This window comes from Pongo abelii, chromosome 9 (genome assembly GCF_028885655.2).
Source record: "Pongo abelii isolate AG06213 chromosome 9, NHGRI_mPonAbe1-v2.0_pri, whole genome shotgun sequence".
NCBI classification, from domain to species: domain Eukaryota; kingdom Metazoa; phylum Chordata; class Mammalia; order Primates; family Hominidae; genus Pongo; species Pongo abelii.
In genome coordinates this window covers 97,274,382-97,335,329 of record NC_071994.2, presented here as the reverse complement: position 1 = coordinate 97,335,329, position 60,948 = coordinate 97,274,382, and the positions used below count along the sequence as shown (strand labels likewise).

Sequence of the window (60,948 nt, the reverse complement as noted above, 5' to 3'; positions counted from 1 at the left end):
AAATCATGGAACCAACCCAAATGCCCATCAATCAACAAGTGGATAAAGAAGCTGTGGTGTATATATATATATATATATACACACACACACACACACACACAATGGAATACCACTCAGACATAAAAAGGAATGAATTAACAGCATTTGCAGTGACCTGGATGAGATTGGAGAAATTATTCTAAGTGAAGTAACTCAGGAATGGAAAACCAAACATCGTATGTTCTCACTGATATGTGAGAGCTAAGCTATGAGGACGCAAAGGCATAAGAATGACACGATAGACTTTGGGAACTTGGGAAGAGTGGGAGGGGGTGAGGGATGAAAGACTACAAATATGGTGCAGTGTATACTGTTCGGGTGATGGGTGCACCAAAATCTCACATATCACCACTAAAGAACCTACTCATGTAACCAAACACCACCTGTACCCCAATAGCTTACGGAAAAATAAAATAAAATAAAATAAAATTAGATATGTCCCAGGAACTTATACTAGGCAGATAAAAGAGTATTTAGAGAGATAAAGACCTGCATCCTGGGTTGTCTGATTCCAGAGCCAGTATCTCAACCTCAGTACTGCCTGTTTTCCCTGTCTTAGTACTAGGCTGTAGGAGACAACATTAGGAAGACAGTAGTTCCTGGCCTGGTAATGCTGACAATTTCATAGGAAATACATGTGTAGCAAATCATGAGACCCCAACAAGGAAAGTATAGTATCAGAGAATAAATCATATGTTATGGGAGCACTTTTAAAAGAGCAGATTTGGGAACACTGACTTTGCTTGTTCTGGGGTTGTGGCAGTCAAGGGGGTCAGACAGTCTTCAGAGGGGAGATAACATTTGAGCTGGGTCTTGAAGAATAGTTTTTCTGGCTCTAAGGTGGTGGAGTGGATGACTGTAGGCAGAGAAGCAGCATCCTCAAATACACAGTGTCATGTAATTGGTGGTATGTGAGATGACCACAAGATTCTAACCATGGTGGACAAGTGAATAGGGAAAGGAGCAAGTACAAGAAAGTGAGGGAAGAGCAGGATATAATGAATTGAGTTTGGAGCTTGTTGAAGTGGATGGGTATTCCAGGTCATAATGTCCAATCAACAGTGAAATGTTACATAATACAGATTTGGAGCTTTTAACAGGTGGTAAGTGAGGTACAGATCTTAGAGTCATTGGTGAGTAATGGATCATTAAACCAGTGAAGGTGGCTGAGATCACCCAGGGGGACATTTAATTCAAGAGGAGCAGATAATGGAGCATAACATCTTGGAGCCCTGAACTTTAGCTAGCAATCTTACGATAAAGGCTACCATTTATCCGTATATGGGTTAAATGGGTTGTTGGAGTTGGCTTAAGACCCTAGCCACCATTTAGAAAAGTTTCTATGTAGAAGTGCAGAGTAAGTTCAAGCAACTTAGAATTTAATTTGGGGCCACAAACTGAAGTTGGAGCTTGGTTGTACTTTTTTTTACATATCCTAAATATACCTTTTTACTCTATGGCTCAGTGTGCTGGAACTTGGAAAGCAATTCCTAGCTTAGCCTGCCTACACACTTTGCATTTTTATTGCATTTGAGCATATCTTCAGCTGTACTTGGTATTTCAGGCTTACTTGGTTCATTTGTAATTCAAGTATGATGACATACAACTGGTACAATTAAACTAGGATTGACTGTCATGTGCCTGGCACTGTGTTGAACTGCTGTTTGTTCCCTTCTGCCACTGTGATTAGTACCATAAGGAACTGTGAGTGTGGTGAGTTTTTAACTCAAGTAGGGCCTTTTCAGAGAATAATATTGGTGTTAAAAAGGCATTGTTTGCAGTGTCAGGAATACTGATGTGGCGAGACTCTCAAAACCTCTTTCGTAGGTCTCTATATGATGTTACAGTAGTCTCACTTTATCCAAGGTTTCGTTTTCTGCAGTTTCTGATGAAATCTTGCACCACCCTACTCTGTCCACTCAGAATGTGAATCCTCCCTTTGTTCAGCATATCCATGCAGTACCTCCTTCTCAGTCCCTCAGTAGCCACCTCAGTTGTCAGAGCTCCCATCAAGGTATTGCAGTGCTTGTGTTCAACTAACCTTTATTTTACTTATAGTAGCCCCAAAGCTGCAAGAGTAGCAATGCTGGCAATTAGCATATGCCAGCTAGAAGCTATAAAATACTTCGTTTATGTGAAAAGGTGAAAGTTCTTGATTTAATAAGGAAGGAGGGAAAAATCGTAAGCTGAGGCTGCTAAGATCTGTAATAAGAACGAATCTTCTATCCATGAAATTGTGAAGAGGGAAAAAGAAATTCATGTATAGCCTGTATAGGGTTTGGTACTATCCACAGTTTTGGGCATCCACAGGGACTCTTGGAATGTTTACCCCATAAATAAGGGGGGACTACTGTATTCTATAATTCTTGGTCTCATTTTTATTAAAATAGTGTGAAGTGGTTTATTGTTTTTTTTTGTTTGTTTTAAGTACATTTGAGAGAGTGAAACCCTCTGCTGTTTTCTGTGTTTACTGTGTGTGACTATTACTAGAGATCTAGGAATATACTTACTATTTGGCACAAACTGACTATTCAGTGTCCTTGGTTTTATTTGTAATGTACAAAACAAGAGGCTGGTTCACTGTAAGAGCTGCTTGTATCCTCCCATAACCACTTAGTAAGAGCAACAGTGATTTACAGGACCCATAACGCCTCTGAGAAAAGAACTTCTTTTAATAACTCAGCCTTCCTGTGGGGTAAGGTGAGGGGATATTCTTGTTTCATTAAAGACTGTGACTTCGGCCGGGCACAGTGGCTCATGCCTGTAATCCCAGCACTTTGGGAGGCCGTGGCGGGTGGATCACAAGGTCAGGAGATCGAGACCATCCTGGCTAACACGGTGAAACCCCGTCTCTACGAAAACACAGAAAAAATTAGCTAGGTGTGGTGGCGGGCGCCTGTAGTCTCAGCTACTCGGGAGGATGAGGCAGGAGAATGGCGTGAACCCTGGAGGCGGAGCTTGCAGTGAGCCGACATCACGCCACTGCACTCCAAGCCTGGGTGACAGAGCGACTCCGTCTCAAAAAAAGACTGTGACTTCAGAAGTTCAGGATAAGTTTGGGGCAGTGGTGCTGGGCTAAGAGGAGGGCTTGGCAGGGCTTAGGAGGCCCAGGCCTGGCTGAGTGGAGAGCTGAATGCCTGGGGAAGAGAAGAGGAAGAGGAAGTGATTCCAGACCTCATGCCTACCCTTGGATTTTCTCAGGACCACCTCCCCCTTCAGAGCACACCAGTGCAACTTGCAACTGCCAGCAGTAGCATTTATTTGCCTGAGCCCTTCTTTTGCCTCTGGAGCCCATTTTGGCTATCCACATGGCAGGCCAGAAGTTCAGGAGCATCCTGGGAGAAGGAGCAGACCCCTGGGAGAAGCCTTGAACCAGTGACTAGCAGGAGGTGGAGTACAGATACCACAGCTCTGTCACCCCTTGGCTTGGACAGCTGATGTGTACACCTTACACTGGCTTCCCAGCAGGCTTCAGCTTGTCACCCACAGTGGTAGCTGGCTTGACAACACTCTTGGTTGCTTTCCCTTTCTTGTCACACTTCTCCACTTCCCTATTGGTGTTTGCCTTCATCTCCCAAATGAACCCTCTCACACTAGAGTATTTGTCACAGGAGATGCTTTGGGGGAAAGCTAAAAACTAAAACTCCTCACCTCTTTCAGAAAGAAGTTTCAGGCTTCTGGTGTAAATGCCCTCACACTTATAAGGTGGGCATGATGAGCAGGGAATCAAAGTGAAGACATTAGTTAGGTGGCCCAGATTACAAATATGCCTGCTAGCAAGTACCTTCTGTGGTACTTGGAAGAGAGTGCTTGGAAGGGCACTGGCTACCTTTGATTTCTTTCTCTGAGCTTGACGCTGACAATTCCTCTTCTATCCATACACTCTTTCTTGACACTGGGCACAGTCAATTGACTAGGATTCTGTTTTCTAAATGACCATCATATTCCAGCCTTGCCTCTCAAGATGATGCCAGGTCATCTTGATGGAGCAGCAAGTCTACCTAAGCTTTTTTTTTTTGAGACGGAGTCTTGCTCTGTCGCCCAGGCTGGAGTGCAGTGGCACGATCTCGGCTCACTGCAAGCTCCGCCTCCCAGGTTCACGCCATTCTCCTGCCTCAGCCTCCCGAGTAGCTGGGACTACAAGCGCCCGCCACCTCGCCCAGCTAATTTTTTGTATTTTTAGTAGAGATGGGGTTTCACTGTGTTAACCAAGATGGTCTCGGTCTCCTGACCTCGTGGATCTGCCCGCCTTGACCTCCCAAAGTGCTGGGATTGCAGGCGTGAGCCACCGCGCCCGGCCCCCAAGCTTTCAGTGTTTACGGGCAGTCTCTTGGTTTATTTCCTAGAGCTAAAGATGTATTATTTCATCGGCCTAGCACCTTGTCCCTTCTAGGATCTGTCACGTAATCCCCTATTTCAGCCATTTTAATCCTGTGAGACCTGCCAGGTCCTTCAGTATAATTGAGGGATATCTGCTAGCCATCCTTTCCTCCAGACACAGTTGCTTGAAGAGTACATGTGAAGTGGAAAACTGGAGACAAGAGTGATACCTAGGTTTGAGTCATTGTTTGGGTCCCAGCCCAAAGGACACTGCTCCCCAGGGCACGTTGACACAATGTAAAGAATCTACATGGTGTTTCCTGTTGGGGGTCAGGGGTGGTTACAAGTAGTCAACCAGATATTGCATCTCTTGCACCAGAGGGCAATGCAGTGAGAGGTGTATACAGGGGTCTCTGAAAACCTCACATTTAGGAAAAGAAAGCCTTTTAACCAAGGCCAAAAATGTTAAATGGCTTGCCCAAGATTTCACAGCTAGGAAGTGACAAAGCTGGGATTAAACCCTAATTACAGAGCCCATGGTCTTTACCACAGGCATGTGGGTGGCAGAGGACCCAGTGACTGGGAGAGTTTTCACAGTGGAAGTGAAAACGGGTGAGCAGGATAGCAAGGTTTCCTGGAGTAGTAGGTGGGGAATGAAAAACAGCATGGATCGTAATATCCCTTAAAGATACAGCTTCAAGGACTTCCATGGCAGAAAAACTCAGTTACCCAAGAGGTGAGCACACAGCTAAATTCCCCTTTTCCTTCGCTTCTTTGATGGTATCAGAACTGCTTTGAAGAGTTTCCTTGAAAAGCAAAGCTCCCCATATTGCATTCCTGGGGGCTGTCAAAGAAACTCTAAGCCTTTAATAAGCCCTCCAGCACTTCCGGTATCTGGATACTCCGTGGACTTGGAGAATCCTTAACATCTCTATTTTTTGGTTTGCCTTTTTCCTGGGACCGCCGGGACGCAGCGATCCACTTCGATATTGAAACTGTGCCAAGGCTAAGGCTTAGGTGGAAACAAATGGAATATATCCTTGTCACTGACCCGGCTTTGCCAGCATGCCCCCTCATCATCCCAAGTGCCCCTGTGGGCTTCCTCCCACCTGCCTACCTGCTTCCTTTTACAAGAGGCTAAGCCGACACCACGCGAGTATGTACGCGCTGGGGACGGAGCCCCGAAGCCAAGCCCTGTCGGAGGAGTTTCGGGCGGGAGTGGGAACGGCTGGGCGTGGGGTCAGCAACGGCGCCACCTGGCAGGGTGGGGGGAGCCAGGCTTGTCAGAGCCAGAGCGCGTCACCGTCGCCGCGAGAGACGCCGCGCTGCCCAATAGGCAGAGGCGCTCCCTAGCAGCCTGGTGGGAGCAGAGATATAAAAGTGCTCCAACAAACCCGGAGCTGGCGTGCCGACCGCAGGCTGGTGGCGGGCGGCGCGGTGCTCCGCGGGTCCGGGCTCCCTGGCTCCTCGGGACGGCCTTGCATGCTGTGCGCCCCGCACCCCGGCTGCGCGCTCCGAGCCCAGCGGGAGGGGACGCCCGGCCCGCAGGCTCCCAGGGGAGGGGTGGCTCCTGCAAAATGGTCCCTCACCTCTTGCTGCTTTGTCTCCTCCCCTTGGTGCGAGCCACCGAGCCCCACGAGGGCCGGGCCGACGAGCAGAGCCTGGAGGCGGCCCTGGCCATGCCCAATGCCTCGTACTTCTTCTCCTGGAACAACTACACCTTCTCCGACTGGCAGAACTTTGTGGGCAGGAGGCGCTACGGCGCTGAGTCCCAGAACCCCACGGTGAAAGCCCTGCTCATCGTGGCTTACTCCTTCATCATTGTCTTCTCACTCTTTGGCAACGTCCTGGTCTGTCATGTCATCTTCAAGAACCAGCGAATGCACTCGGCCACCAGCCTCTTCATCGTCAACCTGGCAGTTGCCGACATAATGATCACGCTGCTCAACACACCCTTCACTTTGGTAAGGGGCCCGCTGCCTGCCGCCTCACCTTCTGTCTTCGTCTCCCTTTCCTCTCTCAATTCTCTGGCCTCTCTCTGCCGTTCTGTGTCTCCCTGTGGGTCCCCACTTCTCTCTCCACGTCTCTCTTCCTCCTCATTTCTCCTCTCCTCTGCCTCTGTCTTCCTGTCCTAGTCTCTTTTCTCTCTCCTCTGTCATCTCGGTTCTTGTATCTCTCCTGTTTTTCTTAGTCTTTCTTTCAGTCTCTCTCTGTCTCTGAAGTCTTTCTGTTTGTCTTCTCTGTCTCTATCTGTCAGTGTCCTCATCTTTTTCTTTTTGTCTTTCGGCCTCCCTATTCGTCTGTCTCTGTCTCCTCACCTGTTATCTCTTTTTCTTCTTGTCAGTCTCTCTGTGATTTTATTTTTCTATTCTCTCTCCTCTCCTCTCCTCTCCCCACCTCTCCTCTCTTCCTCTCTCTCCCTTGCCTCACTCTCTGATTCCTTCCCACTTCTTTCTGTCTCATCACCTTATCAGCCAGAGCTTCTGCGGCGGTGGCATTGGGTCAATGGTTTGAGTGTCTGCAGCCAGCTGGAAATGAATGACCATTTCCTGTTTAATCTCACTGGGTCTGGGCTTGCTTGATAATTGAGCAGTAAATCAATGCCCCTGAAATGTCAGCAGAGATGATCAGGTCCCCCTCCCTCTGAATTGCAGCCTATTCAGTGCCCACCTGTACCCATGGGATGCTGCTTTGTGCTACAACTGAAATATCAAACAACTGCTAATTGTTAATGGAACATTAAGTGCGTTTTCCCAGACCACTTATTTAAAGTGCATTTCCCTTCTGTGGGTTGATAATGAGGCTGTGTTTGAGGTCTGCGTTGAGGAAGAAATGAGAGGAGGTGGGCTTGGGCCCCAGAGATCAGGCAGGCTGGGGGCATTTGCACATTGGCAGCTGATGGGATTCTTCCCCAAGCCCTGGCTACTTAGTGCTGGTGGTGTCCCACTGTGACCTGGGAGTGTGGCTCTCATGGATGATTTGGGACTGTAAGGGCGATGACTGAGCAACCATAGTGACAGTTATACTGCATGTTTCTCTAGTGTGTTATATTTTTTCATTTTATGGAATAACTTTGTTATTTGAGTGATTACTAAAGCAATATCTATTAATCCCTCTCTGTCTCTCTCCCTGCTATCTCTCATACACAACCAGATATAACAGACAAGCAAAAAAACACAGGATGAACCCCCACAAGTCCATCACCTGTGTGAACATCCTTCCAAATCTTATATTGAAAAAGTACCCTCACATTCTCTTTCTCGTCCTCACTTATTAGAATATTACTCACATTTTGCAGATGAGAAAACTAGGGCACAGAGAGGTTCAATCCCTTGTCCAAAGCCACCTGTAATTGGCAGAGCCAGGATGAGAATTCCATCCCCTAACTCAAATCCAGAGGTCGGTCCACTAACCAGCCAGCTGGGAGTGAAGGACACTCTTGGACCATGTTCAGCTTCTGCTACTCCAAACCCTGGACTTGTTCTGATCTCCTTTCAGCCTATGTCTAACGTATTGATGGCCGCTCAATATCCCCTTGGCATTACCCAAGGATGAGTGAGCTTTCAAATACTCCCCTCCTCCCTGGGTGTCTCAAAGCACAAGACAACAGCATCCCTGCCACCCGTTGGCACCTCTCTTGGTTTCTGACCTGAGAACCTACAGTGGTGCAGTTGGGCTGTGCTACCTAGGTTGGGAACTGGGAAGCCACAGAACATGGCCTTTTTTGCTGCTGCCCAGAGCCAGGATACAGGGCTGGATCTGCAGCAGACACAAGAAGGGGCAGGGAGGCCATGGATGCGAGGACAGGCTACCCCTGAGAGCTGGCAATACCTGCCCCAGAGGATCTCCTGCAAGAGACAGGATGTCAAGGTCCTCAGAACCCAGCACCCCCTCCAGTGTGAGCCAAAGCAGCTTAGCCTTGAACCTGACCCATCAAGCTGCCCCAATCCAAACTTGGATTACAGTTTATAAGGTTCTGGCAGGTAGGAAAGGGAGAAGGTTGTGGGGAGGGACTTCCAACCCCTTGGCCTACTCAGCACAGGCACCCCCATCGGGAAAGGCATCCCTGCCTTTGCCTGATTGGCAACAATATCCTTCTTCCCCGGTCTCCCTTCCTATCCACTTCATCTACTTCAGTCAGCGTGAAGCCTAGCTCTGATGATGGACAGAAAAGCAGACAATTACTTAACAGTTCCCATGGTAGATAGAGATAGATGCACAGAGAATGTAGTGGAGCCTAGAGAAGGGAGTCTTTCATTCTGACCCATCAGAGTCCCACGAGAGGGTCAAAGGAGACTGCAAAGAATGTGACATTTCAACGGGACCTGACTGAATAGGAATTTCCTGGGTTGAGATGAACACTTAGTGCAGACAGAGGGACCAGGGAGAACAAAGGCATCGAAGCATTAAAGTTCATTTTGTGTTGAGGGAACATTGAGTGACTCAATGAAGCTGGAGCATCAGGAAGCACAGTGGAGGAGTGAGCAGGGGAGGGAGAAGCGGAGGTGGCCAGAAAGAAAGGCGGGGCCAGGGTTTGAAGGGGCCTGGATACTCTGTCCTGAGAGCCAGGATGATTCCAAGCAGGAGGGTGACAACAATATGATTGTGGTTAGCAGAAATGCTGTCAGGAGTGTGAAGGCTGAATTCCAAGGTGACAAACCTGGAGAACTGGAAAAGCTGTTCAGAGGCTATAATAGTCCAAGGGAGAGATAATGGGGTACCCCACAAGGCCCATGGCCTTGGGACTGAAGAAGAGGGAACAGTTTTGAAAACCAGTGAGAGGCAGAACTGGTTGGATTTGGTAATCCCAATATGAAGGGTGAGAAGTTGGAATAGCTGAAGATTTCTAGCTCTATAATGTTACTGAACTGCTCAAAAGCCTCAATGGCTCCTCCCTGCCCTCCGCAAAGAAAGTAACATCCTTGGTCTGTTGTCCTAGTTTCAAGATCTGGCCAGACTTGTCATGACTCTTGTTCACACACTCCAGACAAACCAATCCACTCCTTATTCCCCAAACAAGTCCTGGGATTTCTGATCCAGTGTCAATGCCTTTTGTCCTCATCTCCGCATGTGCAAATCCCTCTTCAGTTCAAATGTCTCATATGTTGTAATAATGGCAGTTGATAGCGTTAAGTACTTGCTGTGTACTAGGCACTGTTGTACCTACTTTACATGTGTTATCAATCTTGATTGATGTAACAACCATGTGAAAAGGGTTAACCCATTTTAGATGAGTAAAGTGGGGCTCAGAGGGCCCAATGCCTTGCCCAAGGTCACAGTGATCAGTGGCAAACACTCTGCTGTAAGTCACTACATTATACTCCTTCTCTTGGGCCGACTTGCCCTATTTCTATGCCTCTGTGCCTCTGCCCACTCCCATCCCTATCTGGTGGCCCCATTGCCCTCTAATCAGTCTCTACAGAGCACTGATTACTTTCTGTCTTGCACTTGAGTTGAGCCCTCCTCTGCCCTGGCTGCAAACTCCTTAATCAGAATCAATGCTCAGTCTCTCTCAGGCGTGGGACGTTACTCACAGGAGCTGCTCAAGTACTAATTGAATGAGTAAATAGTGCTGGGTGATGTGGGATAAGGACCGGGCCTGCTTCTAGGGCCCTACACAGTTTTGGGAGCTTGTCTTCTCTCCCCACACCTGTCCACACCTCTCCAGGTCCCTGGGTGTCCTCCCCAGATGATGACTTGCAAGGCCAGTTTAGCCACGATTTGCCAGCACAGCCCACATGCTGAAAATGTTGTGACAATTCAGATGTGTGTCCCCTACTAGAGTGAACTTGTGTGCACCAAGAATGAATTTTGTTATTGCACAGAAAGATAGCTACTATTTACTTCTAATAATATCTGAACAATCTGCTAGACATTGTGTTTTGCCCTTTACAGACATTTAAAAAATTTAAACCTTATACTAAGCCTATAAGGAATAGATTTTTGAGGGTTTTTTTTTTTTTTTTTTTTGCAAATGAGGAAACAGATTCAGAGAGGTTACCTATCTTGCCCAAGCCCTCACAGTAAGAAACTATTAGAGGTGGGAAGTCCAACTCCAAAGCACGCATCCTTCCCAGGCTCTCCTGGCACCTAATGGAGCCTGGCCCAGAAGCATGATCAGGGTTTGTTGAATTGAATGAATGAAAATGAGTTGTGCTGGAGAAAATCATGTTTACTCCACAATTCAGTATCATAGACAGAAAGAAGGGAGGAGCTGGAGGAATCCTCCTGAGGGCATGCTCCTCGGAGACTTCTGGGGATGGGTGTCAAAGTCAAGGCCTGTCTGTCTCCTAACATCTTTGGGCTCATCTCCAGGTTCGCTTTGTGAACAGCACATGGATATTTGGGAAGGGCATGTGCCATGTCAGCCGCTTTGCCCAGTACTGCTCACTGCACGTCTCAGCACTGACACTGACAGCCATTGCGGTGGATCGCCACCAGGTGAGGGCACCTACCCCTAATGCTCTGCTCTTCCCTCTCTTGCTTCCCTTTCCTGGAAGTTGCAGGGGCTCTGAAGACAGTGTTTTAGCCCAGTTTTCAATGAGTGTGTTTCTCTTCTTATTGATCAACATGAACACATAGGTTAGGGATATTAAGCCCTTTGTCGTAATTTTTTTTTGAGACAGAGTCTCACTCTTGTCGCTCAGGCTGGAGTGCAGTGGCGCCATTTCAACTCATTGCAACCTCCGCCTCCTGGGTTCAAGCAAATCTCCTGCCTCAGCCTCCTGAGTAGCTGGGATTACAGGTGCCTGCCACCACGCTCGGCTAATTTTCGTACTTTTAGTAGAGATAGGGTTTCGCCATGTTGGCCAGGCTGGTCTCGAACTCCTGACCTCAGGTGATCCACCCGCCTCAGCCTCCCAAAGTGCTGGAATTACAGGCATGAGCCACCATGCCCGGCCATTGCTGGCATTTTCTGTCTCAGAAATTAGTGAGCTTGTTTTGAGGATAGGAAAAGCAAACCCGGAAAATCACAAATGAAAGGAGAGAGGAGTAATTGCAGGTCATAGACGAGTGAGAGATGAATATTCACCAATTCAGGCTGTTCAGGCAGAAAACAAGCCAGGATGTCCAGGTGGCAGGAGCAGGCATTGCAGTGGAGCATGGCGGCCTTGGGTCAGGAAGGTATTCTAACAGTTCTGCCCGCATGGGAAGCTCATGGTATATATGGTGAAAGGAACTGACCAGGACATCTAAGTAGGACAGCTTCATGCCAGGCGCCTTTTCCATGCTTACTCAGTGAACTCACGTTGTACGCTTAGATCTATGCTGAATTATAGAATGGAGGCTCAGGAAAGTGCATATGTAGCTTTTCCAAGATCATGTGCCTGTGAATGGTGAAGCTAGGATTAGGACTGAGGTCTGTCTGGCTCCGAGCCCATGTTCCAGTCACTAGACCATGCTGCTCTGAGAAGACTCAAAGGAATCTACAAGGCCAGTATTATGAGGGCCACCAGACACAGAAAGATGAGATTTATTCTGAGTAGCACCATGAGATGCAGCAAGGACCATGGGATAGGAGGCTTCAAAGATGCAGATTCAAAGATACAGTCCAATATGGGAAGAATTCTCTCATAGAAGTGTCTAAAGGTGGACAAACCTGCCTGGGACGTAATGAGTTTCATGTCACCGGCCATATTAGAGCAAAGTGAGGATGACAACTTGATGGAGAGGTATTTGAGGAGATTCCTGCATCTGATAAGGAATGGGACTAGTCAAAATTTGAGATCTCTTTATCTCTGAAATGCCATAATTTTGTAAGAATCAACTCTTAATTTATGTTGCAGATGCTTTAGTGTAAAGTGTGAAAAGTTTGCATATAAATATTTCCTGCCTTTTCTTAACCGTCTCCCTTAATTTAACTAGAAGGACTTCTGATTACTTTTACCTGGCCTGTGCTTACCCCAGATTAACGCAACCGAGCACTGACCATGGGCTAAGGGTGGGTCTGGGGAATGGGGGCAAAGCCTTGCTCGTGTTGACCATGTTACTGCAACATATACCCCAACAAGGGGCTCTGTCCCAAGGCCAACAGAGTCCTTGAGAAGTGCTTGGAGCCTCTGCCCCAGGCTGCCATTCTCTTCAGCAATCTGAACACACGAGTATGAGGGGCAGAGATGGCTGAATCCAGAACGGAGATGTGCTGTCAGCTTCTGAAGCCTCATTGCTTCCTCCCATAAAACCTTGAAAACATTGGGAGGAATAAAAAAAAAAGCTCGGGACACAGCCAGAATGTCCAGTGTGTTCTGGGATGGCATCTAGAGGTGGTGCCAGCTCTTCCTGACCTCTTCACCCAATCCTGGACTAACCTATCCCAAATGCCTTTTTCAAAAAATAATGTTTCTCATCTGAAAATGAGGATGGTTTTAAATCCCTAAGTCTTTACTTAAACCTTTTAGGATAATTGATTAATATACAGTAGCAACTGCAAGATGCATTTCAGCCTGAAGCCTGTAACACTGACTTTATTATAGGTGTGTGAGAGCTGGGCCCTGGTGCAATTTTAGTAATGGCTTTCATAAACATGTTGGGAGTTCCCACATAGGTGTCCGTGCAGCTTCCCAGGATGAGTGATGAGAATGGCCTCTTCCTGTCTGTCAGCCCAGACCCTCTCAGAGTCCATCATAACTTAAGGGGTCTAGAATCATGGGAAGATGAGCTCAGGTCCTGAGGAGGTGGGGGCTGACCATGGGCTTGCTCCTCTCCCAGCCTTGCTGTGGTGCCATGCAAGCAGCTTTCCTCCTGGACCCCTGCCCAGTCCTCTCACTGGACCCTGGTTCAGCCTGAGTATGACCAGCGGGGCAGATGACCTGCCCCGGGTCTCTGAATCCAGATGACCCTTTCTTTCCTCCTCTGGAGGTGGGCTGTTGGATGGGGCATGGCTGGACCTCCTCTCCCCCAGCAGCTACCTGGTGTAGCTCAGGGGCTCAATAATGAACATAAGGGGTGCTTGACTTTATCAATAGGGCCTGCCTTATGTGACAAGTGAGCTGTGCCATCCAGATTTCTTTTTATTTATTTATGTATTTTCGTTTTTTTTTAATATATAGAGACAGGGTCTCACTGTGTTGCCCAGTCTGGTCTAGAACTCCTGGGCTCAAGTGATCCTTCTGTCTCAGACTCCCAAAGTGCTGGGATTACAGGTGTGAGCACCTGCACCTGACCCAGATTTCTGATTTGCTCCAAAACGTCTTCAGTTAGTAATGTGGTTTGCTTGTTTTCCAGGTCATTATGCACCCCCTGAAACCCCGGATCTCAATCACAAAGGGTGTCATCTACATCGCTGTCATCTGGACCATGGCTACGTTCTTTTCACTCCCACATGCTATCTGCCAGAAATTATTTACCTTCAAATACAGGTGAGGTGAATTCATAGGGATCCACCTGGGGACTTGTGTCTTCTCCGAGTCAGTCTCCACCAAGGGATACCTGAGGCCCCGAGGAGCTCACAACTCTGAGTAACTAGTACCTGCCTTACTGAGTCTTTCTCTGGCTCGCTCCCATTCTGTTACCTCCTGGTCCATGCCTGTCCTCTACATTTTGTCTGCTTTCTCTCTTCTTTAGCTTCTCCCTTATTCTCTTTCCGGGTTCTCTGCAAGGACAAAGCAATAATTATCAACATCTGTCACCAGCGTGCCGTACTTACGCAGCCTGAAATCCCAGTCACCAAGGCCTTGTTGAAAAGGAGCAAGGTGTAAACCTCTCACACTATCTACAAAAAAAATCTGCATGCATGCCTGAGCCTGAGGCAGGCTTCTCTACCTCCCCCACCTACCGTGCATGTTGATCATGTGCTCTCACTGAATGAGAACGTCTTTCTTTCAACACTCAGTTTTTTAAAACTTCAACTGGTTCATTAGGTGATCTCCCTGCTGGACTGTCAGTTTGGGAAGAATTGGCCCTGTTTCTTTGTTATCTCAGTGATCTCAACACTTAGCTTACCATCTCCACATAACAAGCTCTTGGGTACATATTTACTGAATGAATGAATGATCTTAGAGTGATTTTTTTTTTTTTTTGAGACAGAGTCTCGTTCTATTGCCCAGACTGGAGTGCAATGGCAGGATCTCAGATCACTGTAACCTCCGCCACCTGGGTTCAAGCAATTCTCCTGCCTCAGCTTCCCAAGTAGCTGGGATTACAGGCACGCACCGTCATACCTAGCTAATTTTTTGTATTTTTAGTAGAGACGGGGTTTCACCATGTTGGCCAGGCTGGTCTCGAACTTCTGATCTCAGGTTATCTGCCCACCTTGGGCTCCCAAAGTGCTGAGATTCCAGGCATGAGCCACCGCACCCGGCCCCATAGAGTGAGTTTTGTCATTTATTGATGGTGGTGGTGGTGGTCACTGGTATGTCTTTTTTTAAAACATTTTTTTATTATACTTTAAATTCTGGGGTACATGTACACAATATGCAGTTTCTGGTATACATGTGCTGTGGTGGTTTGCTACACTCATCAAACCGTCACCTAAATTAGGTATTTCTCCTAATGTTGTCCCTCCGCTAGCCCCCCACCTCCTGAAAGGACCCAGTGTGTGATGTTCCCCTCCCTAGGTCCATGCGTTGTCATTGTTAAACTCTCACTTATGAGTGAGAATATGTGGTGTTTGGTTTTCTGTTCTTGTGATAGTTTGCTGAGAATGATGGTTTCCAGCTTCATCCATGTCCCTACAAAGGACATGAACTCATCCTTTTTTATGGCTGCATAGTATTCCATGGTGTATATGTGCCACATTTTCTTTATCCAGTCTATCATTGATGGACATTTGGGTTGGTTCCAAGTCTTTGCTATTGTAAATAGTGCTGCAGTAAACATATGTGTGCATGTGTCTTTATAGTAGAATGATTTATAATCCTTTCGGTATATACCCAATAATGAGATTGCTGGGTCAAATGGTATTTCTAGTTCTAGATCCTTGAGGAATCATCACACTGTCTTCCACAATGGTTGAACTAATTTACACTCCCACCAACAGTGTAAAAGCATTCCTATTTCTCCACATCCTCTCCAGCATCAATTGTTTCCTGACTTTTTAATGATTGCCATTCTAACTGGCGTGAGATGGTATCTCATTGTAATTTTGATTTGCATTTCTCTGATGACAAGTGATGACAAGCATTTTTTCAAATGTCTCTTGGCTGCATAAATGTCTTCTTTTGAGAAGTGTCTGTTCATATCCTTTGCCCACTTGTTGATGGGGTTGTTTCTTTTCTTGTAAATTTGTTTAAGTTCTTTGTAGATCCCAGATATCAGCCCTTTGTCAGATGGATAGATTGCAAAAATTTTGTCCCATTCTGTAGGTTGCCTGTTCACTCTGATTGCTAGTTTCTTTTGCTGTGTAGAAGCTCTTTAGTTTAATTAGATCCCATCTGTCTATTTAGGCTTTTGTTGCCATTGCTTTTGGTGTTTTAGATATGAAGTCTTTGCCCAAGCCTACGTCCTGAATGGTATCCAGGCTTTCTTCTAGGATTTTTATGATCCTAGGTCTTAGTTTAAGTCTTTGATCCATCTTGAGTTGATTTTTGTATAAGGTGTAAAGAAGGAGTCCAGCTTCAGTTTTCTACATATGGCTAGCCAATTTTTCCAACAACATTTATTAAATAGGGAATCTTTCCCCCATTGTGTGTTTGTGTCAGGTTTGTCAAAGATCAGATGGTTGTAGATGTGTGGTGTTATTTCTGAGGGCTCTGTTCCATTCCATTGGTCTATATCTCTGTTTTGGTACCAGCAACATGCTGTTTTGGTTTCTGTAGCCTTGTAGTATAGTTTGAAGTCAGGTAGCATGGTGCCTCCAGCTTTGCTCTTCTTGCCCAGGAATGTCTTGGCAATGCAGGCTCTTTTTTGGTTCCATATGAATTTCAAAGTAGTTTTTTCCAATTCTGTGAAGAAACTCAGTGGTAGCTTGATGGGGATAGCATTGAATCTATAAATTACTTTGAGCAGTATGGCCATTTTCATGATATTGATTCTTCCTATCCATGAGCATGGAATGTGTTTCCATTTGTTTGTCTCTTCTTTTATTTTGTTGAGCAGTGGTTTGTAGTTCTCCTTGAAGAGGTCTTTCAGATCTCTTGTAAGTTGTATTCTTAGGTGTTTTATTCTCTTAGTAGCAATTGTGAATGGGAGTTCACTCATGATTTGGCTCTCTGTCTGTTATTGGTGTATAGGAATGCTTGTGATTTTTGCACATTGATTTTGTATTCTGAGATTTTGCTGAAGTTGCTTAGCTTAAGGAGATTTTGGGCTGAGACGATGGGGTTTTCTAAATATACAATCATGTCATCTGCAAACAGAGACAATTTGACTTCCTCTCTTCCCATTTGAATATCCTTTCTTTCTTTGTGCTGCCTGATTGCCCTGGCCAGAACTTCCAATACTATGTTGAATAGGAGTGGTGAGAGACGGCATCCTTGTTTTATGCTGGTTTCGAAGGGAATGCTTCCAGTTTTTGTCCACTCAGTATGATATTCGCTATGGGTTTCTCATAAATCTTTCTTTTTTTTTTAAAATACTTTAAGTTTTAGGGTAGATGTGCACAACGTGCAGGTTTGTTACATATGTATACATGTGCCATGTTGGTGTGCTGCACCCATTAACTCATCATTTACATTAGGTATATCTCCTAATGCTATCCTTCCCCCTTCCCCCCACCCCACAACAGGCCCTGGTGTGTGATGTTCCCCTTTCTGTGTCCATGTGTTCTCATTGTTCAGTTCCCAACTATGAGTGAGAACATGCGGTGTTTGGTTTTTTGTCCTTGTGATAGTTTGCTGAGAATGATAGTTTCCAGCTTCATCCATGTCCCTGCAAAGGACATGAACTCATTACTTTTTATGGCTGCATAGTATTCCATGGTGTATATGTGCCACATTTTCTTAATCCAGTCTATCATTGTTGGACATTTGGCTTGGTTCCAAGTCTTTGCTATTGTGAATAGTGCCGCAATAATCATACGTCTGCATGTGTCTTTATAGCAGCAGGATTTATAATCCTTTGGGTATATACCCAGGAATAGGATGGCTGGGTCAAATGGTATTTCTAGTTTTAGATCCCTGAGGAATCGCCACACTGACTTCCACAATGGTTGAACTAGTTTACGGTCCCACCAACAGTGTAAAAGTGTTCCTGTTTCTCCACATCCTCTCCAGCACCTGTTGTTTGCTGACTTTTTACTGATCGCCATTCTAACTGGTGTGAGATGGTATCTCATTGTGGTTTTGATTTGCATTTCTCTGATGGCCAGTGATGATGAGCATTTTTTCATCTGTTGGCTGCATAAATGTGTTCTTTTAAGAAGTGTCTGTTCATATCCTTCGCCCACTTGTTGATGGGGTTGTTTTTTTCTTGTAAATTTGTTTGAGTTCTTTGTAGATTCTGGATGTTAGCCCTTTGTCAGATGAGTAGATTGCAAAAATTTTCTCCCATTCTGTAGGTTACCTCTTCACTCTGATGGTAGTTTCTTTTGCTGTGCAGAAGCTCTTTAGTTTAATGAGATCCCATTTGTCAATTTTGGCTTTTGTTGCCATTGCTTTTGGTGTTTTAGACATGAAGTCCTTGCCCATGCCTATGTCCTGAATGGTATTGCCTAAGTTTTCTTCTAGGGTTTTTATGGTTTTAGGTCTAACATTTAAGTCTTTAATCCATCTGGAATTAATTTTTGTATAAGGTGTAAGGAAGGGATCCAGTTTCAGCTTTCTACATATGGCTAGGCAATTTTCCCAGCACCATTTATTAAATAGGGAATCCTTTCCCCATTGCTTGTTTTTCTCAGGTTTATCAAGGTTCAGATAGTTGTAGATATGTGGCATTATTTCTGAGGGCTCTGTTCTGCTCCATTGATCTATATCTCTGTTTTGGTAGCAGTACCATGCTGTTTTGGTTACTGTAGCCTTGCAGTATAGTTTGAAGTCAGGTAGCGTGATGCCTCCAGCTTTGTTCTTTTGGCTTAGGATTGACTTGGCGATGTGGGCTCTTTTTTGGTTCCATATGAACTTTAAAGTAGTTTTTCCAGTTCTGTGAAGAAAGTCATTGGTAGCTTGATGGGGATGGCATTCAATGTATAAATTACCTTGGGCAGTATGGCCATTTTCACAATATTGATTCTTCCCACCCATGAGCATGGAATGTTCTTCCATTTGTTTGTATCCTCTTTTATTTCATTGAGCAGTGGTTTGTAGTTCTCCTTGAAGAGGTCCTTCACATCCCTGTAAGTTGGATTCTTAGGTATTTTATTCTCTTAGTAGCAATTGTGAATGGGAGTTCACTCATGATTTGGCTCTCTGTTTGTCTGTTATTGGTGTATAAGAATGCTTGTGATTTTTGCACATTGGTTTTGTATTCTGAGACTTTGCTGAATCAACTTAAGGAGATTTTGGGCTGAGACGATGGGGTTTTCTAGATACACAATCATGTCATCTGCAAACAGGGACAATTTGACTTCCTCTTTTCCTAATTGAATACCCTTGATTTCCTTCTCCTGCCTGATTGCCCTGGCCAGAACTTCCAACACTATGTTGAATAGGAGTGGTGAGAGAGGGCATCCCTGTCTTGTGGCAGTTTTTAAAGGGAATGCTTCCAGTTTTTGCCCGTTCAGTATGATATTGGCTGTGGGTTTGTCATAGATAGCTCTTATTATTTTGGTATACGTCCCATCAATACCTAATTTATTGGGTTTTTAGCATGAAGGGTTGTTGAATTTTGTCAAAGGCCTTTTCTGCATCTATTGAGATAATCATGTGGTTTTTGTCATTGGTTCTGTTTATGTGCTGGATTATGTTTATTGATTTGCATATGTTGAAGCAGCCTTGCATCCCAGGGATGAAGGCCACTTGATCATGGTGGATAAGCTTTTTGATGTGCTGCTGGATTCGGTTTGCCAGTATTTTATTGAGGATTTTTGCATTGATGTTCATCAGGGATATTGGTCTAAAATTCTCTTTTTTTGTTGTGTCTCTGCCAGTCTTTGGTATCAGGACGATGCTGACCTCATAAAATGAGTAAGGGAGGATACCGTCTTTTTCTATTGATTGGAATAGTTTCAGAAGGAATGGTCCCAGCTCCTCCTTGTACCTCTGGTAGAATTCGGCTGTGAATCCGTCTGGTCCTGGACTTTTTTTGGTTGGTAGGGTATTAATTATTGCCTGAATTTCAGAGCCTGTTATTGGTCTATTCAGAGATTCAACTTCTTCCTGGTTTAGTCTTGGGAGGGTGTATGTGTTGAGGAATTTATCCATTTCTTCCAGATTTTCTAGTTTATTTGCATAGAGGTGTTTATAGTATTCTCTGATGGTAGTTTGTATTTCTGTGGGATCAGTGGCGATATCTGCTTTATCATTTTTTATTGCATCTATTTGATTCTTCTCTCTTTTTTTCTTTATTAGTTTTGCTAGCGGTCTGTCAATTTTGTTGATCTTTTCAAAAAACCAGCTCCTGGATTCATTGATTTTTTGAAGGGTTTTTTGTGTCTCTATCTCCTTCAGTTCTGCTCTGATCTTAGTTATTTTTTGCCTTCTGCTAGCTTTTGAATGTGTTTGCTCTTGCTTTTCTAGTTCTTTTAATTGTGATGTTAGGGTGTCAATTTTAGATCTTTCCTGCTTTCTCTTGTGGGCATTTAGTGCTATAAATTTCCGTCTACACACTGTTTTAAATGTGTCCCAGAGATTGTGGTATGTTGTGTCTTTGTTCTCTTTGGTTTCAAGGAACATCTTTATTTCTGCCTTCATTTCCTTATGTACCCAGTAGTCATTCAGGAGCAGGTTGTTCAGTTTCCATGTAGTTGAGCGGTTTTGAGTGAGTTTCTTAATCCTGAGATCTAGTTTGATTGCACTGTGTTCTGAGAGACAGTTTGTTATAATTTCTGTTCTTTTACATTTGCTGAGGAGTGCTTTACTTCCAACTATGTGGTCAATTTTGGAATAAGTGCAATGTGGTGCTGAGAAGAATGTATATTCTGTTGATGTGGGGTGGCGAGTTCTGTAGATGTCTATTAGGTCTGCTTGGTGTAGAGCTGAGTTCAATTCCTGGATATCCTTGTTAACTTTCTGTCTCATTGGTCTGTCTAATGTTGACAACGTGGTGTTAAAGTCTCCCATTATTATTGTGTGGGAGTCTAAGTCTGATTGTAGGTCACTCAGGACTTGCTTTATGAATCTGGGTGCTTCTGTATTGGGTGCATATATATTTAGGATAGTTAGCTCTTCTTGTTGAGTTGATCCCTTTACCATTATGGAATGACCTTTTTTTTAAAGTCTGTTTTATCCTAGACTAGGATTGCAACCACTGCCTTTTTTTGTTTTACATTTGCTTGGTAGATCTTCCTCCATCCCTTTATTTTGAGCCTAGGTGTGTCTCTGCACGTGAGATGGGTTTCCTGAATACAACACACTGATGGGACTTGACTCTTTATCCAATTTGCCAGCCTGTGTCTTTTAATTGGAGCATTTAGCCCATTTACATTTAGGGTTAATATTGTTATGTGTGAATTTGATCCTGTCATTATGATGTTAGCTGGTTATTTTGCTCGTTAGTTGATGCAGTTTCTTCCTAGCCTTGATGGTCTTTACAATTTGGCATGTTTTTGCAGTGGCTGGTACCAGTTGTTCCTTTCCATGTTTAGTGCTTCCTTCAGGAGCTCTTGTAGGGCAGGCCTGGTGGTGAAAGAGTCTCTCAGCATTTGCTTGTCTGTAAAGAATTTTATTTCTCCTTCAGTTATGAAGCTTAGTTTGGCTGGATATGAAATTTTGGGTTGAAAATTCTTTTCTTTAAGAATGTTGAATATTGGCCCCCACTCTCTTCTGGCTTGTAGAGTTTCTGCCGAGAGATCCGCTGTTAGTCTGAGGGGCTTTCCTTTGTGGGTAACCCGACCTTTTTCTCTGGCTGCCCTTAACATTTTTTCCTTCATTTCAACTTTGGTGAATCTGACAATTATGTGTCTTGGAGTTGCTCTTCTCGAGGAGTATCTTTGTGGCATTCTCTGTATTTCTTGAATTTGAATGTTGACCTGCCTTGCTAGATTGGGGAAGTTCTTCTGGATAATATCCTGCAGAGTGTTTTCCTACTTGGTTCCATTCTCTCCATCACTTTCAGGTACACCAATCAGATGTAGATTTGGTCTTTTCACGTATTCCCATATTTCTTGGAGGCTTTGTTCATTTCTTTTTATTCATTTTTCTCTAAACTTCTCTTCTTGCTTCATTTCATTCATTTGATCTTCCATCACTGATACCCTTTCTCCCAGTTGATCGAATCGGCTACTGAAGCTTGTGCATTCATCACGTAGTTCTTGTGTCATGGTTTTCAGCTTCATCAGGTCCTTTAAGGACTTCTCAGCATTGGTTTTTCTAGTTAGCCATTAGTCTAATCTTTTTTCAAGGTTTTTAACTTCTTTGCCATGGGTTCGAACTTCCCCCTTTAGCTCGGAGAAGTTTGATCGTCTGAAGCCTTCTTCTCTCAGCTCATCAAAGTCATTCTCCGTCTAGCTTTTTTCCATTGCTGGTGAGGAGCTGCGTTCCTTTGGAGGAGGAGAGGTGCTCTGATTTTTAGAATTTTCAGTTTTTCTGCTCTGTTTTTTCCCCATCTTTGTGGTTTTATCTACCTTTGGTCTTTGATGATGGTGACGTACAGATGGGGTTTTGGTGTGGATGTCCTTTCTGTTTGTTAGTTTTCCTTCTAACAGTCAGGACCCTCAGCTCAGGTCTGTTGGAGTTTGCCGGAGATTCACTCCAGACCCTGTTTGCCTGGGTATCAGCAGCGGAGGCTGCAGAACAGCAAATATTGGTGAACATCAAATGTTGCTCTCTGATCATTCCTCTGGAAGTTTTGTCTCAGAGGAGTACCCGTCCATGTGAGGTGTCAGTCTGCCCCTACTGGGGGATGCCTCCCAGTTAGGCTACTTGGGGTTCAAGGACCCACTTGAGGAGGCAGTCTGTCCATTCTCAGATCTCAAGCTGCATGCTGGGAGAACCACTACTGTCTTCCAAGCTGTCAGACAGGGACATTTAAGTCTGCAGAGGTTTCTACTGCCTTTTGTTTGGCTATGCCCTGCCCCCAGAGGTGGAGTCTACAGAGGCAGGCAGGCCTCCTTGAGCTGCGGTGAGCTTCACCCAATTCAAGCTTCCTGGCCGCTTTGTTTACCTACTCAAGTCTCAGCAATGGCGGGCGCCCCTCCCCCAGCCTCGCTGCCGCCTTGCAGTTTGATCTCAGACTGCTGTGCTAGCAATGAGCCAGGCTTCGTGGGCGTAGGACCCTCTGAGCCAGGCGTGGGATATAATCTCCTGGTGTGCCATTTGCTAAGACCATTGGAAAAGCACAGTATTAGGGTGGGAGTGACCCGATTTTCCAGGTGCCGTCTGTCACCCCTTTCCTTGGCTAGGAAAGGGAATTCCCTGACCCCTTGTGCTTCCCGGGTGAGAAGATGCCTCGCCCTGCTTTGGCTCATGCTTGGTGTGCTGCACCCACTGTCCTGCACCCACTGTCCAACAATCCCCTGTGAGATGAACCCGGTACCTCTCTCGGAAATGCAGAAATCATTTGTCTTCTGTGTCGCTCACACTGGGAGCTGTAGACTGGAGCTGTTCCTATTCGGCCATCTTGGAACCGCCCCATAAGTAGTTCTTATTACTTTGAGATACGTTCCATCAATACCCAGTTTATTGAGAGTTTTTAGCATGAAGGGGTGCTGAATTTTGTTGAAGGCCTTTTCTGCATCTATTGAGATAATCGTGGTTTTTGTCATTGGTTCTGTTTATGTGATGCATTATATTTATTGATTTGCATATGTTGAACCAGCCTTGCATCCCAGGGATGAAGGCGACTTGATCATGTTGGATAAGCTTTTTGATGTGCTGCTGGATTCGGTTTGCCAGTATTTTATTGAGGATTTTCACATTCATGTTCCTCAGGGATATTGGCCTGAAATTTTCTTTCTTTTGTTGTGTCTTTGCCAGGTTTTGGTATCAGCGTGATGCTGGCCTAATAAAATTAGTTAAGGAGGATTCCTTCTTTTTCTATTGTTTGGAATAGTTTCAGAAGGAATGGTACCAGCTCCTGTTTGTACCTCTGATAGAATCTGGCTGTGAATCCATCTGGTCCTGGAGTTTTTTTGGTTGGTAGGCTATTAATGACTGCCTCAATTTCAGAACTTGTTAGTGGTTTATTCAGGGATTTGACTTCTTCCTGGTTTAGACTTGGGAGGATATATGTGTCCAGGAATTATCCATTTCTTCTAGATTTTCTAGTTTATTTGTATAAAGGTGTTTATAGTATTCTGTAATGGGAGTTTGTATTTCTGTGGGATCAGTGGTGATATCCCCTTTATCATTTTTTATTGCATCTATTTGATTCTTCTCTCTTTTCTTCTTTATTAGTCTTGCTAGTGGTCTATCAAGTTTGTTGATCTTTTCAAAAAACCCGCTCCTGGATTCGTTGATTTTTTTGAAGGGTTTTTTGTCTCTATCTCCATCAGTTCTGCTCTGATCTTTGTTATTTCTTGCCTTCTGCTAGCTTTTGAATTTGTTTGCTGTTGCTTCTTGAGTTCTTTTAATTTTGATGTTAAGGTGTCAATTTTAGATCTTTCTGGCTTTCTCTTGTGGGCACTTAGTGCTATAAATTTCCCTCTATACACTGCTTTAAATGTGTCCCAGAGATTCTGGTACGTTGTGTCTTCATTCTCCTTGGTTTCAAAGAGCATCTTTATTTCTACCTTCATATCGTTATTTACTCAGTAGTCATTTCCTAGCTGGCTGTTCAGTTTCCATGTAGTTGTGTGGTTTTGAGTGAGTTTCTTTTTTTTTTTTCTTTTTTTGTTTGAGACGGAGTCTCACTCTGTCGCCCAGGCTGGAGTGCAGTGGTGTGATCTCAGCTCACTGCAAGCTCCGCCTCTCCTCCCTCAGCCTCCCAAGTAGCTGGGACTACAGGCGCCCGCTACCAAGCCTGGCTAATTTTTTTTTTTTTGTATTTTTAGTAGACACAGGGTTTCACCATGTTAGCCGGGATGGTCTTGATCTCCTGACCTCATGATCCGCCCGCCTCGGCCTCCCAAAGTGCTAAGATTACAGGCGTGAGCCACCGTGCCTGGCCTTGAGTGAGTTTCTTAATCCCGAGTTCTAGTTTGATTGCACTGTGCTCTGAGAGACTGTTATGATTTCCGTTCTTTTACATTTGCTGAGGAGTGTTTTATTTCCAATTATGTGGTCAATTTTAGAATAAGTGTGATGAGGTACTGAGAAGAATGTATATTCTGTTGATTTGGGGTGGAGAGTTCTGCAGATGTCTATTAGGTCCATTTGGTCCAGAGCTGAGTTCAAGTGCTGAATATCCTTGTTAATTTTCTGTCTCATTGATCTGTCTAATATTGACAGTGGGGTGGTAAAGTCTCCCACTATTATTGTGTGAGAGTCTGAGCCTCTTTGTAGGTCTCTGAGAACTTACTTTATGAATCTGGGTGCTTCTGTATTGGGTGCATATATATTTAGGATAATTAGCTTTTCTTGCTGCATTGATCCCTTTACCATTATGTAATGTCCTTCTATGTCTCCTTTGATATTTGTTGGCTTGAAGTCTGTTTTATCAGAGATTAGGATTGTAACTCCTGCTTTTTTTTTTTTTTTTTTTTTTTTGAGATGGAGTTTCACTCTTGTTGCCCATGCTGGAGTACAATGGCACAATCTTGGCTCAACGCAACCTCTGCCTCCTGGGTTCTCCTGCCTCAGCCTCCCAAGTAGCTGGGATTATAGGCATGTGCCACCATGCCCGGCTAATTTTGTATTTTTAGTAGAAACAGGGTTTCTCCATGTTGGTCAGGCTGGTCTTGAACTCCCGACCTCAGGTGATCTGCCCGTCTCAGCCTCACAAAGTGCTGGGATTACAGGCATGAACCACCGTGCCGGGCTTCATTTGTTGGGTTAGATGAGCTTCCTTAGAGACAGGTTTTGCGATAAAGGCAGGTACACCTGCAAGTGGCTAATTGAGGCAGTGCTCCCAGGAGCAATGGGAAAGAGAGTGGCAGAGGCTGGACAGGGACCAGGGAGAGACTAAGCAAGGGTATGATTTCAGGGGAAGCTGCCCCTGCCCCACAGGAGGCTCTGGAGCAGACTGAAAATGCAGAGTTTGCCTCACCTTGAGGCCAGGTAACTGGGCTTTCCTATTTCTCCGTCTCTCAGTCTTTTGTTACAGGTCTTTCCTAGGAAAATTGGAAACTTCCGGCCAGTTATGGCTGTAGTGAATCGTGGGAAGGGCCTTGAGTGGCCTTAGGGGAGTCCTAGCCACCTAGAAGATCACAGGTGCCAGCTGTTTCTTGCTGGGGGGTTGGTTCTCCAGACTGGCAAGGGGGCTCTGCAGGGATCCAGGGAGTGTCTGCCACAGGAGCCATGTGCCACCCCACCTGCAGCGCACACACACACACACACACACACACACACACACACACACATACTCCTGTGACAAAAGCAGGGTCAAGAGAAACAAGTCCGGAAGGCGGATTTCAACTAATTTATAAAGGCCTCCTCCAGGAATTCTAGGACATTGAAATGAATCACACACCCAGGCCCCCCAGCATCCAGGCTGCCGTTCTACCTTTCCACATGGAGGACTTTTTCCCCCGCTAACAAAAGCAAAGGAAGTTTCCTCTCTCTTTTGTTAGTGATGACCACCAGGACATAGAACTAGAGCACCAAGCCACATGGATATTCCTAAAAAGACTGAAGAGGACCGGGGTATATTCCATATAAAATAAATACTTGTTCTATGAGTGGCTGAAGGGATGTTAGTTCAGGCTTTACCACTCATAAGCTCAAGATCCATCATTTCTTTTCTTTATGCCTTAGTTTTCCCTTTAAAATGGGGAAGTAGCACAATGGGAAATTCTAGGATTTCATCAAGGATGAGTTAGTTTTCAACCTGGGAACATGAGCATTTCATTCATTTATTCAACAAATATTTATTGGGTCTCTACTGTGGGCTAGGAATTGCACAAGATTAAGAGAACACAGAGAAATTCAGGTGTATTATTTACCTCTACGCAATTCCCAGCCTAGTGGGGGAGGCAGAAATGTAATCAGATAATTAGGCTACAGCATCAAAAGTGCTATATTAGATGGATGTACCAGGAGCCCAGTGGAAGATGTACCAGAGGCCAGTGCTTCTTGGGATGAAGCCTTTCCACACTAATATCTCCTTTCTGTTACCTCTCTCCCCCTCCCCACTTCCTGCCCCCAGTGAGGACATTGTGCGCTCCCTCTGCCTGCCAGACTTCCCTGAGCCAGCTGACCTCTTCTGGAAGTACCTGGACTTGGCCACCTTCATCCTGCTGTACATCCTGCCCCTCCTTATCATCTCTGTGGCCTACGCTCGTGTGGCCAAGAAACTGTGGCTGTGTAACATGATTGGCGATGTGACCACGGAGCAGTACCTTGCCCTGCGGCGCAAAAAGAAGAAGACCATCAAGATGTTGATGCTGGTGGTGGTCCTCTTTGCCCTCTGCTGGTTCCCCCTCAACTGCTACGTCCTCCTCCTGTCCAGCAAGGTCATCCGCACCAACAATGCCCTCTACTTTGCCTTCCACTGGTTTGCCATGAGCAGCACCTGCTATAACCCCTTCATATACTGCTGGCTGAACGAGAACTTCAGGATTGAGCTAAAGGCATTACTGAGCATGTGTCAAAGACCTCCCAAGCCTCAGGAGGACAGGCCACCCTCCCCGGTTCCTTCCTTCAGGGTGGCCTGGACAGAGAAGAATGATGGCCAGAGGGCTCCCCTTGCCAATAACCTCCTGCCCACCTCCCACCTCCAGTCTGGGAAGACAGACCTGTCATCGGTGGAACCCATTGTGACGATGAGTTAGAGGAGGTTGGGAAGAGGGAGTGGGAGGGGTCTGTCTCCACCTGAGGCAGGGAAAGAGAGCCTGTTCTCACACATGATCTTCAGAGTGCTGGAAACACACTCCTGCAGAAGCTGTAGGACTCTTGAATTCCTAGGAAACTGTCCAGCCTCCTAGCCCAATGTGATGTGAAAACTAAAAGGCACCACCAACTAGATGTGTGTTCATAAATTCCCATCTAAGAAACACTGGGAGGCACGGCAGCCTGGATCTCTGAGGAAGAGGAGCAAGGACAACTTTGGCCCAGATGAGGGCTGAATCATTCAACTGCCTCCATCTGTGGGGCAGCTGCTGCCTTACAGCCCTTCCTACTGCTGAGCATCCCGAAGGGAGACCTAAATCATACGTTGGGTGTGGTGACCCAGATGCACAGAGCTCTGCTTGAAACAGGTACACGGGCCAGGGAAATGCCAGCAAGCCAAAGCGGGCGTGGAGATTTTTATGCCTCACTTTCTGGAGTCACTGGGCCATGATGAATCATAAGTCTTCAGTGGCCTAGCAATATCCAGACAAGAAAGGACCAACTTGGGTTCCTTAAAACAAAGGGAAATTATTATTGCCACTCAGAAAAATTCAGAAAAGCACACACACACACACACACACACACACACAAAATCACTCTCTTATCCCATCCATTTGTGATAACATCTGTGAACATGCTGTGGCTCTATTTGCAACATTTTCCTTTGTATGTGTGACTGTGTGCATGTGTGCATGACCTTTTTTTTTCTTTTTTTTTTTTTTTGAGATGGAGTCTCACTCTGTCACCCAGGTTGGAGTTCAGTGGCACGATCTCGGCTCACTGGAAGCTCTGCCTCCCAGGTTCATGCCATTCTCCTGCCTCAGCCTCCCTAGTAACCGGGACTACAGGCGCCCACCACCATGCCCGGCTAATCTTTTGTATTTTTAGTAGAGACGGAGTTTCACCGTGTTAGCCAGGATGGTCTCGATCTCCTGACCTCGTGATCCACCTGCCTAGGCCTCCCAAAGTGTTGGGATTACAGGCGTGAGCCACCGCGCCCGGCCCTTTTTTTTCATTTATACTTTTTCATTTAGATTGTAATGATTAACAGAAACACGGGTACCTTTCCCAGGGGTGTCCACCAGAAGAGTTGAAGAAGAGGTGAGAAGAACCCAAGGTGAAGCCTGTCACCACGCAGACAGAACTGCCCCCTATTGTAGACAGTGGTGGGAAGGGCCTGGCTCACATGCCCCTCCTTAGAGGCAGCCTCAAGATGAACCAGGAAATCAAACACAACCAGGAGGCATGATTCCTTCTCTCCTGCAATTGCACAAAAACAAGTGGTGGTGAAACATTGCTCTGTTTTCACAAGAGATGAGGGAGCAGGCTTTCCAATATGCTGGAAGTCATTGTGCTTAGACACCTCATCCTCCCAAGGTGTCTAGAAAGGCCATTTAGCTGTGTTGTCTGAATAATGAGGGTTTTTTCACACCATTTCTCAAAAGGAGATTTGCTGTCAACATCATTTTAGTGGTTCAGGTGTCACTTTCACTTACAGAAACTTATGCATCCTTAAGAAACCTCAATTCTTAAGGGTCTAACTTGCCAGAGAAATCTCATTCCAGGGACTGATTGTTTTTATCACCTTCTGTCTGGTCCTGAGTGACTCACTGTGTCACCCAGAAAAGAGACCTGTCAGGCAGAATCGAGCTTAATTCACCTGCTCTAAACAATTGCTACTGACACACTGCTTTTAGGTTTTCTTCTAGCACCAGATAAACTCTGAAAGCAAAGCATGGATATGAGCTCAGTAGGAAACCAAGGTTTGAGGGAGAAAGAGTTTGTCACTTAGACCTCTTGGCCGTTAACTGAAGCTGAACTTGGTCACATCATGTGCTTCCCTGTAATGAACTATGAGGGTTCTTTATCCTAGTTTCTATTTATGAAGATGGTTGAAAATTTTCAAGACACAAGATTTTGAAAACTCACTTACTGAATTATGGGCAAAACCATGACTTTCATTGGGTAGACAGAGTCTTCTAAGCCCACAGGGATCCCCAGATAGATTTTTCAGGACAAATGGCTCATGTGCCTGTACTTATTGTCTCTGTGGTGTGTCAAGAAGTAGCTAATGGTTTCATCTGAAAGCTGCCATAGAAATTCTATGAACCGGAATGAGACAAGGCAGCAGGCATACAGAAGGTTTGTTTTGCTCTGGGAAGCATGGAGGATGTTGCACTTCACTCCTTTCTGAGGATGTCTAGGAATACAGAAGCTCCTTGACTTACATCTCAATAAACCCATCGTAAGTCCAAAATATTGGAAGTCGAAAATGCATTGAATACACCCAACCTACTGAACATCGTAGCTTAGCCAAGCCTACCTTAAATGCTCTGAGAACACTTATATTAGCCTACAGTTGGGAAAAATCATTTAACACACAGCCTATCTTGTAATGAAGTATGGAATATCTCATGTAATTTATTGAATACTGTACTGAAAGTGAAAACCAGAATGGTTGTATGGATATGCAAAGTATGGTTTCTACTGAATGTGTATTGATTTCGCATCATCATAACATTTTTAAAAATCCTAAGTTGAACCATTGTTAGTCAGGGACCTTCAGTACTGCCAAGTCCCAGAGAAAACCCTTTTACTCTGGGGAGCACCCACTGATGGCTCATTAGATCTGTCCCTTCCCCGAGATCCCTGTGTGACTTTGAGCAAAAAGTGACTTGTATTTGTGAATGTAAAATTTGTGAAACTTGAGTTTTTCCAATGTGCTGTAAAGTGTTTTATTGTAAATTGCTCACCTCAATAAAATTTACTTCAGGTGTGTGGACTGTGCCTCTTGGACTTGCAATTATGTCACAACTGGTAACCTTTAAAATGGGGTCAGCAGGGATTAGAGGAAGGGAGCATGAAGAGTATCTATTCAACCCTGCATTTTACAGATGCTGAGATTCAAGCCCTCACAAATTAAATAGCCAGTTGAGGAACCTCTGCCTCTTTGTCTAGTGTTTCTTCCATTGATCAGCTGCCCAAGTTCCCTCTTTTGTAGTTACAAATCTGTGCTGCATGTTTTAACCTGGGACTCCATCTGTTCCTCAGTGACTCAGGATGAGGCAAAGCTGCCACTCAAGCCTTGAGAGCAATTCTCCCACTTGGCAGTGTGCAGTGCACACCACATTCCCTGTGTTTACCATTCTGCCACTGTAGCCTGGGGTCCTACTATCCTACCAGGTAAGCTGGGTAAGCCTTCATTACATACAGAATTACCTGATGCCATTCAGAGTTCAGGAAATTAGTTTCAAACAATTTCACAGAAGGTTGTAAATAGGGGTGATTTACTAAGCCTAGAGGAAAATTTGAAAGAAAAATGAAAGGCGTAGGAGGAGAAGGAACTAAGAATTTGTTACCACCGTCTATGTGCAGTATTGTGCTAAATGCCTCAGAGCTCATTATCTCAGTCACCTTCACAGCAGTCCTCCAAGGTGGGCATTATTATTGCAGATGAGGAAACAGAGGTTCAGCTAACTTACGCAGCCTGCTAAAGATCATGCACAGCTAAACTGGGAAAAGGCTATCTTTTGGAGATTAGGTTCTGAGAAGGTATGTAGAATAGAATCAATTATTTTATTTTATTTTATTTTATTATTATTATACTTTAAGTTTTAGGGTACATGTGTACAACATGCAGGTTTGTTACATATGTATACATGTGCCATGTTGGTGTGCTGCACCCATTAACTCATCATTTGGCATTAGGTATATCTCCCAATGCTATCCCTCCCCCCTCCCCCAACCCCACAACCGTCTCCGGTTTGTGATGTTCCCCTTCCTGTGTCCATGTGTTCTCATTATTCACTTCCCACCTATGAGTGAGAACATGCGATGTTTGGTTTTTTATCCTTGTGATAGTTTGCTGAGAATGATGGTTTCCAGTTTCATCCATGTCCCTATAAAGGACATGAACTCATCATTTTTTATGGCTGCATAATATTCCATGGTGTATATGTGCCACATTTTCTTAATCCAGTCTATCATTGTTGGACATTTGGGTTGGTTCCAAGTCTTTGCTATTGTGAATAGTGCCACAATAAACATACGTGTGCATGTGTCTTTATAGCAGCATGATTTATAATCCTTTGGGTATATACCCAGTAATGGGATGGCTGGGTCAAATGGTATTTCTAGTTCTAGATCCATGAGGAATCGCCACACCGACTTCCACAATGGTTGAACTAGTTTACAGTCCCACCAACAGTGTAAAAGTGTTCCTGTTTCTCCACACCCTCTCCAGCATCTGTTGTTTCCTGACTTTTTAATGATCGCTGTTCTAACTGGTGTGAGATGGTATCTCATTGTGGTTTTGATTTGCATTTCTCTGATGGCCAGTGATGATGAGCATTTTTTCATGTGTTTTTTGGCTGCATAACTGTCTTCTTTTGAGAAGTGTCTGTTCATGTCCTTTGCCTACTTTTTGATGGGGTTGTTTGTTTTTTTCTTGTAAATTTGTTTGAGTTCATTGTAGATTCTGGATATTAGCCCTTTGTCAGATGAGTAGGTTGCTAAAATTTTCTCCCATTCTGTAGGTTTCCTGTTCACTCTGATGGTAGTTTCTTTTGCTGTGCAGAAGCTCTTTAGTTTAATTAGGTCCCATTTGTCAATTTTGGCTTTTGTTGCCATTGCTTTTGGTGTTTTAGACATGAAGTCCTTGCCCATGCCTGTGTCCTGAATGGTAATGCCTAGGTTTTCTTCTAGGGTTTTTATGGTTTTAGGTCTAACATGTAAGTCTTTAATCCATCTTGAATTAATTTTTGTATAAGGTGTAAGGAAGGGATCCAGTTTCAGCTTTCTACATGTGGCTAGCCAGCTTTCCCAGCACCATTTATTAAATAGGGAATCCTTTCCCCATTGCCATCTTGGCTCATAGAATCTTAATTTTTAAAAAACCTAGGATTCTCCAAATTTCCCTGATTAAGAGACACCTTTTTTGGTAAAATCTATCAACCATCCTAAAAAACTAGTGCTTGAGTTAGATACTTTGGGAAATGCTTGACTAGATGAGCTCCAAAGCCTCTTGCAGCTCAGTGGTCAAGGAATCCATCATTTTAGTACAGGCAAGATCTATGACTGTGTTATGAGGTCAATTCTGGTTAGAACTGTCTTCCAAAAAAGCTTCTAAGTGACTCCCAAGTTGCTGAAGCCTACTTGATTGTCTTAGTCCATTTTGAGTTGCTGTAAAGGAGTACTTGAGACTGGGTAATTTATGAAGAAAAGAGATTTATTTGGCTCACAGTTCTGAAGGCCGTACAGGAAGCATAGCATCAGCATCTGCCACTGGTGAGGGACCTCAGGAAGCTCTATTCATGGCAGAAGGCGAAGGGACCAGACATCACATGACGAGAGGAAGGAAGCAAGGGAGAGGAGAGAGGTGCCTGGTTCTTTTTAACAGTCATTTCCCCCAGGAACTAATAGAGTGAGAACTCATGCATTACCACAAGGATAGCACAAAGCTGGTCATGAGGGATCTGTCCCCATGACCCAAACACTTCCCACCATGCCGCACTTCCAACATTGGAGATCAAATTTCAACATGAGATTTGGAGGGGACAAATATCTAAACTGCATCACTGATGATGGCAGGTTGCCAAGGAAAACAGCCATTCCATAGCCAGTCTGGGCCTAAAGGTCATCAGGTAGCACAGGTAGAACGCCACTAAACCCTCACTGCTACTAAGCTTGCTGTGATGTGCTACACAGACATCTGTGGTGATAGGAGTCCTTCTGAGGTGTCTGGATTCAGGGAGAAATTTGAGAAGACTGGGGGTCTTGAAGCTTCCACTGGTGAAACATGCCTGGCTTAGAGTGTAGCCTAAAGATGGCAGGTGGATGCTGCCAGCCTCCTAGTGCTGATCATTAGCATCTTACTTCATTATCTTCTGCATCTCTGTGCACCCCCTAATTCTCTTTCATTTCAAGGAGTAGTTAGGGAAGGAAGAAATGAAATACATGCAATGCTAGATGCATTTTTGAAAGAATAAAAAAAACAACAATGATGTGTTTAATGTGAGAAAACTCTGGGGCTTAGTCTCCTTTCTGAGGTTTTATAAACTCTCTTGCAGAGAAGAAGCTATCTGCTACTTCATCGGGACAAGTGGTTGATTTTAATAGCTCCTTCTTTATTTCTGTGTCTAGTCCATTGGGGATGCTGTCTTCAGACTAGTCGTGAATTTAAGATCTTCAGCTGAAATATGAGGAAGGCAAAGGAATCTTGAACACCGAATTCAGGATGTTGGTGACCTCAGATTGGGGAGAAGAGGTATGGGTTAGTATGGGGTGGGGACAAGGTTAGATCATTGTCTAGGTTCTAGATTTTGTTTTGGGCAGTGAGTTCATGTGTTCTTATTACATTATTTAAAATAACCGATGGCGAAAAGCAGGTCATACATGGACTAACATTAAAAGATTGCCAGATTTGGAGTATGATCAATCCAATTCTGTAACCCTGTGATGTATAAACAAACAAACAAACAAACAGTAAGCCAATGAAAATGGATGCCTAGAGGTCTAGGCCTTCACTTTTATTCCCTAGATCCTTCCAATCAAGTTAAATCTATATTTGCATTATTAAAACATGCAAATACAGTTCACTGCCAAGTTAAAACCCCTTTGTGACATGGCCACACACATCGAGTGCTCTGCCAGCCACCACCAGAACTGGTTCCCTTCGACCTCCTAAGGTATCTATGCTGCTTTGCTCTGGGCTAGTTGCTCTCCACATCTGCAGAATACCTGCTCTCCCAGGACTTTCCTTCTCCTTTCTCCAGTGTTAGCTATAATCAAGTTTGCAAGGTTCCTGTCTTCCTCTTATTTAGTTTACTCCCTTATTTTGGAAGTCCATATCTTTCAGCAGTTTCCCAAGACTGCTTAGGTGCATAGGACTCATTTTTTTGTGACCTTGCATGCCTGAAAATGTCTTTAATTTAAACTCACATTTAATTAGTAGTATGTCTAAATACAGGATAATAGGTTGAAAAGCATTTTCTCTTAGAATTTTGAAGACATTTGTATTAGTTTTATATTTCTGCCTTAACAAGTTACCACAGTCTAAGTTGCTTAAACAGCACAAATGGATGCTCTTACAGTTCTGTAGGTACATCAGAAATCTGACACAGGTGTCCTGGAGCTAAAATTAAGGCATCAGCAGTGCTGCACTCCTTTCTACTGGCTCTGGGAAGCATCCGTCTCCTTTCCTTTTTCAGCGTCTTGTGACTGTCCATATCGCATGGTCCTTGGTCCCTTCCTCCAGCTTCAAAGCCATCCACTTTGTACCTTTCTGAACTTCTTTTATAGTCATATTTCCCTGACTTGCTTCTTCTGCCCCTGCCTTCTACTTTTCAGGACTTTTGTGATTACATTGGATCTACCTAGTAATCCAGGATAATCTATTACTGTCTTAAAGCCAACTAATTAGCAACCTTAAATCCATCTGCAAACTTACTTTTCCTTTGCCTGAACATATTCACGGCTTCTAGGGGTTGGGATGAACATAATTGGGAGGCCATTGTGCTACCAATCAGCATTTCTCTTTTCTCTTCTATTTTACAGCACTTCGGTTGAGAAACTGGATACTTTGCTTATTCCCAGTTCTATATATGAGGACTAAGACCCATCTGTCTTAGGTAGAGACCAAGCAAGTGACTCAAATAGGCTTTAATAGAAATCCCCATCTCCATACCTTTCAAATATTTGAGATTGGCACAAGCCTTTGTGGTTCCTCCAAGGACGCGATATTGCTTTTGGTTTACTGTCTTCACTGGGAGGAGAAGCTTCAGGGGCCTGCATGTGACACTGATATAATTGTTCTCATGTGTAGATTCTGCCAGTTTTAAGTATTCCAACTCTACACTTAGGAAGTCAGGGACTAACTACAGGCTAGATGCATGCCCCCAACTCATGAGCAGGACATAAGTCAAAATTTCCTTTATTATTTGACCCCTCACAAATTCACGTTTGGTGGGAATGTGAATGGTGACTGATTGGCCACTGTATGCTCTGGGACACCTCTGCCTCATCCTGCAATGCTACCCAATCCTCATTGCCTTCAAACCCTATGAAATAAGAATAAATTCCAGATTCCCATGTCCTTAAAATCTGTAGTCTGCCACCATTTCTGGAATGAATTCTTTATTGATCACTGTTTTTTGTTGTAGAAAACAAAAATCATTCTAGCTAGCTTAAATGTAAAAGCAATTTTACATAATATCAGAGAGATTACAAGATTGTCAGGAACACTAGAGGGGTTTGGAAGTTTAACAGGCAGAAGTAGTCAGCCAAGAGATATGCCCAATTATTCTATGGGACTGCACTGGAAGAAAACCTATTGCTGCAACTGGTTATCAATGAACACTTATGACAGTAGAATCTCTGCTGCAGATGCCACAAATGAACCAAATGCCCCCAACTTAGTGTTCATTAGAAGAGCTCTTTGACCTTCTCACAGCCTCTACTAGCTCTTTTGCCTTCCAAGTCCCTGTGAGTTTGTCCCCTACCAGAACCTGGGTCACATGCAGATCACTAACTACAAAAGGGTTCAGGATATGTCATTTTTTTAAAGCATTCCAGCCTCTACAATGTAAGAAAGACATTGGAATGGATATCAAAAAGGAACCAGTCTGATGTATTAGTTATAGCAAAGATTATAGGAAGTAATCACTCTCAGACTTTGAAAGTCTAAAAGTCACTTTACTATGCACTCACTCTGGAATATTAGTTTAGCTGTGTGATGAATAGCGGGTTGACTGTCATTTTCCCCTAACACTTTTAGAACCTTATTTTATTGTTTCTGGCATCTGTTATTAATGATGCAGAATCTGCTGTTGGAGTATCTTTATCCTTGGTAGGAAAAATATTTCCTTTTTATTTTATCTGATTTTTTGTTTTCTAGCTTTATTAGGGCATAATTGACAAATAAAAATTTTATAGATTTATGGTGCACAGTGTAACATTTTGATATAAATATCCATTGTGAAATGATTAAATCAAGATAATCAACACACCCATTATCTCATATAATAATCATTTTACTAGTGGGGAGAACATTTAAGATCTACTCTTAGCAATTTTCAAGTATATCCTACATTATTACTAACTGTAGTCATTGCACTGTGATTCCAGCATTTATTCATCCTGTCTAGCTAACTGAAGCTCTGTGCCCTTTGACCAACATCTCCCCAATTCTCTCACCTCCCTCCTGGCATGGCCCAGCCCCTGGTAACCACCATTCTACTGTCTACTTCTATGAGTTCAACTTTTAGATTCCACATATAAATGAAATCATGCAGTATTTGTATTTCTGTGCCTGGCTCATTTCACTTGACATAAAGTTCTTCAAGTTCATTTGTAGGTAGCTTTTAAGATTTTATCTTTGACATTTTGAATTTTTACTATTGAGTATTTGGGTGCATATTTGTTCTTATTTATTCTGTTTAGAACTCTATGATCCTCACTGTAAAGATTTATAGTTTTTACAGTTCTGAAAAATAAAATGACATTATCATATTGAATATCACTGCATTAGTCCATTTTTGTGTTTCTCTACAGAAGTATCTGAGGCTGGGTAATTTATTAAGAAAAGAGGTTTAATTAGCTTATGGTTCTGCAGGCTTTACGAGAAACTTGGCACTGGTATCTGCCTGACTTCTGGTGAGGGCCTCAGGGAGCTTTTACTCATGGTAGAAGACGAAGTGGGATCAGGCAGCAGGCATGTCACATGGTGAGAGTGGGAGCAAGGGAGCGGTGGGGAGGTCCCAGATTTTTTTTTAAACAACCAGATCATGCATGAACTAATGGAGAGTGAACTCACTTACCACCAAGGGGATGTTGCTAAACCATTCATGAGGGATTCATCCCCATGATCCAATCACCTCCTACCACACCCCACCTCCAACATTGGGAATCACATTTCAACATGGGATTTGGAGGGGACAAACATCCAAACCATATAAATTACCTATCCCCATTTTCTCTGTTCCTCACTCTGGGATACTGTCATGTTTTGGGAGCTTCCTATTAGATCTCCTTTGACTCTTAATTTCTCTTTCATATTTTTCTTCTCTTTATGTCTCTGTGTTACATCCATATAATTTCTGGAGATATTTTATTCCATCCCTTCTCTCTTTAGCCGAATCAAGTCTACTACTTATTGCATTTTAAGAAATTCAAATGACTTTTTTTTTTTTTTTTTGAGACAGAGTTTCACTCTGTCACCCAGGCTGGACTGCAGTGGTGGAATCATGGCTCACCATAGCCCCAACCTCCTGTGTTCAAGCGATCCTCCTTGCCTCAGCCTCCAGAGTTAGCTGGGACTACAGGCATGTGCCACCACACCCAGCTAACTTTTTAAAATTTTCTTACTTTTTTTTTTTAATTATTATACTTTAAGTTCTAGGGTACATGTGCACAACGTGCAGGTTTGTTACATGTATATACATGTGCCATGCTGGTGTGCTGCACCCATTAACTCATCATTTACATTAGGTATTTATCCTAATGCTATCCCTTCCCCCTCCCCCCACCCCACAACAGTCCCCAGTGTATAATGTTCCCCACTCTGTGTCCACGTGTTCTCATTGTTCAATTCCCACCTATGAGTGAGAACATACGGTGTTTGGTTTTCTGTCCTTGTGATAGTTTGCTCAGAATGATGGTTTCCAGCTTCATCCATGTCCCTACAAAGGACATGAACTCATCCTTTTTTATGGCTGCATAGTAATCCATGGTGTATATGTGCCACATTTTCTTAATCCAGTCTATCATTGGTGGACATTTCGGTTGGCTGCAAGTCTTTGCTATTGTGAATAGTGCCGCAATAAACATACATGTGCATATGTCTTTATAGCAGCATGATTTATAATCCTTTGGGTATGTATCCAGTAATGGGATGGCTGGGTCATATGATATTTCTAGTTCTAGATCCTTGAGGAATTGCCACACTGTCTTCCACAATGGTTGAACTAGTTTACAGTCCCACCAACAGTGTAAAAGTGTTCCTATTTCTCCACATCCTCTCCAGCACCTGTTGTTTCCTGACTTTTTAACAATTGCCATTCTAACTGGTGTGAGATGGTGTTTCATTGTGGTTTTGATTTGCATTTCTCTGACGGCCAGTGATGATAACCATTTTTTTCAAGTGTCTGTTGGCTGCATAAATGTCTTCTTTTGAGAAGTGTCTGTTCATATCCTTCACCCACTTTTTGATGGGGTGGTTTAATTTTTTCTTGTAAATTTGTTTCTTTGTAGATTCTGAATATTAGCCCTTTGTCAGATGGATAGATTGCAAAAATTTTCTCCCATTCTGTAGGTTGCCTGTTCACTCTGATGGTAGTTTCTTTTGCTGTGCAGAAGCTCTTTAGTTTAATTAGGTCCCATTTGTCAATTTTGGCTTTTGTTGCCATTGCTTTTGGTGTTTTAGTCATGAAGTCCTTGCCCATGCCTATGTCCTGAATGGTATTGCCTAGGTTTTCTTCTAGGGTTTTTATGGTTTTAGGTCTAACATTTAAGTCTTTAATCCATGTTGAATTAATTTTCATATAAGGTGTAAGGAAGGGATCCAGTTTCAGCTTTCTACATATGGCTAGCTGGTTTCCCAGCACCATTTATTAAATAGGGAATCCTTTCCCCATTGCTTGTTTTTGTCAGGTTTGTCAAAGATCAGATGTTGTAGATATGTGGTATTATTTCTGAGGGCTCTGTTCTGTTCCATTGGTCTATACCTCTGTTTTGGTACCAGTGCCATACTGTTTTGGTTACTGTAGCCTTGTAGTATAGTTTGAAGTCAGATAGCATGATGCCTCCAGCTTTGTTCTTTTGGCTTAGGATTGTCTTGGCAGTGTGAGTTCTTTTTTGGTTCCATATGAACTTTAAAGTGGTTTTTTCAATTCTGTGAGGAAAGTCATTGGTAGCTTGATAGGGATGGCATTGAATCTATAAATTACCTTGGGCAGTATGGCCATTTTCATGATATTCATTCTTCCTCCCCACGAGCATGGAATGTTCTTCCATTTGTTTGTGTCCTCTTTTATTTTGTTGTGCAGTGGTTTGTAGTTCTCCTTGAAGAGGTCCTTCACATCCCTGTAAGTTGGATTCCTAGGTATTTTATTCTCTTTGAAGGAATTGTGAATGGGAGTTCACTCATGATTTGGCTGTTTGTTTGTCTTTTATTGGTGTATAGGAATGCTTGTGATTTTTGCACATTGATTTTGTATCCTGAGACTTTGCTGAAGTTGCTTATCAGCTTAAGGAGATTTTGGGCTGAGACGATGGGGTTTTCTAGATATACAATCATGTCATCTGCAAACAGGGACAATTTGACTTCCTCTTTTCCTAATTGAATATCCTTTCTTTCTTTGTGCTGCCTGATTGCCCTGGCCAGAACTTCCAACACTGTGTTGAATAGGAGTGGTGAGAGAGGGCATCCCTGTCTTATGCCAGTTTTCAAAGGGAATGCTTCCAGTTTGTGCCCGTTCAGTATGATATTGGCTGTGGGTTTGTCATAAATAGCTCTTATTATTTTGAGATATGTCCCATCCATACCTAATTTATTGAGAGGTTTTAGCATGAAGGGATGTTGAATTTTGTCAAAGGCCTTTTCTGCATCTATTGAGATAATCATGTGGTTTTTGTCTTTGGTTCTGTTTATATGATGGATTACATTTATTGATTTGTGTATGTTGAACCAGCCTTGCATCCCAGGGATGAAGCCAACTTGATGGTGGTGGATAAGCTTTTTGATGTGCTGCTGGATTTGGTTTGCCAGTATTTTATTGAGGATTTTTGCATTGATGTTCATCAGGGATATTGGTCTAAAATTCTCTTTTTTTGTTGTGTCTCTGCCAGGCTTTGGTAACAGGAGGATGTTGGCCTCATAAAATGAGTAAGGGAGGATTCCGTCTTTTTCTATTGATTGGAATAGTTTCAGAAGGAATGGTCCCAGCTCCTCCTTATACCTCTGGTAGAATTTGGCTGTGAATCCGTCTGGTCCTGGACTTTTTTTGGTTGGTAGGCTATTAATTATTGCCTGAATTTCAGAGCCTGTTATTGGTCTATTCAGGGATTCAACTTCTTCCTGGTTTAGTCTTGGGAGGGTGTATGCATCAAGGAATTTATCCATTTCTTCTAGATTTTATAGTTTATTTTCATACAGGTATTTTTAGTATTCTCTGCTGCTAGTTCGTATTTCTGTTGGATCAGTGGTAATATCCCTTTTATCATTTTTTATTGCATCTATTTGATTCTTCTCTCTTTTCTTCTTTATTAGTCTTGCTAGTGGTCTATCAATTTTGTTGATCTTTTCAAAAAACCAGTTCCTGAATTCATTGATTTTTTGAAGGGTTTTGTGTGTCTCTAACTCCTTCAGTTCTGCTCTGATCTTAGTTATTTCTTGCTTTCTGCTAGCTTTTAAATGTGTTTGCTCTTGCTTCTCCAGTTCTTTTAATTGTGATGTTAGGGTGTCTATTTTAGATCTTTCCTGCTTTCTCTTGTGGGCATTTAGTACTATAAATTTCCTGTACACACGGCTTTAAATGTGTCCCAGAGATTCTGGTATGTTGTGTCTTTGTTCTCATTGGTTTCAAAGAATATCTTTATTTCTGCCTTCATTTCATTATTTATCCAGCAGTCATTCAGGAGCAGATTGTTCAGTTTCCATGTAGTTGTCCAGTTTTTGAGTGAGTTTCTTAATCCTGAGTTCTAATTTGATTGCACTGTGGTCTGAGAGACAGTTTGTTATAATTTCTGTTCTTTTACATTTGCTGAGAAGTGCTTTACTTCCAACTATGTGGTCAATTTTGGAATAAGTGCAATGTGGTGCTGAGAAGAATGTATATTCTGTTGATTTGGGGTGGAGAGTTCTGTAGATGTCTATTAGGTCTGCTTGGTGCAGAGCTGAGTTCAACCCCTGGATATCCTTGTTAACTTTCTCTCTAGTTGATCTGTCTAATGTTGACAGTGGGGTGTTAAAGTCTCCCATTATTATTGTGTGGGAGTCTAGGTCTCTTTATAGGTCTCTAAGGACTTGCTTTATGAATCTGGGTGCTCCTGTATTGGGTGCATATATATTTAGGATAGTTAGCTCTTCTTGTTGAATTGATCCCTTTACCATTATGTAATGGCCTTCTTTGTCTCTTTTGATCTTTGTTGGTTTAAAGTCTGTTTTATCAGAGAGTAGGATTGCAACCCCTGCTGTTTTTTTGTTTTCCATTTGCTTGGTAGATCTTCCTCCATCCCTTTATTCTGAGCCTGTGTGTGTCTCTGCATGTGAGATGGGTCTCCTGAATATAGCACACTGATGGGACTTGACTCTTTATCCAATTTACCAGCCTGTGTCTTTTAACTGGAGCATTTAGCCCATTTACATTTAAGGTTAGTATTGTTATGTGTGAATTGGATCCTGTCATTATGATGGTAGCCGGTTATTTTGCTCGTTAGTTGATGCAGTTTCTTCCTAGCATCGATGGTCTTTACAATTTGGCATGTTTTTGCAGTGGCTGGTACCAGTTGTTCCTTTCTATGTTTAGTGCTTCCTTTGGAGCTCTTGTAAGCCAGGCCTAGTGGTGACAAAATCTCTCAGCATTTGCTTGTCTGTAAAGGATTTTATTTCTCCTTCACTTATGAAGCTTAGTTTGGCTGGATATGAAATTCTGGGTTGAAAATTCGTTTCTTTAAGAATGTTGGATATTGGCCCCCACTCTCTTCTGTCCTGTAGAGTTTCTGCCAAGAGATCTGCTGTTAGTCTGATGGGCTTTCCTTTGTGGGTAACCCAACCTTTCTCTCTGGCTGCCCTTAACATTTTTTCCTTCATTTCAACCTTGGTGAATCTGACAATTATGTGTCTTGCAGTTGCTCTTCTTGAGGAGTATCTTTGTGGTGTTCTCTGTATTTCTTGAATTTGAATGTTGGCCTTCCTCGCTGGGTTGGGAAGCTTTCCTGGATAATATCCCGAAGAATGTTTTCTAGCTTGGTTCCAATCCCCCCGTCACTTTCAGGTATACCAATCAGATGTAGATTTGGTCTTTTCACATAGACTCATATTTCTTGGAGCCTTTGTTTCTTTTTACTCTTTTTTCTCTAAACTTCTCCTCTTGCTTCATTTCATTCATTTGATCTTCAACTGCTGATACCGTTTCTTTCACTTGATCAAATCGGCTACTGAAGCTTGTGCATGCATCACATAGTTCTCCTGTGATGGTTTTCACCTCCGTCAGGTCATTTAAGGTCTTCTCTATGCTGTTTATTCTAGTTAACCATTCGTCTCATCTTTTTTCAAAGTTTTTAGCTTCCTTGCATTGGGTTCGAACATCCTCCTTTAGCTCAGAGAAGTTTGTTATTACCAATCTTCTGAAGCCTACTTCTGTCAGCTCATCTAAGTTATTCTCCATCCAGCTTTGTTCCATTGCTGGCGAGGAGCTGTGTTCCTTTGGAGGAGAAGAGATGCTCTGATTTTTAGAATTTTCAAATTTTCTGCTCTGCTTTCTCCCCATCTTTGTGGTTTTATCTACCTTTCGTCTTTGATGATGGTGACCTACAGATGGGGTTTTGGTGTGGATGTCCTTTTTGTTGATGTTGATGTTATTCCTCTCTGTTTGTTAGTTTTCCTTCTAACACTCAGGACCCTCAGCTGCAGGTCTCTTCGAGTTTGCTAGAGGTCCACTCCAGATCCTGTTTACTTGGGTATCACCAGCAGAGGCTGCAGAATAGTGAATATTGCAGAACAGCAAATGTTGCTGTCTGATCCTCTCTCTGGAAACTTCATCTCAGAGGGGCACCCAGCTGTATGAGGTGTCAGTCGGCCCCTACTGGGAGGTGTCTCCCAGTTAGGCTACTTGGGGGTCTGGGACCCACTTGAGGAGGCAGTCTGTCCATTCTCAGATCTCAAACTCCATGCTGGGAGAATCACTACTCTCTTCAAAGCTGTCAGACAGGGATGTTTGAGTCTGCAGAAGTTTCTGCTGCCTTTTGTTCAGCTATGCCCTGCCCCTAGAGGTTGAGTCTACAGAGGCAGGCAGGCATCCTTGAGCTGCAGTGGGCTCCACCCAGTTCGAGCTTCCTGTCACTTTCTTTACCTAGTCAAGCCTCAGCAATGGCAGACACCCATCCCCCAGCCTCCTTGTGGCCTTGCAGTTCGATCTCGGACTGCTGTGCTAGCAGTGAGCAAGGGTCCATGGGCATGGGACTCTCCGAGCCAGGTGCGGGATATAATCTACTGATGTGCCATTTGCTAAGACCATTGGAAAAGCGCAGTATTACAGTGGGAGTGACCCGATTTTCTGGGTAATGTCTGTCATGGCTTCCCTTGGCTAGGAAAGAGAATTCCCTGACCCCTTGCACTTCCTGGGTGAGGTGATGCCCCACCCTGTTTTGGCTCTCACTCTGTGGGCTGTACCCACTGTCCAACAAGTCCCAGTGAGATGAACCTGGTGTCTCAGTTGGAAATGCAGAATTTACCCATCTTCTGTGTTGCTCATGCTGGGAGCTGTAGACTGGAGCTGTTCCTATTTGGCCATCTTGGAGGGAATCCTAACTTTTATATTTTTTGTAAAGATGAGGTCTTTCCATTTTGCCCAGGCTGGTCTCTAACTCCTGGGCTCAAGTGACTCACCACGTGCTTCAGCTTCCTAAAGTGCTGGGATTACAGGTGTGAGCTACTGTCCCTGGCCCAGATGACTATTTTCTTATATTCCTAGTGTGACTGCACATTCCTTTTTGAAATATGTGTTCTCTTAATATCCTCTCCTTGTATTATGAACACTATTCCTTCTTTTTATGTCTTTGAACAGGTAAGTCATTTTCTAAGTCCTTCAGAGATTGAACTATTTTCTATTATTTCTTGACTACAAATTTTCCAGTTTGTTGTAACTGTTAACTCTCTTTTATGAGGATGAATTTCCATGTATGTTTTGTAATTTTTGCCTATGAGCTCATATTTGGCAAGAATTGTTTTTTATAGAAGTACTGTGGAAGTGTTATTTTTGCACAGGTATTATGATGAATAAGTTGACAGTTGCCTCTGTCAGGGCCCCTGAATTTTAGATGAATTGTTTCTTGATTTTATCAAACTTTATTTTTTGACTGCATCATAATTTAAAAATTTGTTCATTCTGTAATCTTTTCCCATACCTAGATGAAGATGGACAGACTATATGACTTTTAAAAATAAGCTTCTGTCTTTTAAAATAGTTTTAGACATACAGAAAATTTGCAAAGGCAGTCCAGAGAGTTCCCTATATCCCATACCTAATTTTTCTTATTATAAATATGTAACGTTGGTATGACATATTTGTCAAAATATTGAACCAATACTGATACATTACTATTAACTAAAATCCATGCTTTATTCAGATTTCCTTAGGTTTTACCTAAGGTACTTTTCCTGTTTCAGGATTCCCTCCAGTCCATCACATTTCATTTCATCTTATTTTATTTCATTTCATTTCATTATATTTCAATCTTCATGTCTCCTTAAGCTCCTCTCAGCTGTGATAGTTTCTCCGCCTCTCCTTGCTTTTGATGACCTCAACAGTCTGAAGGTGTACTGGTCAGATATTTTGAAGACTGTCCCTCAACTGAGATTTGTGTGATTTTTTTCTCATGATTAGGTGGGGTTTTGGATTTTTGGGGAAGAAAGACCATAGAAGTAGCGTGCTATTTTTATCACATTACATCAAAACATGAATTGTCACTATTGATGTTAAAATCTGGCCAAGTTACTGTTTTTCAGGTTTTTCCACCATGTATTAGAGTTCTCCAGAAGGACAGAACCTATAGGATATATGCATATATAAAAGGGAGTTTATTAGGGAGAATTGGCTCACACAGTTACAAAGTGAAATCCCACGATAGGCTATCTGCATGGGGAAAGAAAGAAGCTGGTAGTGGCTCAGTCCAAGTTTGAAAACCTCAAAACCAGCAAAGCCGACAGTGCAGCCTTCAGTCTGTGGCCAAAAGCTAGAGAGACCCCAGGAAGCCACTGGTGCAAGTCCCAGAGTCCAAAGGCTGAAAAACCTGGAGTCTGATGTCCAAGAAGAGCAGAAGCAAGTGTCCAGCTCAAGAAGAAGAAAGAGAGCCAGAAGCCTCAGGAGGCAAACTTATCCCACTTTCTTCCACCTGCTTTGTTCTAGCTGTGCTTACAGCTGATTGGATGGTGCCCACCCTCATTGAGGGTGGGTCTTCCTCTCCCAGTCCACTGACTAAAATGTCAGTCTCCCCTGGAAACACTCCCACAAGCATACCTGAGACAATACTTTACCAGCCATCTAGCCTCCCCTCAATCAAGCTGACACTGAATATTAACCATCACACATTGTATAGTTACTCTCCCCACCAACTGCAGTTTTCTTACTGTACTCTTTGGAAGGAAGTCACTATGTGCAGCCTACACTTAAGGAGTGGAGTTATGCTCCACCTTCTTGAAGGTGAAGTAGCTACATAAATTATTTGGAATTCTACTACACAGCAGATTTGTCTCTTCTCCCATTTATTTATTCAATCGTTTTTTCTATCAGTATAGACTTGTGGATATATATCTGTGGGTTATAATTCAATACTACTTAATTTTGCTAATTTTGTTCCAGTTTTGGCTGTGAGGAGCTCCTTTAGTTAGCTCCTGTATCTGTTGACATGCTTCCATCAATGTGGGTTTTGTTGTTTTGGGGAGTTTTTCAGTACTTTCTTGAGCTATGGGATGCTCCAGGCTTATCTTGTATATTTCCTGCTCTTGTCCTAAAATCAGCTATTTCCCCAAGAAGACTGGTTTCTTTTGTTGGAAAATGACTTTAGAAATCAAGTTCTGGGTGCTGAATGTGTTCATTGATACTGGGGTGTCATTACTTCTAGGACCTCTCAGCTGGCACAGCAAGGAAATATATATGTATATATTCTGTGTATGCATATGTAACCATCAATATATATATTAAGTTAATTATGAGCTTATATTGACGTCTTCAACTCTACACCATTGGCAATGGATCATTCTAATCTCCTCTAAACTCCCACTCTGACAGTGAGAAACCTGGCTCACATCATCTGCCATCCATTTACTTAATTGTTCACTTCCAATATACATCTACAGCAATAGCGGTATTGTTAAAGCATACTCCTGTGAGAAACAACTTTATTAACTACAGTACTGTGCATATGTGCAGTTCTTTTTGCCTTTAGTCTTACAGGTTCCATTTCCAAAATCACTTTTGGAAAGTTATAATTTCCAAATTCAGCAACTTTATCATCTATCCCCTTCAGTGATATTGTTTTAAATAATTATAATACAGTTAGATTCTTTTGTTCTATCTACATTCTATCCTGAGATCCATCCAGGGATCTCTTGACCTCCTAAAATGTTTTAAATTTGTATACATTAAGATTTGTTTTGTAAAGCTTCATGGGCTTTGACAAATGCATAGTGTCTTATATTCACAATTATAGTATCACACAAAATAGTTTCAGTACCCTAAAAGATATTCCTGTGCTTTATCTGTTCAACACTCACCTTACTCCTCCACTCTGAATGCCTAGCAACTGCTGATCTATTTACTATCACTATAGTTTTGTCTTTTCCAGAATGTTATATAGTTGCAATAATATAGTATATAGCTTTTTTAAACTGGCTTCCTTCATTTAACAATATGCATTTGAGATTCATCTGTCATTGTGGGTTGACGTCTCATTCCTTTTTTTTCTTTTTATTGAATAGTATTTTTCATGCGTGTCTGTGTGAAGAGACCACAAAACAGGCTTTGTGTGAGCAATAAAGCTTTTAATCACCTGGGTTGCAGGCAGGCTGAGTCTGAAAAGATAGTCAGCAAAGGCAGATAGGGGTGGGGCTGTTTTATAGGATTTGGGTAGGTAAAGGAAAAAGGGGATTGTTCTCTGGCGGGCAGGAATGGGGGTCACAAGGTGCTCAGTAGGGGAGCTTTTGAGCCAGGATGAGCCAGGAGAAGGAATTTCACAAGATAATGCCATCACTTAAGGCAGGAACAGGCCATTTTCATTTCTTTTGTGGTGGAATGTCATCAGTTAAGGCAGGAACAGGCCATCTGGATGTGTATGTGAAGGTCATAGGGGATATGATTGCTTAGCTTGGGCTCAGAGGCCTGACATTCCTGTCTTCTTATATTAATAAGAAAAATAAAATGAAATAGTGGTAAAGTGTTGGGATGGTGAAAATTTTAGTGGATGGTATGGAGAGATAATGGGCGATGTTTCTCAGGGCTGCTTCAAGCAGGAGTAGGGGCGGCGAGGGAACCTAGAGTGGGAGAGATTAAGCTGAAGGAAGATTTTGTGGTAAGGGGTGATATTGTGGGACTGTTAGAAGAAACATTTGTCATTTAGAATTATTAGTGATGGCCTGGATACGGTTTTGTATGAATTGAAAAACTAAATGGAATAAGAGAAGGAGAAAAACAGGTATTAAAGGTCTAAGAATTGGGAGGACCTAGGACATCTAATTAGAGAGTGCCTAAGGAGATTCAGCATAGTCCTGCTAGCGAAGATTATTTATTTACTTCAAGAGTTTAGAGTGGCAGTTTGGGGATAGCACCAGCAGATATCAGCTGTGATGGCTTAGAGAAACAGTGTAAACCAGCAGTGTAAACAAGAGCAGGGCATGTATGAGTAGTTGAAAACAGTGAATAGGAGTATGACTAGACAGAAGATAGTAGGGATGACAAGTTTTTTGGGGCACATTCTAAGTTGGTCTGGTGTCTAGAATGAGACTGGAGCTTAATAAAAAGGAGCATCCGTACAGGAGCTCAAATGGGCATTCCGTGAAGCATTCCGAGGACAGGCTTGAATTCTGAGAAAAGAAAGAGGTAAAAGTATTGTCCAGTCCTTTTTAAGTTGGTGGTTGAGCTTGGTGAGGTGTGTTTTAAAAAGACCATTAGTCCGTTCTACCTTTCTTGAAGACGGAGGACTGTAAGGGATATAAAGGTTTCACTGAATACCAAGAGCCTGAAAAACTGCTTGGCTGATTTGACTAATAAAGGCTGGTCTGTTATCAGACTGTATAGATGTGGGAAGGCTAAACTGAGGAATTATGTCTGATAGAAGGGAAGAAATGACTGCAGTGGCCTTCTCAGACCCCGTAGGAAAGGCCTCTACCTATCCAGTGAAAGTGTCTACCTAGACTAAGAGGTATTTTAGTTATCTGACTCGGGGCACGTTGAGTAAAGCTAATTTGCCAGTCCTGGGTGGGGGCAAATCCTCGAGCTTGATGTGTAGGGAAGGGAGGGGGCCTGAATAATCCCTGAGGAGTAGTAGAATAGCAGATGGAACACTGAGAAATTATTTCCTTGAGGATAGATTTCCACAATGGAAAGGAAATAAGAGGTTCTAAGAGGAGGGATAGTGGCTTGTACTATAGCATAGTCTGCCTTTGCTAGTGTGTGGCGATTAGGCCTGGTGGAACTGCCATCAACAAACCAAGTGTGATCAGGGTGAGAAACAGGGAAGAAGGAAATGTGGGGAAATGGGATGAACATCAGGTGGATCAGAGAGATGCAGTCATGAGGGTCTGGTGTGGTATCAGGAATAATGTGGGAGGCCTGATTGAAGTCCAGGCCAGGAACAATGGTAATTGTGGGAGACTCAACAAAGAGTGAGTACAGCTGAAGGAGCCGGGGAGCAGAAGGTGTATGCATCAGTGTGAGGAAGAAAATAGATTTTGGAAATTATGAGAGCTGTAGAGAGTGAGTTGAGCATAGTTTGTGATTTTTAGGGCCTCTAAAATATTAGAGTGGCAGCAGCCGCTGCATGGAGACATGATGGCTAACCTAAAATAGTAAAGTCAAGTTGTTTGGACAAAAAGGCTACAGGACGCAATCCCAGTCCTTGTGTAAGAATTCCAACTGCAAAGCCCTGCACTTCGGCTGTGTGTAATGAAAAGAGTTGGGATGAGTCAGGGAGAGCTAGGGTGGGGGCAGTCTTTAAAGCTGTCTTCAAGGAACGGAAACAGGAGTGGGGAAAGGATTTAGGATCTATGGGGTCAGCTAGGTTTCCTTTTGTGAGTTTATATAATGGTTTTGTTAGGATGGCAAAACCAGGTATCTAAAGGTGAAAGTATCTAACCATGCCCAGGAAGGAAAGGAGCTGTTGTTTTGCAGAAGGGATTGAGGTTTGGGAGATTAGTTGGACATGATCAGCAGGGAAAGCACGTGTGTTCTTATGAGAATTATGCTGAGATAGGTAACAGATGAGGATGAAATTTGGGCTTGACTGAAGTAATGGGGGCTATCTGTGAAGCCTTGTGGCAGTACAGCCTAGGTAATTTGCTGAATCTGTTGGGTGTCAGGGTCAGTCTAAGTGAAAGCGAAGAGAGGCTGGGATGAAGGGTGCAAAGGGATAGTAAAGAAAGCATGTTTGAGGTCTAGAACAGAATAATGGGTTGTGGAGGGAGGTATTGAGGATAGGAGAGTATATGGGTTTGACACCATGGGGTGGATAGGCAAAACAACTTGGTTGATAAGGTGCAGATCCTGAACTAACCTGTAAGCCTTGTCTGGTTCTAGGACAGGTAAAATGGGGGAATGGTAAGGAGAGTTTATAGGCTTTAAAAGGCCATGCTGTAACAGGCGAGTGATAACAGGCTTTAATCTTTTTAAAGCATGCTGCAGAATGGGATATTGGCATTGAGCGGGGTAAGGGTGATTAGGTTTTAATGAGATGGTAGGGTGCATGATTGGTTACCAAGGAGGGGGTAGAGGTATCTTGTACTTGCGGGTTAAGGTGGGAGGATATAAGAGGAGGACACAAAGGGGGCTTCAGATTGGGAAGAAGGGCAACAATGAGATGTAGCTGTAGTCCAGGAATAGTCAGGGAAGCAGATAATTTAGTTAAAGTGTCTCGGCCTAATAAGGGAACTGGGCAGGTGGGGATAACTAAAAGGAGTGCTTAAAAGAGTATTGCCTAAATTGGCACCAGAGTTGGGGAGTTTTAAGAGGTTTAGAAGCCTGGCTGTAGATACCCACAACAGTTATGGAGGCAAGGGAAACAGACCCTTGAAAAGAAGGTAATGTGGAGTGGATATCCTCCGTGTTGATTAAGAAGGGGACGGACTTACCCTCCACTGTGAGAGTTACCTAAAGCTCGATGTCTGTAATGGCCTACGGGGCTTCCGAGGTGATCAGACAGCATCAGTCTTCAGCCGCTAAGCCGAGAAGATCTGGGAAGGGGTCAGTCAGAGAGCCTTGGGCCAGAGTTCCAGGGGCTCTGGGAGTGGCTGCCAGGTGAGTTGAACAGTCTGATTTCTAGTGGGGTCCCGCACAGATGGGACACAGCTTAGGAGGAATCCTGGGCTGCGGGCATTCCTTGGCCTGGTGGCCAGATTTCTGGCACTTGTAGCAAGCTCCTGGGGGAGGAGGTTCTGGGGGAACACCTGGCCACTGTGGTTTAGGTGTTTGGAAGTTCTTGTGTGCTGGAGATGTGGCTGGGGTTTGTCTCACAGTGGAGGCAAGGAATTGCAACTCCAAAATATGTTGCTACTTGGCTGCCTCTACTCTATTATTGTACACCTTGAAGGCAAGGTTAATTAAGTCCTGTTGTGGGGTTTGCTGGAATTTAATTTTTGGAGTTTTATTTAATGTCAGGAGCAGATTGGGTAATAAAATGTATATTGAGAATAAGACGGCCTTTTGGCCTTTTAGGGTCTAGGGCTGTAAAGCATCTCAGGGTTGCTGCCAAACGAGCCATGAACTGGGCTGGATTTTTATATTTGATGAAAAAGAGCCTAATTTGGGAGCCTGATTTGGGATAAAGAAAAAGCATTAACCTTGACTATAGCTTTACCTTCAGCCGCCTTTTTAAGAGTAAATTGCTGGGCAGGTGGGGGAGGGCTAGTCACTTTCATATGCATCCCTGTGAAGAGACCACTAAACAGGCTTTGTGTGAGCAATAAAGCTTTTAATCACCTGGATGCAGGTGGGCTGAGTCCAAAAAGGGAGTCAGGGAAGGGAGATAAGGGTGGGGCCATTTTATAGGATTTGGGTAGATAAAGGAAAATTACAGTCAAAGGGGAGTTGTTCTCTGGCGGGCAGAGTGGGGGTCACAAGGTGCTCAGTGGGGGAGCTTTTGAGCCAGGATGAGCCAGGAGAAGGAATTTCACAAGACAATGTCATCAGTTAAGGCAGGAACAGGCCATTTTCACTTCTTTTGTGGTGGAATGTCATCAGTTAAGGCAGGAACAGGCCATCTGGATGTGTACGTGCAGGTCACAGGGGATATGATGGCTTAGCTTGGGCTCAGAGGCCTGACATTCCTGTCTTCTTATATTAATAAGAAAAATAAAATGAAGTAGTGGTAAAGTGTTGGGACAGTGAAAATTTTTGGGGGTGGTATGGAGAGATAATGGGCGATGTTTCTCAGGGCTGCTTCGAGCGCGGTTAAGGGTGGCGTGGGAACCTAGAGTGGGAGAGATTAAGCTGAAGGAAGATTTTGTGGTAAGGGGTGATATTGTGGGGTTGTTAGAAGAAACATTTGTCATGTAGAATTATTGGTGATGGCCTGGATATGGTTTTGTATGAATTGAAAAACTAAATGGAATAAGAGAAGGAGAAAAACAGGTATAAAAGGTCTAAGAATTGGGAGGACCCAGGACATCTGATTAGAGAGTGCCTAAGGAGATTCAGCATAGTCCTGCTAGCGAAGATTATTTATTTACTTCAAGAGTTTAGAGTGGCAGTTTGGGGATAGCACCAGCAGATTCAGCTGTGATGGCTTGGAGAAACAGTGTAAACCAGCAGTGTAAACAAGAGCAGGGCATGTATGAGTAGTTGAGCATGGTGAATAGGAGTATGACTAGACAGAAGATAGTAGGGACAAGTTTTTTGGGGGCACATTCTAAGTTGGTCTGGTGTCTGGAATGAGACTGGGGCTTAATAAAAAGGAGCATCCATACAGGAGCTCAAATGGGCTGTACCTTGTAGCATTCTGAGGGCAGGTCTGACTTCTGAGAAGGGAAAGTGGTAAAAGTATTGTCCAGTCCTTTTTAAGTTGGTGGTTGAGCTTGGTGAGGTGTGTTTTTAAAAGACCATTAGTCCGTTCTACTTTTCTTGAAGACTGAGGACCGTAAGGGATATAAAGGTTTCACTGAATACCAAGAGCCTGAAAAACTGCTTGGCTGATTTGACTAATAAAGGCTGGTCTGTTTTCAGACTGTATAGACGTGGGAAGGCTAAACTGAGGAATTATGTCTGATAGAAGGGAAGAAATGACTGCAGTGGCCTTCTCAGATCCTGTAGGAAAGGCCTCTACCTATCCAGTGAAAGTGTCTACCTAGACTAAGAGGTATTTTAGTTATCTGACTCGGGGCACGTTGAGTAAAGCTAATTTGCCAGTCCTGGGTGGGGGCAAATCCTCGAGCTTGGTGTGTAGGGAAGGGAGGGGGCCTGAATAATCCCTGAGGAGTAGTAGAATAGCAGATGGAACACTGAGAAGTTATTTCCTTGAGGATAGATTTCCATGATGGAAAGGAAATGAGAGGTTCTAAGAGGCGGGCTAGTGGCTTGTACTATAGCATAGTCTGCCTTTGCTGGTGTGTGGCGATTAGGCCTGGTGGAACTGCCATCAATAAATCAAGCATGATCAGGGTGAGGAACAGGAAAGAAGGAAATATGGGGAAATGGGGTGAATGTCAGGTGGATCAGAGAGATACAATCATGAGGGTCTGGTGTGGTATCAGGAATAATGTGGGATGCCGGATTGAAGTCCAGGCCAGGAACAATGGTAATTGTGGGACTTAACAAAGAGTGAGTACAGCTGTAGGAGCCAGGGAGCAGAAAGTATATGCGTCAGGTATGAGGAAGAAAATAGATTTTGGAAGTTATGAGAAATGTAGAGAGTGAGTTGAGCATAGTTTGTGATTTTTAGGGCCTCTAAAAGTATTAAAGCAGCAGCAGCCGCTGCACGCAGACATGAGGGCTAGGCTAAAACAGTAAGGTCAAGTTGTTTGGACAGAAAGGCTACAGGGTGCAGTCCTGGCTCTTGTGTAAGGATTCTGACTGCACTAACCATGCCTAGGAAGTAAAGGAGTTGTTGTTTTGTAAGGGATTGAGGTTTGGGAGATTAATCGGACATGATCAGCAGGGAAAGCACGTGTGTTTTATGAGAATTATGCTGAGATAGGTAACAGATGAGGATGAAATTTGGGCTTGACTGAAGTAATAGGGGCTGTCTGTGAATCCTTGCGGCAGTACAGCCCAGATAATTTGCTGAGCCTAATGGGTGTCAGGGTCAGTCTAAGTGAAAGTGAAGAGAGGCTGGGATGACGGGTGCAAAGGAATAGTAAAGAAAGCATGTTTGAGGTCTAGAACAGAATAATGGATTGTAAAGGGAGGTACTGAGGATAGGAGAGTATATGGGTTTGGCACTATGGGGTGGATAGGCAAAACAGTTTTGTTGATAAGGCTCAGATCCTGAACTAACCTGTAAGCCTTGTCTGGTTTTAGGACAGGTAAAATGAGGGAATGGTAAGGAGAGTTTATAGGCTTTAAAAGGCCATGCTGTAACAGACGAGTGATAACAGGCTTTAATCTTTTTAAAGCATGCTATGGGATGGGATATTGGCATTGAGCGAGGTAGACATGATTAGGTTTTAATGGGATGGTAAGGGATTCATGATTGGTCACTGGAGGGAGTAGAGGTGTCTTATCCTTATGGGTTAAGGTGGGGAGATACAATGGGAGGATGTGAAGGAGGCTTTGAACTGGGGGAAAAGGTGGCAATGAGGTGTGGCTGTTATCTAGGAATAGTCAGGGAAGCAGATAACTATTCTAGTTTAGTTAAAGTGTCTCGGCCTAATAAGGGAACTGGTCAGGTGGGGATAACTAAAAAGGAGTGCTTAAAAGAATATTGTCTAAGTTGGCACCAGAGTTGGGGAGTTTTCAGAGCTTTAGAAGCCTGGTCATCAATACGCACAACAGTTATGGAAGCAAGGGAAACGGGCTCTTGAAAATAAGGTAATGTGGAGTGAGTAGCCTCTGTATTGATTAAGAAGGGGACGGACTTACTTTCTACTCTGAGAGTTACTTAGAGCATCTGTGATGGTCCTGTAGGCTTCTGAGGTGATCGGGCAGTGTCAGTCTTCAGCTGCTAAGCCAAGAAGATCTGGGAAGGAGTCAGTCAGAGAGCCTTGGGTCAGAGTTCCAGGGGCTTTGGAAGTGGCTGCCGGGTGAGTTGAACAGTCTAATTTTCAGTGGGGTCCTGCACAGATGGGAGACAGCTTAGGAGGAATCCTAAGCTGTGGGCATTCCTTGGCCCAGTGGCCAATTTCTGGCACTTGTAGCAAGCTCCTGGGGGAGGAGGTTCTGGAGGAACCCCTCGCAGCTGTGGTTCAGGCATTTGGAGTTCTTGAGTGCTGGAGATGTGGCTGGGGTTTGTCTTACAGTGGAGGCAAAGAATTGCAATTCAGAAATATGTTGCTACTTGACTGCCTCTACTTTATTATTGTACACCTTGAAGGTGAGGTTAATTAAGTCCTGTTATGGGGTTTGAGGGCCAGAATTTAATTTTTGGAGTTTTATTTAATGTTGGGAGCAGATTGGGTAATAAAATGTATATTGAGAATAAGACGGCCTTTTGACCTTTTAGGGTCTAGGGCTGTAAAGCGTCTCAGGGTTGCTGCCAAATGAGCCATTAACTGGGCTGGGTTTTTCATATTTGATGAAAGAGCCTAAATGCTCACTGACTTGGGAGAGGTCTGATAAAGAAAAAGGAGCATTAACCTTGACTATGCCTTTAGCTTCAGCCACCTTTTTAGGAGGAAATTGCTGGGCAGGTGGGGGAGGGCTGCTCATGGAATGAAACTGTAAACTGGACTGGGTGTGAGGAGGGGAGGTGATGAAAAGATTATAGGGTGGAGGAGTGGAGGCTGAGGAAGAATTGGGACCTAGCTCGGCCTGGTGAGGAGCAGCCTGGGGAGGAGGGGAGAGGTCAGATGGGTCTGTAGAAAAGGAAGATTAGAAAGACTTAGCGACGCTTGGGGTTGGGACTGAGGGGACAGGTGTGAGGGAAAGAAGGAGGATTTGGGAGGAATCACATTGGGAATATAGACTAGGGAGGGAACAAAGTGTGAAAAATGCCTGGACATAAGGCACTTCAGACCATTTGTCTATTTTTCGACAAAAATTATTTAGGTCTTGTGGGATGGAGAAATCGAAAGTGTCATTTTCTGGCCATTTAGAGCCATTGCCAAGTTTGTATTGGGGCCAAGTGGTGTTGCAGAAGAAAATAAGGCATTTAGGTTTTAGGTCAGGTGTGAGTTGAAGAGGTTTTAAGTTTTTGAGGACACAGGCTAAGGGAGAAGAAGGGGGAATGGAGGGTGGAAGGTTGCCTATAGTGAAGGAAGCAAGCCTAGAGAAAAGGGAGAGAAGAGATATGGAGGGAAGTGGTTAGGGGGTTCTTACCCTCCAGAAAAGTGGGAAAGGGGTTGGGGCGTAGAGATACAAGGTTGGAGTGTGGAAATAAGGGATTGGGGCACAGAGATATAAGAGGTTGGGGCGTGGAAATAAGGGATCGGGGCACAGAGATATAAGAGGTTGGGGTGCAGAAACAAGGGATTGGGGCACAGAGATATAAGAAGTTGGGGCACAGAGATATGAGGTTGGGGTACTTGCCCCTCCTCTAGAAAAGCGGGACTTGCCACTAAGGGTGAAGGAGAAGGGGTTGGGGGTTTCTTGTCCTTCCCCCAGAAAAGCAGAGAAGGGGTAGAGACATGGAGAGAAGGGGTTGGGGTACTTGCCTTTCCCCCAGAAAAGTGGACTTGCCACCAAGGGTGAAGGACCAAGGCAGCCGTCCCTGTGTGATCTGACACCTCTGAAACGTGGGTGAATAATCAGAGAGGCATCCCTGCAATGATTAAACACCAAGGGAAGGCTGCCTTCCTAGTCCGTGACCAGCGCTGGAGTTTTGGGTCCAGGGATAAAACCTGTCTCCTTTGTCTCTACCAGGAAATGAAAGGAATTGAAATTAAGAGAAGGGAGAGAATGAAGTGTGGCACCAAGATTGAAAAGAGAAAGAGGTTGAGGGATAGTGAGGGAGGTTGGAGAAGAGAGTAAAAAGAGGCCACTTACCAGATTTGAAATTGGTGAGATGTTTCTTGGGCTGGTAGGTCTGAGGACCTGAGGTCGTAGGTGGATCTTTCTCATGGAGCAAAGAGCAGGAGGACAGGGGATTGATCTCCCAAGGGAGGTCCCCCGATAGTCACGGCACCAAATTTCACTCACGTCCGTTTGAAGAGACCACCAAACAGGATTTGTGTGAGCAATAAAGCTTTTAACCACCTGGGTGCAGGCAGGCAGAGTCTGAAAAGAGAGTCAGCGAAGGGAGATAGGGGTGGGGCCGTTTTATAGGATTTGGGTAGGTAAAGGAAAAAGGGGTGTTGTTCTCTGGCGGGCAGGAATGGGGATCACAAGGTGCTCAGTAGGGGAGGTTTTGAGCCGAGATGAGCCAGGAGAAGGAATTTCACAAGATAATGCCATCACTTAAGGCAGGAACAGGCCATTTTCATTTCTTTTGTGGTGGAATGTCATCAGTTAAGGCAGGAACAGGCCATCTGGATGTGTACATGCAGATCACAGGGGATATGATGGCTTAGCTTGGGCTCAGAGGCCTGACAGTATTCTATTGTATAAATGTACCACAGTTTGTTTATCCATTTATCTTTATTCAGGGACATAGTGATTGTTTCCAGTTTTTGACATTTATAAATAAATCTTCTATAAATATTCACTTGCTATCTTTTGTGTGAATATAAATTTTCAAATCTGTTTGGTAGATACCTAGGGGCATAAGTGCTGAATCATGTGGTAAGACTATGTTCAGCTTTGTAATAAACTGTCAAACTGTCTTCCAAAATGGGTGTTACATTTTTGCATTCCTACCAGCAATGAATGAGTGTTCCTGTTACTCTACATCCTCACCATCAATTGGCATGGTCAATATTTTGAATTCAGCCATCCTAATAGGTATGTAATATATTCCATTGTTATTTTAATTTACATTTTCCTAATAATGGATGGTGCTGAGCATCTTTTCATATGCTTATTTTCCATCTGCATATTTTTTCTTATGAGCTGTTCAGATCTTTTGCCAACTGTTTAGTTGGGTTGTTTGTTTTCTTATTGTTGAGTTGCAAGAGTTCTTTGTATACTTTGGACAAAAGTTCTTTATCAGTTGTGTGTTTTGCAAATACCTTTTCCCAACTTGTGACTTGTGTTTTTATTCTCTTAGCAGTGTCTTTGGCAAAGCAGAAGTTTTTACTTTTAATAAAGTCCAATTTATTAATTTTTTCTTTCATGTATCATGTTTTTCATGTTGTAAGGTCTATAACAATTTTTTTTTTGCTTACTTTTAAATAAATAGAACTTTACATCAAAAACTGTTTCAAATTTTTATTTCAAAAATTAAAATGTCAGGTACAAGAGTCAGTACTTCAATCTTTATGTAAAGTGAAATCTTCCCCCACTTCCCTAACATTTGTGGTAGTTTCCTACTCTCGGAATTAGGGGTATGACTGGCATCTACTCTGACATCCCTCATCACAACTTTAACTCTTTAGCTCCTGTTTGGATCTTCAATGAGAAGCAAGTCAAAGAGAGGGAAGAGAGTTAAGAGTTCTTGACTTGCTGGGGTGACTTCATCCTTTCTGGCTTGGGCAGATAGTTAAAGCTAACTTCGTTTTATGGGTGTTTTCAGTGGCTCCGCAGAGGCTCTCCAAGGACCTCTTGCCATAATCCTCAAAACAAAGGGGATACATTTGATCAGTGTTCCAGGGAACACTCTGCCCTCAGCCTCTTGTTTACTACTGATCCATTCCACTGTGGTTTGCATGCTAGAGTCTATTCTCTCCCCCAGTAACTCCAGTTCTACTCTCTGTCTCCATGTGATTGACATCTTGTTCACAGAGAACACTCAGGCATTCTTCTTTCCTCAGACACACTAAAGCAATTCAGGCAATTCTAGCATGGCAACCTTCTCTTTGCCATGCCACCAAAGCAGTGATTCAGTCCTTATCCTACCTCCTATGAGCATCTGGACCAGACACATGTCCACAGTGTCCCTGGACTCCAGGGGACAGAGAATCTCAAGGAAACTCCTTTATTACTTGAAATTAAGAAAATAGAAACTCACATATATCATCTCTCGGGGGATGGGAGATAAATAGGCAACAGCTCTCTACAAATTTTTTTTTCAAAAATTTTTCTCCTCTAAATCTGAGCCCTTTTTATATCCTTGATTTAGCTGAGGAGTTCAGGAAAAGAAGACATGGTTTGAAGTCTGTCTCATGCTTTGATGTTACTCTGATAGCCATAGAATTGGTCCCTCAGTGAAACTGAAACTAGAGTCCAATTTCCCTCTTAGGTAAGTAACACTCCCAGATCCTAGGGATCAGAGGCTTTCAGGTAGAGAAACAGGTAGTTAGCCCAGAATAGCCACTTCAAAGGAAGAGCTACGTAGCTCTTAGTAGAAAACAGGTAATAAACCCAGACATAGTCACTTCAAAGGAAGAGCTATCTAGCTCTGTCTCTCAGAAATGCTGTGTGCATTTTTAGATCTTACATATGCAAATCAATTTTATTAGCCAGATGTTTGATTTTCTTTTTAGGGGAAGCTGGAATCTCGTCTCTCCCTTTTTATGCAAAGTTTTGCTGAGTCTCCTTTTCTCACTTTAATTACTGTCTGATTAAATTTCCTTTCCTCTGTCAGTCTCTAAGGGCATTTGCTAGGTTATTGCTTCTGGTACTTCTCATTACTTCTTGTAAATCCAAGATATAGAAAACTTAAAAAAAAAAAAAAAAATTGGACTCTTATCCAGCAACCATGCTAAATTCAGTAATTCATTTTAGTAGATTTCTTTGGTAGATTCCTTAGGATTTTCTGTGTACATCACTATGTCGTCTGCAAATAAAAATGGTTTTACTTCTTTCTAATATATATGACTTTTATATCTTTTCTTTGTTTTAGTGCACTAATTATGTTCTTATGTACAATAGTAAAGAAGTGGTGAACATGGATATGCTTGCCTTGTTTAGGATGTTAAGTAGAAAGCATTCAGACTTTCACTATCATGTGTGATATCTGTCATAGGTTTTCTCTAGATATTTTTTTCTATTCTTAGAGTGCTTAGAGTATTAATGAATAGGTGACTGAATTTTATCAAATGATTTTTTCTTATATATTGAGATGATAATGTGGGTTTCCTTTATTCTTTATTCTACAAGTATGGTAAATTACATTAATTAATTTTAAAATGGTAAAACAACCTTGCATCCTTGAGACAAATCTTGTCTGGTCATTGTGTGTGTGTACACATAATTATTATCCTGCAACCATACTAAATTAAGTAATTCGCTTTAGAAGAATGCACATAATTCTTGGTTGACAGTCTTTTAGAATTTTAAAAATGTTATCCTAGGCTGGGCATGGTGGCTCATGCCTGTAATCCCAGCAGTTTGGGAGGCCAAGGCAGGAGGTTTGCCTGAGCCCAAGAGTTGGAGACCTGCCTGAGCAACATAGGGAGACCTCATCTCTGCAAAAATAAAAAAATTAGCCAGGCATGGTGGCGCATGCTTGTGGTCCCAGCTACCTGGTAGGCTGAGGTGGGAGGATCACTGGGCCTAGGAGGTCAAGGCTGCAGTGAGTCATGATTACGCCATTGTACTCCATCCTGGGTGACAGAATGAGACCCTGTTTAAAAAAAAAAAATTTCCTGGGCATGGTGGCTCATAACTGTAATCCCAGCATTTTGGGAGCTGATGTGGGAGGATCACTAGAGGCCAGGAGTTTGAGACCAGCCTGGGCAACATGACAAAACACCACCTCTACAAAAAATTAAAAAATTAGTTGGGTGTGGTGGCACATGGCTGTAATCCCAGCTACTCGGGAGGCTGAGGTGGGGGGATCACTTGTGCTCAGGAGTTCGAGGCTTTGATGAGTCATGATTACACCACTGCCCCCCATCTTGGGTGGCATAACAAGACTCTGTCTCTTAAAAAAAAAAAAAAAAAAAAAGGGCTTGGCATGGTGGCTCACACCTGTATTTGCAGGACTTTGGGAGGCCGAGGTGAGAGGATCATGAGGTCAAAAGATAGAGAGCATCCTGGCCAACATGGTGAAACCCTGTCTCTACTAAAAATACAAAAATTAGCTTGGTGTGGTGGCACATCCCTGTAGTCCCAGCTACTTGGGAAGCTGAGGCAGGAGAATTGCTTGAACCTGGGAGGTGGAGGTTGCAGTGAGCAGAGATTGCGCCACTGCACTCCAGCATGGGCAACAGAGCAAGCAAGGCTCCGTCTCAAAAAAAAAAAAAAAAAAAAAAAGTTATTCTACTGTGTTCTGACCACCATGATTTCTAAGAGAAATCTTCATTCATTTGAATTGTTGTTTTTCTCTAGCTACTTCAAGATTTTTTTTTCAAATATTTGGTTTTGAAATATTGAAAATCAGTAATTTCATTATGATATGCCCAGGCTTTTTTTTCTTTGAATATATTCTGTCTGAACTTCACTGAACTTCTTTAACCTGAATGTTGATGTTTTTTACCAAATTTGAGAAGTTTTCAGGTATATTTTTTCTTCAAATATTTTTTCTGTCATGTTCTCTTTCTTCTGTACTTTTTAGACTCCAATGAGATGTATATTAGACCTTTCGATGTTGTCCTATAAGTTCCTACATCTCTCTTTTTTTGTCAAGGTTTTTCTTT

At 43.3% G+C, this 60,948-nt stretch overlaps 1 protein-coding gene across 1 annotated transcript; it reads left to right on the top strand.

Annotated features, from left to right (window-relative positions):
- The first annotated feature begins 4,262 nt into the window (after window positions 1-4,262).
- On the top strand, window positions 4,263-30,784 carry GPR83 (G protein-coupled receptor 83). The gene is made up of 4 exons (XM_002822361.6): window positions 4,263-6,323; window positions 10,675-10,800; window positions 13,585-13,718; window positions 26,575-30,784. Exons 1-4 carry the CDS (start codon window positions 5,937-5,939, stop codon window positions 27,197-27,199), a joined length of 1,272 nt encoding a protein of 423 aa, XP_002822407.2. The 5' UTR covers window positions 4,263-5,936; the 3' UTR covers window positions 27,200-30,784.
- Window positions 30,785-60,948: the final 30,164 nt, after the last annotated feature.

Bases quoted from the DNA above. Each gene is read 5' to 3' on its own strand.
- GPR83 (XM_002822361.6), top strand. From the start codon at position 5,937: ATGGTCCCTCACCTCTTGCTGCTTTGTCTCCTCCCCTTGGTGCGAGCC. The intron at 6,324-10,674 runs GTAAGGGGCCCG...GCTCATCTCCAG, and splicing joins TCAACACACCCTTCACTTTG to GTTCGCTTTGTGAACAGCAC. The intron at 10,801-13,584 runs GTGAGGGCACCT...CTTGTTTTCCAG, and splicing joins TTGCGGTGGATCGCCACCAG to GTCATTATGCACCCCCTGAA.